Source organism: Pelecanus crispus, chromosome 5 (genome assembly GCF_030463565.1).
Source record: "Pelecanus crispus isolate bPelCri1 chromosome 5, bPelCri1.pri, whole genome shotgun sequence".
Classification (NCBI taxonomy): domain Eukaryota; kingdom Metazoa; phylum Chordata; class Aves; order Pelecaniformes; family Pelecanidae; genus Pelecanus; species Pelecanus crispus.
The window spans coordinates 54,996,109-55,067,384 of record NC_134647.1 but is presented as its reverse complement, the minus strand read 5'-3'; the positions used below and the strand labels follow the sequence as shown (position 1 = coordinate 55,067,384).

The following is a 71,276-nucleotide window of genomic DNA, read 5'->3' as shown; positions in this document are numbered from 1 at the left end:
CTACCAGTCAATAAATCTCTCCAAGTGCACAGGGAGCAGACAGCAAAGTGAGCAATCACTCATTTCTGCTCCTGTAACTACTTCTGAATGCCCCAGCAAACAAGCTTGCTAAGAATATTTTTCCCATTTTTCTGTACCAACTCCTGCATCAGTTTCTGTATGCAGCCAGTGTCTCCTGCCCTTGGATTTCCCTGGATCACCAGCCTGGGAGACTGAGAGCCAGGCACTTCAAAAGCCCTGATGGATGCAGCCCCAAGATATTTGGGTATCTGGGGCAGAAAAGCCCCCCCATCTCATAGCAGGCTGCTCCTGGCCCAAACCCTGCCTGCTGGGCATGTGTAATGCTTTGCCTGGGACACAGTTTGTGCTGGGACTCACTGGGCTACTGCAACATCTTCTGCTCCCTTCCCAGCAGACCCTTTATAATCTCTAGCTCCTCAGCATCTTCCCGACAACAACAACAAAAATAATCCAAAATCCCCATCTAAAACCTCTCATGACATTACAAGACATTGCTCAAAATACCCTTGCTCCAAGCACTTGGATCTCCCATGGAGGCTGCTGCTCCCAGCCCAGCAGGCAGCACCATACAGGTTGACTACATGACACCACTGCCTCCTCCCACAAGGTGACAGGGCTGTCCTCTGCAAGGGTTTTAAGGAACTGAGGGAAGATGTCGCCTCTAGAAATGAGTTCATTTGCATTAAACTATCAATTAACTTACCTGTTGGACTTTTAAGTCTGCCTCTGGACTCAGAAAGAGCCTGGAGCCCTCCACAAGTGGTGCAGAAGTTACCCTTCACAGCTTGCTCTTCCCCCACTGCCTCTGCCTGGGTCAGTCCAGGGATGTGCAACAGGACAGCAGGGCCTGCTGGTTGCTTTCCAGGCTCTTTTCTAGGTCTGAAGACATTCAGGCTCAGCCAGGACAGCCCTGGAACACAAGCCCACCCTAGCAGGAGCCTTCAAGCTGCCATCCAGCCAAATCCCAGCTCACTTCCCCTGGCTTGAGGGGGCATCCTATCTACTAAGAGGAAAAAAAAACCCCAAACTCCTTATGGAGGGTATCAAAACCTGACCTTCCCTACAAAATTCAATACAGACAAAGTCTTGCAAAAATGTTTAGAAAAAAAAATGAGTGGCTGAGCTTAAATAGAGCTCCTGGGCCCATGGCAGTGGGTGTGTGGGTGAGGGCCCCAGGTGAGGCTGCTTGGGGCAATTAAAGCCCACTAGTGCCCTCAGGGCCCTGACATTCAGGCTGATGAGGTCAATTCCTCCCTTAGGCTTAATCATGGTGCAGGTTAAACAGCAGGTGAGAAGCATTTTGGTGAAATTAATCCAGCTCCTGTCCAAAATGGCTCAGATGCAGCAAGAGATGCTTATGGCAGGAAGCCAGAGTGGTTTCAGTGTGGCTGCAGTCAGCTCCCTGCCCCCAGCTCCAGGCTCACAGGGTGCAGTGATCCAGAGCACATCCACGCTACCCGGTGCCCACAGCCACGATGCTGAGTGAGCCCAGAGCTCTGTGGGGTCCAGACTACGGGGAAACCTGGCAGCTCTGCCCCAAATCCCACCCCACGCACAGCCCGGGCACCAAGCAGGGGTGGGTGGAAAGTGCACGGAGCGTACACCCACCTTTCCCCTCCTTCCTTCACCCACAGGCACCGAGCACGGGTGGGTGGAAAGTGCACGGAGCGTACACCCACCTTTCCCCTCCTTCCTTCACCCACAGGCACCGAGCACGGGTGGGTGGAAAGTGCACGGAGCGTACACCCACCTTTCCCCTCCTTCCTTCACCCACAGGCACCGAGCACCCCGCTCCCCGCTGGTGCCACGGTCCCGGTACCAGCCCCTCCAGCAGCACCCGCACCCGCGCCGGTACATCAGCATCCCCCCGCAACCCACGCGGGGAGAATTGGCGGTGCCCAACTGGACCCGGTTTGTTCTTCAGCCTTGCTCCGGGGCTGAGCCCCGCCGGGAGCGGGCGGGGCCCGGGGCCGGAGGCGGTGCGGCAGCCGCGGGCGCTCAGCTCCCTCTGCGGGTCGCGGAGGGGCTGCTCCGGTTGCTCCAGCACCGCCGGGCTGGGGGTTTTAATGAAGCTGCCCACGGTCCAGCACGGAGCTGCCGTTCCCGGGCTTGTGCTGAGGCGGGAGGACCGGGATGAGCTCCCACACCGGCAGCGCACCTGAAGCAATCACTCTGTAAACTGGGGGACAACCTCACGTCCCCCTGGGTGAGAACAGCACTCCAATCCCACCGTCTTCACAGAAACAGAGGCGTGAAAGTGCTAAGACTTAAGCGCAGCAATGCTCTTTATAATTAACTACTGGTGCTGCAGCGACGGGGCTCTGCTTTGCCTTTGCTGTTACAAGCAGCCTGCACAAAACCTCGCAGGCCTGGCTTAGAGCAGCCCTCCAGCTCGTGTGCCACCCTGGGGCTGGGAAGATGCTCCATCAGCCACTTGCTCCCCTCTTACCACCTGCGCCTTCAAACACTTACCCACTTGCACTGGCAATGCTCTGGCTTGTGCACTGGGGACACAGGATGGCGGATGCTCCACTGCACATCACCTGCTCCTCACCCAGAAAACTGTCTCTCCTAAAGGTTGGGTCCTCACCTGCAAAAGATGATGGCTCTGGCCAGCGGCTCATTGCTCCCTCTTTGTAGTATGATCGATGCATGTTTGTAAAAAAACTCTTTTCAACCGCAGGTCCTTGTATGGTAGCTCCACCCGCCCCCCCCCCCCCCCCCCTCCAGGAAAAAACAACTCCTCATCAGCTCAAACTGCCTGTAAAGTCCTGAGTTTTTGCTCCTCAAGAGTGTTTCCCTTTCCCTTGCATCAGGCTATGATTTTGCAGCCCTGATCAGCCACTGACTGCATTGCCAGGCACAGCCTCTCCCAGAGGACACTTGGGTGCATCAGCAAGGACTGCCACGGTGCCTGTCACCTGGGGATGGAGGGACAAAGGGACGCCACTGCCCCGCCAGCCCTCGCCCTTGGGGCTGCTTGGATCTGCACCAGCTCCAAGGCGGGGGAAGAAATCTCAAAGAGATGTTTCTGGGCTGATTAAAGTTAATTAGCTCAAATGATGCCTCTGAAGGGAAATGTTTCTTATTTCAGGTTCCCGCCGACTTGGGCCCAAGCCTGGTTTTCATAAGGCCAGTAACTGCAAACAGATAGGGCCCTTTCATTGGAAACAGGCGGCGCAGGATATAATTAAAGAAGTATGCACTGGCATCTCAAAGAACCGTTTTCAATTACTGCTATTTCAAGAGGATTAAGGGGAAATATTTTAAACAAGACCACTGCAAAAATAGATTTTGTTTGTCATTAGCTTTGAAATAATATTTGACTTAAGGGCTGAAATTTCCATATGCCAGGTCTGCCTCTGGCGGCACTTTCCCGAAAGGCTGGGAAGACGGTGATTCATAGCAGCATGGAATCTGGGAGCAGAGCTCCCTATGCACAGCCCTATTTCCATATGGGAAATACCCTCCTTTTTCCCTGGCCAGTTTTCTCTCTGTGCCAGCCTGCAAGTGATGCACAGGGCAGCCTCAGACATGAAGAAGATGCTGCAAGGGACTTGTTTGGTTACCAGACTGCACTTGGGGTACTCTGGGGACACATTGCCACTGTCTTCAGATGGGAATGCCCTCCTGCAGATGGAGCGATGGCTCCCTTGGCCAGGCCAGCTGTACCTCTGATCCTTGCAATTTGCTGCTGTAGGTCTGCAGAGCATGAGCCTGTGGGTATGAATTTGGGACGGTCTGCTCTTCCAGCAGCCAGACAGGTGGCCTGGAACACACTATTTTGCCACAGTCACTGCAATAGTAAAAAGATGCTGCCTCCAGCCTCCCTGTGTCTCTGCCCCTCCCAGCTCAGGCTGTACTTTCAGAAAGGGGATGAAGCTGGAGCTAATCACAGGAGCGGAGCAGCATCAGCAACCCTCGCCTGGGAAACCAACTCCGGGCTGCAGGTGTAGAACTTCTGCACAAGACTAGAAATGGAGCCAGAAAAGGTAAGACAGGTTTGCCTTCCTTTCCCTCCCCATCTTTCCCAGCATGTGGACAGGACACAACCTGGGGTGTACAAAACCCATGGTCACATGGGGCAGAAGTGAGCACCAGTCATGCTGTAAGCACTGTCATGTTCCCAGGTAGGACGAGATCCATCTCACCCAACCACAGACATCTTGGTACCTTTTGAGATACCTATCATAGGACAGATAAGCAGGAAGAGTTGATTTCTATCCATATAAAAGGATCCTAGACTCATAATTGCAGGTTCAGCACCTAATTATCAGGCAACGCAAGTTCAACGAGGGTCTCCAAGCTTTGTTTGGCGTGTGCAAAGTGGGCACATTCATCCTTCCTTTGCAGGGCTTGACTTCCCAGAGGAAAGGATTGTTTCTCACAGCACCTGGGACAGTCGGGCTCCTGGCTCCCTGGGGGCTCCTAAAGGCCTGTGTGAAGTCAACAGCATGGGAAGGGCCTGGACATGGAGCAGTGAGAAGGGCTCCCCACTGACATTTGCCTAGGGAGCTTATGAGGCTCAAGCAACAGAAACATTGGTCCTAGAAGGATCATGAGAAATCATTTCTCTGCGCTATTTACAGCAACCAAGGACATATTTTTCCTTTCCGAAACACCACAAGGAGGATGTTTCTCATGGCTGTTGGGAAAGAGGGGTCCACCTTGGGGAATAGCATGGGTTGGGGTGTGTAAGCTTGGGGCAGCAAGGCAACACATCAAAGAGAGCCAAGGACACCAAAAACGGAGTTTGGCCACTTCCGTGTCAGAGTGCAGGGCTGTTGGCACCAGATCAGACTCTTGTACACAAGAGTAGCATCAACAGGCCGCAGAGATGTGTAACGAGCAGAGGCACCAAAAGATGGCTCCTCTCCATGTGCACGGGCCAGACACATTTCCAAATCCATGGCTGCTGGGTCCAGGGCACACACCACGGCTTCCCTGTCCCACAAAGTGACTGATGGGCAACAAAAAGGCTGTAAGGGCAGGGCTTCCTGCCATGCCAATGGAGCTAAATAACCCAAAGGGTTACCCAAAGTGCTTCATATCTGCAGAACTGCAGGCTTCAGGCAGCACGAGAGGCTCAGAGGGCTCCATCTTGGCCACAAAACCTCCAAACACACCACAAAGAACTGGTGGAAGAGAGAAAATAGCACACCAACCAGATCAGGTCAAATAAGTTTAGTCATGGAGATTTCACACTGTTAGCAGCCCTTGGGTGCCTGTTGGGCTAAAAGCACCTGGGAGAAAGCCACCAGACCTGGGAAGCAGGGACCAGGAGATGAACCTTCTGCTGTGAGCTTAGAGCCTAAGCATAGCTACAAAGATCTGCAAAAATAACATCACCCAGAAGCCAGACAACAGGGAGAGGAGGTCATGTGTAGGAAGGTGTATGTCTGCAAAGATGGGAAAAGAAAATGCATAGTTCAATGGAGAGGAGCATGGGCAGAAGGCTAAAGAAATGCCTCCTTTCCACATGCAGTATTGCAGTCCTTGTAAAATCCAAGTGGATTTCATCATTAGTGCAATCAATTCTCATGTAGGTAATCCAGCATCTTCTCATGGAGCCCCCGATGCCACTTCCAGTGATTTCAGGTCAGCCACATACCCATGCCCACAGGCAGCACAGGCCAGAGAAGGGCACGCAGTGGGATGGCAGCCGGCACCCTCCAACACACACCTTCCCCCTGCACCCCCTATGCCACTGGGTGCCACACCACACTGTCGGTCCCTCCCTGGTTTCCAGCACAGCAACAAGTATCTCCAGCCACTCCTATGGCTGCTGTCCAGCCTTTTGCTATCCCTCTTGGGGCGAGGCAGAGCCAGGGTTGCAGGAGCACCCAGCCTCAAGCACCCCAGGTCCACGCATGGGCACTGGCCCATGATCCTGCATCTAATCCCAGAGGTCACCCACTGGCAGAGGAGAGGAGGACACGGCTGGGCAGGAGATGTGCTACCCTCCCTCACCCCTGCCCACCTTCCTCCCCTCTTGCACCACAGCCCCTCCACATCACTGCCAGGGATCAGTTGGCTGATGGATGTACTCTGTACTATCCCTGGCATGGGCTGTCAGTCCTGGTGCTTGCCAACCATTTATAAGACCACAAAGTATCACCAAGATCCCTGTCGGCACTGATTCCTCCCACCACGGGGCTGGGCGGCCTCTCTCAAGACTCCTATGAGCCCTCCAGGAAATATCCCGCGGAGAGCAAAATTAGATGTCAAAGAGCAGAAGGATTTCAGCTCTGGCTGAGCTCTGGCAGGTCCCCAAAGCTGAGAAGGAGAAAAGTGTTATGAAAACACTCATCATAAGGCGGTGAGAAATTTGTTGTAGGTCACTTGAACTCCAGCTCTGAGGAAAGGGGTCAAGCCCACAGAGTAAAGCCCAGCTGGATGGGAAGAAGCCAGCAGAGTTTTTTGGAGGAGCAAATGCTTGGTTTGTTAATTTGCTGACATCTCCTAGGCTGGGTTTTTCCTCCGTGTGGGGATACAAGTCTGGACCTACATGCTTGGTGGGGTTGGTGGTGCCTCTCCTGTGTGCAGCTCGTGCCTGTGTGTGACACTTAGATTTTGGGCATGGGCCACCCAGCTGGCAGCACTGTCAGGTGATTTTACTAGATGAAGCACAAGAGCTGCTTGCCCATAGGATGCAAACAGGTTGGGTTTTAATGGCATGGTCCACCACAGGAGACTGGGGCCATAGGTCAGGTCTAAGCAAGAGGCAGTAAGATGTGACCCTCCTTTTAACACATTTTGAGGACTGTGGAGTAGGTTTCTGACTGCTATTTGACAGCCTTTTGCAGACGCCAAACTTCCACTTTCAAAAGCAATTGATTTTTGAGCACATTGTGTCAAAAGGACTTTGTCTTCTAAGAGCATCTTCCTTTTGAAAACCACCTCCTAAAGCACTTGGGGCACTTGGTTTCTGCCTTTATATTACAATTTTTAAAGTGCCTTTAAAGGAGGATGTGAGGCAATGGATAGGACTTTGTGAACAAATTAAGTTATCGGCAGTCTATGTGTTTATTTTCTCTGGAAAAAAGTCCTTTTTCATTTTCAAGCATTTAGAGTGGCTGCATGCACCAACAGAGCTCACAAAATGTTTCTTTACCTTCTCCTGCATATTTTGGACACGCTACTGAGTGGATTAACTGATGGGTCAATCTCCTCAGCTCTTCCAATAATGTTGCAAATGATTTTTGAGAGAAGCACAGCATCGCTGGAGATGAAACAAAGGTATTTGTTGGTTTTGATGGTTTGCACGTGTGAGTGTTCACTTTGAAATCGTGGCCTTTTGGGGATGGGGTAGGTTGACTCTTAATAGGATGCTGCTTTCTACCCTGAGACATCCTGAGCAGGTGTTTGGACCAGTCCTGAATCCAGCCCTGGATACTCTCCAAAGGCACCATCTCCTCACGTGTCCCCCCAGGAAGTCACTCCATCCAGATCCGTGCAGAACCGATCAGCAGGCAAGTTTATTCTCCCTCTACTTCCAGCTCCAGCTTACCCTGGAAAGATCAGCATCCTTGTGAGAGCTACTTCTTGGGAGATTTATAGCTTGGCTCGGCGACCATACACAGTTCAGAGTTTACATAAACATTGGGCACAGTCCCAGTGTTGGGTGCTGACTCAGGCGCCCGCCCATCCGATGCGCTCACGTCACCGGTTCAAACAGGCCTTGCAGAGCATCTGTGCCGACATTTCATGCTGTCACGGACTGTAACAGTCACTGGAGCGGCCAGATTGTGGGGCTTCAAGAGGTTTTTAAATCTTCCCCTCTGCAGCCCCTGACCTCAGGCAAACACAACGTAATTGGGCTGTCCCAGTTGGCAACGGCTTTGATTCGTTTTCCTGCGGGGAGATCTCTCCGGGCAGTTGCACAAAGAAGCTCCGCAGTCCCGGCTCAGTTTCCAGCGCCTGCAGAAGGATGGTTCCCGGGAGCCCCTGCCACAGCCCCTGAGCATCCGTCAGGCACTGCTGGCCCCCAGGACACCGTCAGAGGCAATGGCGGGTTGAAGGGCCGATGCAGAATAACGGTCTGTGCTTCAGGGGGAAAAAAAATACTCTCCACTGCAAGAAAAAGCAAAGTGTGAGAAGCGAGGGAGACTCCCAAGACAAGGGAGAAGGGCACCCTTGCTGCAGCTGCTGAAGGAGAGGGGTAAAGGGAACGAGATGCTGTAAATCCTCCCCATTACAGAGATGCCTGCTGCAGCTCCTGGGGTGAATTCTTGACTTCCAGCCTGGGCGCTGCTGTTATGGACTGTGCTCCAGTTTGAGACAGGGATTCGCTGCAGCCTGGGATGCTAAATTATGGCACAGAAAGGCTTATTTTTCTTTTTTTTCTTAGCCAAGCTGTCAAAAAACTCCATTATTTGTTTCTTCACCATAACAGTACATTGTATTTCATTTTGTACCTCACTGTTTTTTCAGAGATGCCCGCTTTTCACAAGCCCCCACCCCGTGCATGTGTATCTCTATTCCCCTCCTGGGAAGCCTCCCTCTCTTTCCCGACACTTGGAAGCTGCAAATGCCATAGCACCATCTGGCTGCAGCAGAAAGCTGGTCCTTTCTGCAGCAATTAGGCTGATGTCCCAACTCCTCAGCCTGCATCTGAACAGACCCTCCTGTATCTGCTCTTCCCGACCATATCTCTGTTCCTGGAAATTCAAGGCACAGCCAAAAAGCCGAAGACCCGTTTATGACTTGTTGTACAAATGTGATAAACGGCTGCTCAGAAAACATATCCTCTGGGCTGCTCCTCATATGCTCCTTGCCTGCATTTTAATAAGCTAATGTTTGGGAATAGTTAAGTAGCTGTCTTGACTTGTTTAACACGATAGCCACAGATATTTTACTGAGCTGACGCAGGATTTATGTCTCAATAATGCAATAACGTTTGGTAAGCATCGTGGTTTCAGGAAGATTTATGTCCCATCAGCAATCTGAGAGGGATTTTTAGGGCCTGTCAGAGGTAGGGTTACAGGAGATGTCATCTGAGAGACACCGAGAGCCCTGTGTCTTAGTGCTTGAGGGCAATTCCCTGGAGAGACCAAGTCCTGGAGCATTGTAGCCTGCTGACATATTGCCCTGCTAATGTTTTTCATTAATAAAACTAAACACGAGGGCTAAGGGAGCTGCCTGGTGATGGAAAGCATTTTGTAATGCGCTTCCCTTCTTCTAGCTCTGTGACAGGCAAGGAAGGGTGGTGGGGAACCCACTGCAACCCAGCCCCCAGGAGGGAGGCCATGCCCATCACCTAGCTCGTGTCTTCTCTGGGAAGACTGTGCTCCTCAAAGGGTCACAACCAGCCATCGGTGAGAGCCTGGAGACAGCGGCAGGATGCCTGGAGCAGGGATGAAGCCCCAGAGGCAGCAGTGGGGCTACAGGACATCCACTTCCAAGAGACGGAAAAGGACCATGTCTCCCAGCCATGTTCCAAACCAAACATTTCACAACACTGGCATTTAAGGGCAAACCTTATGAGTTAGGGACAAGCTGCATTAGAAAAAAATCATAAATTCAGTGTTGCAGGTGGCTTTCCAGAGCAGTCCTGGTAATGACAGATCCCCTGTGTCTGGGATTTCCCAAGGGAGTGCTGGCTAGGAAACAAATCCTCATCTCCAGCAAATTCAGGAGACCTTTCTCTCTGCTGGGACAGTCTACTTACTGTTTTTTGACTGCAAGAGGTTTGACCGGTGTCTTTGTAATTTCCCTGTCAGAGGTTTCCTGCCAGAAATCAAGCCAAAGAAATCCTTGAAAGTATAAGGGGGGGAAGGGGGGAAATTTTTCCTTTGTTTAGGAGAGCTGGCAAAGTCTGTGTAAACTTCTCAAGGCGTGATAGACCTGCAAGAGGCTCAGCTACACCCCAGATTATGAGCTCGGAGCACTGCTTTTCCTTGAGTACCAAAAGCCAATGTACTTCCCAAGACAAATTTCTTTGGGTTGAAATTGTTCCCTCCTGGGTCTCAGCCTAGACATACATCATCAGCAAGATTCATATGATTGAAATAACTGTAACGAAGTGATTGATTTTGCAAGAAGCAGGTGCTGGATGCAGAAACAAGGCTCTGGAGCAGACCATTGGAGCTGCTGAGCTGAAGGACCACAATGCTGAGAGCTGCATCATCTTTGCTTTCCAGCTCTCATAGTGACAGAATAAAACAGGTTAGGTTTGATGAGAATTAAACTAGCTTTAGATGTTGTTTCACTCCTGCCAGTTATTAGGACAAGTTTGGTCTTTACTTCTGCAAACAATGGCACTGAATTTCCTGTAACGAAGGTCTGTCTAACAGCACATTGACTTGTTCAGCCTCATCAAGCGACCAGGACATGCTTTGGCTGCTCGATGCAGCAGCCCTTTGGCTTGAGGGTAGCATTTACTAGTTGCACAATTGTCCAAATATCCAGACATCCTTCAACCAGACCCTCCACTGAGCTGCCAGAGCTCAGCTGGGAGGAAAGAAACCTGTTGTATGGTTGGGTATATTCATACAACATCAGGATACATCAGGATGGATACATCCAATCCTGAGATGCTGAGAGATGGAGTAAAGCAGCTTATAGCTCCTAGGAATGACCAAAAAAAAAATTAGAGGGTATCAAAAAATTAAAAATCTCCTTCCTTGCTGGCCAGTTTTTGATCAATTGCTCTGAGCGGGCTCTGGCATCAGAAGGAGCCAGTGCTCCTCAGGTTAGCAAGCCTTTAGCAAGCTTTAAAACCTGTCTCCTTCCAGCTCATTGCTTTTGTTGTTAACATGGGAATTGCTATTAATCACCAAGCATACGTTTCCCTGTTACTCATTCATAACGAGACATGGATGATCGTGCTGCCATCCTGGCCAGCACACTGGCATCTTCAAGCTTTGTTTTTTTAATGACCCATACCTTGAAGATATCCCAGGAAAAACAAGCATATGCAGAGTCACCCAGTGTCAAATAAACCATGAATGTTAGATTTCATTAAAACAGTGATGTTTGAGTACATAAGAGTTTTGGAGGGGGTTTTCATATTTTCAGTCTTCTCTTGAAAGATTTTGGATTTGTTTGTTCAGTGTATATTTGGCCAGGAAATTTATTTTTCTTTTTTAAACAATTCCCTCCAACATGTTTTGTTTTGTTTTGTTTTTTAAACTAGGAAAGGTAAACAAAAAATGTGGAGAGAAAGTGGTTTTTCAGCCGCACTAATACAAGCTCACCCTTCCTCCCTTCCAGAAAGTGACCACTTAGGGCAAAAGCCCCCATTGCACTGGCCAGGTGCAGGGACAGCAGGGCTCATCCCAGCTCTCTCCAATGGGGTCCCCAAGCCCTTGCGTGGTCCCAGCCTCAATACACAGCAGACCCTCCCTCCAGGCTCTGCTCACACTCACCCCATCCCTTGGCAGGACCTACCTCCCCCTCCATCCCCTTCTCTTTCTTTTCCCTTCTTCCTTTTGCTGCCCCAATGGGACTGTACTACCTGTTGGTGTTTGACAAAGAAAAGGGTGCATGGGGTGGGCAGATGGGAGAGCAGAGCCTGGACCCTCAGAGGGCAACCACACGTGTATCGGTGCTGTGAGGTCTGGGTTGGATGTGATGCCGCAGCTCTGTTGCAGGTCCATGCGCAAACCGCCCCCATGCAGCCACATGACGAGCATAGCGTGCCTGCGCTCTGCTGTAAACGCACTGCTGAGGGATGCCCGCACCGGCTGGTGCCCTTGGTCAAGGTCCCGCTAGGGCTCCTCCAGGCAGGATTAGAGCCTGCAGGAGAGGACATATGCAAATCAAACCAATCAAATCTCACAACTGCTGTCCTGACTCTTACACCTACAGTTGTAACTCTGCATGCATTAATGCAGCGCAAGCAAATGTTAGTTGCACATGTGCACCACATGCAACGTGCATTCTCCAAACACATATTTTTGGGCACAGGCACCTTCCCACTGCCGCTCAGCATATGCTTCTCCCTGGTGGTTTCAATGAAGCCAATGCATGCAACAATTAGCTTGAGGTTACACACATGCAGCAATGCCATCTCCTCAAAGGAAAGATGTTGAATGGAACCCGCCTTTGCATGCACAGCTTCCTCGGGTTGAGTGCAGGGGGCATACACACACGTGCGTGTGGCTGCATGGGCACGTACGTTCACGCTTATACCCTCCCCGTGCCACCTCAGCCCGCCGCATTGGGACAGCAGGGGCTGAAGATTGACCACAGCAATGAGGGTGCTGCCAGGGCTCCCATCCAGTGGAAGGAGAGCAAACGTCCTGGCACCATTAGTGGTCTATGATGTGTTTTTTTAATTAGGAAAATAATAACTTTGCTGACTTTTCTATTCTAACCCTGTTCCATTCTCAGTAATGGTCTTATTGTAATAAACAGCATCGTAGCCCAGACTTGAAGGCTAATGACTGTTGATGGGAAATATTTTGTTTCATAACAGCGGCTGCAGCCAGCAGAGCACATGAGAACATTTTTTCAGGAACATGGAAGATGTTATTTTTAACTGTTCTCCCCCATATTTACAGTGCTTGGAGGAAAGATGAGCCAGTTTAAACATGTTGCAGCAATTTAACTCTATCCGTGTCACGGAGAGGAGGTGTGCAGAAGTCCCAGTCTCATGGCTGGGCAGTGGGATGACCATGCTCATTGCAGGCTGGTTTCCTCGCTGTCCATCCATCTACAGCTTTACAGCACCCAACACCAAGACTATCACGATCAGGACATGACACAGTGCTCTGTGCATAGACACCCAGCCCAAAACACAACTTTTGGTGCTGGCTCTGGGCCAGCAGCGGGGCAAGAGCAGGGTCTGGTTGTGCTGAGTGCTGCAGACGTCCCGAGAGGGACATGAGAGGCTGGGCAGAGTGAGATGTGGCTGGGGAGGATGGTCACCAGGTGGGTGCAAGCTGCCCAGGTGTCACCCAATGCATTCCCCCCTTTGTCGGCATCCTTCTGCCCCTGTCAGAAGGGTCCTTCCCCTTGAGCAGGGAGCAGACCTTGTGCCAACCATCTTTCCCACTTTTCCTCCTTTGGGATTATAAAGCCTCATGGCTTCCCTTCCTTAGCACGGCACAGATCCACCAAAAATCCAGACCTGCTGAGGCTGGAGAGGCTCAGATGCAAGGCTCCAGGTACATCTAAGAGTTCCCAGTCGGGGCACCAGAGGCGTTGCAAATCCAACAGCATTAACAGAGACAGAAATGGTGTTTAAGGACATAGTCTGTTGAAATTGCATTCTTCCATGTCCAAGAAAAATACGTTCTTAATAGTCGTGGAGCTAAGTGGAGTCACCCAGAGTTATGATTTCCTTTCAGCAGATATTTCATCTTCGGGCTGTCACTTTCACTCAGGCCATGATTAAAACAATAAACCCTGGAGAAGCCACCCTGTTCCCCGTCAACAGCTGCTTCTGCTCCACACACTGCAATGGGAGCCATTCATCACCAAAAAGAGGGAGGGGAAATTAAAGACAGATTATTATTATTTATTATTCAAAGCTGCCATGTTTGGCCAGCAAGCTCTCCTTGGTAAAGCAAGGGTGGCTACAGCTGCCCCCTCACACATCGGCCAAGGAAGGAGAAGTCACCCTGTGGTGTAAGAGATGTGTTATTTTTGCACATGCTCAATGCTTCTAGGACCGTCATCTCTCTTCTCACACAACAGGCGAATCACTGTATTGGAAGGATTCCCCCTATTTACCTCTGAAAGCCTTGGATATTTGCATTCCATCAGTGAAACCCCACCTTGACAAACAGCTTGCGAAGGGAAAAAGTTCAAGTATCAGGCATTGCCAAAGTAACCAGTAAGTGCATCACTGTAACTCCTGGCCGTGGTCCCCATGATCTTGCGCAGCCTGTTCTGCTGGGTTTCTGCTCTTCCCTGCTCTGCCCTGAGTGTCAACCTGGATGGCACCATGGGGTCCTCATGGCCTTAAAAGAGCTGGCTGATGGGGAAGGAGGAGGCACCCAGGTTGTCCTCTGAACCTACAACATGGTTTTGTCTGTGCATGCAATTATTGCAGAGATGATGGGCAAGAACTGGCCACCCAGGCTGAGCGCAGGGCTCATTGCAGAGTTGGAGAAGACACCTAGAACCAGCCCATGGCAGAGATGCTAGAGACAACAGCCTATGTTCTGCCAAGCTCAGGACATGAAGCATCCTGCTCGGACATTTCACTTGGGTCACAAAGACAGGCATCGCAGAAATGCAAGAGTTTTCTCGCAGTTTGTTTTCCAAAGGCTCAACATGTTCCACTTCAGCAAGGCTGGAAAATCTATCGTGTCAGTGCTCCCGCCATGCCTGTGCATATTTGCATTTTCCTTACAGTATTTTTAGAGATTTCCACTCCTCAGCCTGATTTGGGATGAAGTCAAATATGTGAAATCTTGGAAGCTGACACAGGAAAAGAAACTCAATTTTTTAACCAGCTTTAGATACAGCCTTCGGCCATGGTGATAAATCTTCTGCCAGCCTGGAAAGCTGCACTCACCTCCCAGATAAGGGCCCAACTTTGTCCAGAAGGTCTTTGTCCTGCAGCCAGCCTGTCCCACCCCTCTGAGGTTGGGTGAAGCTTCTCACAAGAGGCTTCTCTGATGGGAGGCAACAGCAGGAGAGGGCATGTGGCAGAACTCCCTGGCTCCTTGTCCCATCCAGCCCTCCGAAGCCAGTGGAGAGGAGAGCTTGGCTATCTCCCCGTGCTTCGTCAGCTCTCCTCCAAGACAGCCCCATTCCCCTAGGGTCCCATATCTGCACAACTTGCATCTTGTTGCTGAGGCAGAGGAGGAAATGATGGGGCTGACTTGGAAGGAGTTCAGTTCCCAGCTCTACAAAAGGACCATCCTCGGCTCAGCCACGTCAACCCACATGTCTGCTCAAGACTCCCCAGCACAGCTCCTCCAGAAACCATTTCTACCTGCACCACTGCAACAGCCAGTGTGGTTTTCTGGGGTGCAGCCCCACAGGCAAAGCACTTGCCGTGGAATTCCCTTCCCTGGCACCTCCTTCTGCTGTGACATGGACCTGGTTTGTCCTCCTGGTCAAACACACACCTTTCTGGTCCACACTGAGCAACTCTTCTGAGGCAGGATGGCTCTTCACCTGAGCTCACTCTCCTGCTGAGAAGGACACCCTTAGCTGTCCTCGTAGCAGGGGATGAAGCACACTCTGCGTTTGTTTTTCCGCTAACCACAGAGGGCCTTTCATAGAGCTGCATCCCATTAGATCAATCCCACTTTCATCTCTAGTTTGACCATAGTCCATGTGTGTTACCAGGCCAGTCCCAAATCTGCACACTTGCTGGGGGGAGACCCACCACGTTAGCTCACGTTAGCATTATGAGGACCCACCTCAGAAGCATGGTGTGACCTTTCCTGTCCAGGGATGGGCTTTGCCAAGAGTACCCACCATGCCAGCCATATGGTGGGAGGAGGGAGTTGTGGGAAACCCACACATCCCACGCTCACCTCGGGGAAAGCTCACCACCTCCTCTGCTCATTGAGGTTGGCCATGGAGGAACGCTCATCTCCTTCACACATGGCTGCTTTTTGGGCAGATGGGACCGGTCTTGCTGCCCAACCCTGGGGCAGCCCAGCCACCGAAACAGGGTGCTTTGTGGTGTCCCGAGATGTGTTTATAGCGTGGCTAATTTTAGCACCTCCCATTCACAAAGAGGGTTCCACCCAGCCCCACACTGAAACCACCTCTGGGCTGGAAAACAGCAGCTGTGAGACAACATCTGGCATTGCTCGGATAGGCAGAGGCAGGAAGCGAAGGAAAACAGTGTCTGTCCGAGCCTGCTGAGGGACTCCAGCTAGACAGAGAGCAGAATTTGGCCAAGACACTGGAAAGAGTAACTCTAATCTTAAAAAAGTTATTAAAAAAAAAAAAAAGGATGAGACATTGTAAGATGCCAGTTGCCATTTGTCATCTGTCAGCCTGCTGTTAACTCCCACCATGCCTCTCCCTGCCATGACATAGAGATGTCAATCCCATCCTGCCCCAAAGTCATTTGAGGTTCATCCTTCACAGCCGGAGACCTCAGGGCCCTATCCCAGTATCACCCCAGGGACCCTGGCACGTGGGCTGGGAGGCTGCAGGGGAACACAGGGCAAGGTCCAGCCATCTCCTGGCCCCACCTTGATAGGGGACAATCCTTTACTTTTCAACTTCATTTGAAATCAACACCTGGCTCTTAGATAATGCAACAACCTTGCTTGGGTTTCCCCCACTCAGGGCACTCTGGTCCCAGCGGTGCCACAGATGCCCTCCTGCCCCACAGCAGGCACTACAGGGTGTGGATGAGGGTTTGGGCACAGCATATAGTCCTCACCAGCCCCCAAAAAGTGATTGCTGGCCTTCCTTCCCTCCCAGAGACTTTTTTTTTGCAAGACCTAATTTCTGAACTGCCTCGGGTGCACACCACATCCTTTAACTGCCTGCTGGTAGGAAATGCAGGTGCTCCAGGCTTGTGAAAGGAGCTGGAGCTTCCCTACTCCTCTATTCTGAATTTTGCCATTTCATGTGATTTGATCACATTTGCTGAGCAGGCAGAATCACACAGAATAACCCAGCTGAGCCCCACTTGGCTGAAAGGGAAGCTTTTGATGCTAAGCCCCAAATAGAGACCTATAGAGACCCAACCAAACCACTGGGAAGCTGCTCCTGCTCACCTGGGATCTTGCTGCAGAAGCAGGGAAGGGTGGGCAGGAAAGCCCCCACAAGCAAACCCCCAGGCATAGAGACACCCGGGAGCTTTCCACAGAGTGATGTGGGCGAGGGGCAGCAGTGGCCCACCGCACTGCAGTGGTTTAGGAGCCAGAGCTGTGTTTTAAGAGCAATAGGGATATTTCTGTGGATGACTTTTGGATTACAGGCATCCAAGTCACTCAAGACCCTTTGAAAAGCTTTGCCCCAAAGCCTCAGGTGTATGGAGTTTACAAATTGAAGTGCAGATGGGGATTATTTAGGGATAACATACCCATTTTGTTAAGTAATTGCCAGCAAGAGAAAGCAGAGACCCCAGGGAGCACTGTTGCGCACTGCCCTGGTGCCAGGGTGCCCAGCCCTGGGCACAGGCTCTGAATTTTTCCTCTTCCTCCCCACAGCCATGCTTGCACAACTGTGGATGAGGGGCTGAGCAGCCTCCTGGGCAGACAGCGTCATCCAAAAACCTATTTGGCACATTTATTGTTTTCCTACAATCACTGAGTTCTATAGCTACACAACTTTTCCTCATCTTGCTGATGTTTCAAGCATCTTCCCCTTTCCCACCAGCATGGAGCAGAGAGAGAGGGCAGGGTTGTGGGCCAGCCTCTGCCTTGGATAAAGCAACAACCTCTCCAAAACCTCAGGGCCAGCTGCCACCCTCTGTTAGGCTGGAAAAGTTACACTCCCACTTCTCACAGCTCTCCAACCCTCTGCACTTCCAGTCTCCCAGTTCCACCACCCCATTCCATCCAAACCTGCTGCACGGTGAGGTTTAAGCAATGCAGGTTTTCCAGTGCATCAGGAAGCCCTCATCTGAGTTTAGGGTCGCCTTTGGGCAGGGATTTTTTGTAAGTACCCAGAGCAGCTGAGCACAGCTTCATCTGCCTTCCAAGTCCCAGTCATCTCTGAGCCATGACCAGCCTCTCCTTCCCTACTGGGATCAAGAAGAAAACCCTTCATGGGAATAACCAGGATGTCTCTCCGGGACAGATGGGGAGTCTGGCAGACAGCTGCAGGGATTAGCTGCAGCACTTTGAAATATTCCTGGAAGCAGCAAGCTGCAGAAAAAGCCAAGAGGGTGAAAGGCCCCCCATAGCTTCACCTGGCAGCCCCAGACCCTTCCAGCACACTGCAAAGGGCAAGCTTGAAGCCATGCCAAAGTTTGGGGAAAGATGCAATCCAGGCACACACAGTGCTCGAGATGGGCTCCTGGGAGAGGCTCTGTGCTAGGCATGGCCAGAGGAGCAGTGCTGGCAGGACTTCAGCTCCGGGTTTTCTAGGACAGCTCATCCAGGTGGGTGCAAGCAGCAGCCACCAGAGAGCTGGACCTAGAAGGGACCAGCCCAGCCATGCTGCTGAGAAGGAAGGTTTCCAGGGGCATGGTGTGATTTGGGACTGGCACCTCTCCTTCTCCCCAACTGCTGGGATTCAGGCTCCCCAGGTGGAGAGAAAACCATCCCCAGGAGAGGATCAAGGACTAGCCCTAATGCAAGTCTCTCTTCCAGCATTTCCATGGCTATTGGGTTCTCACCAGAAGGAAACCTCAACCAAGAAGCCTCATGTTCAGCCCCTACAGCCACATGCTTGTCATTAAGACCTTCCAGCTGAAAATTAATCCAACACCTGTTACAATCAGAGCAAGAGGAACTGGATCTACTCCTCCTGATCCCAAAGAGAGGTTGTGATGAAGATAAGCAGTGTCACTCCTTGTCAGCAAGTGGTAAGCAGGAGATATGACTTTGCTAGAGAGATGAAGCCCAAGTGAATTGGGTATCTACTCCCATGGTGGGGAAAAAATACTGTATGGGTGTAATGTATGATCAGATGTTCAGCAGATACCTGCAGAAGCAGTATGCGGCAGCCTCCCCACCATAGCTTTTACTGGTCCTGCTGGGAAATCCAGGCCAAACCAGGAGCTGGAGCTCCATGGGGTGGTAACTCCTGGTGCATTGGTGACTGGCAGCCATCAGGTGATGGCAGTGCCAGGTGGAGATAGACACCTGCCCAAAGAGAGCTCAGATGAGCCAGCTGCAGGTCTGGATGGACATCTGAGGCTTGTTTCAACTCAGTCTAAACCACTCCGGTCTCAAAAACAACTTGGAAGCTATGCTAGTTGCAAGTCTGCTTCTTTTGGCAACCAGAAAATAGTAAGAAAGAGGCTGATATTATTACTATTTCAGCTTCAGAGGGGCGAATAATCAGCTTTGCAAAGAATGCAAACTCGGCTGACTGACGAGGGCTTTGCGGAGGTGCTCATCTGCTCTTAACAGGCTCTTTCCGTGGGCTGGGCTGCTGAAATTTAACTGCCCCTTGCATTCAGCCTGCTTAACCCTAACACACACTGCCCACGGAGGACCAAAAGCCAGATCAGCAGGGAAACAGGAGGCCAACCCAGACACACTCCAGATTCCCACTGTTTGACTCAAATCTAAATGAATCACTTAGACACCAAGAAGGGAAGTCACAGAAACCCACCAGCCCCAGACCCCCAGCATCTACCCCCCACAACAGCCTCCTGCAGAGACCTGCTCTCTGAAGCACAACTTACCAGCTCCAGCCAAGCTTGCTCTCTTCCCCTAGCAAAAGCTCTTTCCCAGCACCTGCCATGCTCCTACTTTAATAGCCTACTGCACTAATTAGCCCTTGTTAGCCCCTGAACCTCTTCCGACCATCTCCCTTGCTTTGCAGTGGAGTGTTTTCCCTACTCAGCCCACCTCTTTTTGCTTCTTGCCCAGGTGGTGGGATTCAACCCTTTTCCTCTCCTAATTTGTGGCTTTCCCTCCTCCTGTCCCTCCGTGCTGGTCACCCACGTCCCAACACCCACGTAAGGACGCCCAGCCCTCTCTCCTCTCTGAAGGGAGAATCCCCTGCACTCCTCCTGCCCTGCCTCACTTTCAGCCCCGTGGCCAGCCCAGTGGGGTGCAGGGAGCCAGGGGCAAAGCCATGGGTGTGTCTCGCCTCTTCCTGAAAAATCATCTCGTTTAGGAGAAGTCTTGATGGATGCTTCCCACCTTACGCTCCTGCTGAACTCACTTGTAGCTGCCTACTTTGACAGGAGGATCCTGTGTTTCAGGCAGGGGTCTGGACACAGCGCCCGTCTCTGCCTGGCCTCACCCTCAGGCTTGCACAGCACATGCTGCAGAGGGGGTCCCCATCTCCGCTGCCGTCTCTCCGCAGTCTCCCAGTTGGCTGCATGGCATTCCCAGGCTAAGCCTGCTGGGCAGGACAGCCCTGAGCCCTGCTCTGCTGGCCCTGATCCCACTTTCCCCCACCAAGGCTCCAGCGTGTTCCCAGCCCCAGCCAACGCTGTAGGACACCTCAGGGCAGCAACACATGACACATGTGGCAGCTTATAGAAAGGATTGGGGAGTCTTTTCCCCCTTTTATTGAAAATGATCATTTCTATTCTAGTGCAAACACTGTACATTTTACATCACAAAGCAAGAGATAATTTACAGGATACACTTCCATCTGGGAATCCCTCCCACGGCTTCACACGTCAAGCTCCACCAGCCTCATTAATCATCCATCCCTGTCATGCTCAAAAATCCCACTTAGAGGGAATCAGCCACCTATTTCTACGTCAAGGCATCGGGAGCGGAGGGGGTGGGGGCTGAGAAATCAGCATTCGTACAGAGCAGGCGAGAGGAATGTGCCTCAAGACCATTTTCTCCCCTGAATGGTCCCCAAACTTAGTGATAACTGGGGTAACCATGGCAACTTCCTATAAGCTGCGAGCAAAAGTCTGTCTACTAAAACCCTGGAGAACTCCATGCTTTCAGGATAAGGCCCTCCATTTGCACATATATTTACATGGTTCAATAAAATACAGATTAAACATACATGATCATAATATTTTGCTTTGGCTTGATAGACAACTAGACACTGCCTGTTGGCTGAGGTCATCAGCAGTTAGGAAACAAACAACAAAACCCATCCATTCATCCAGCCAGACTCCATTTAGCATATCTATGTAAACGAAGCAACGTTGTCTCAGATACTCTGGTTTACACCTTGATGTTGCCCAGCTCAGAGGTGATGCAAAAGTCTCATCTGGATTGACAACAGCCCAGTCAGCTGTGATGGCATCCCCAACCAAGCAGCTCAACCCAAGGCAAGACCCAACTAGAACTCAAAGTGCAAAAGCCTACACAACCTTCCTGCAGGAGCAGCCCCATGCAAGTCAATTCAATTCTTCACACAAATAAAGTGAGGCGGGTGAACAACAGTCTGCACAGGCATTTATGCGAGCCCCTTCACATAAACATCACAGCATGGGGGTAGGGATGGGTATCTTGGTCCACAGATAGCTAACAGGGTACCAGGAGCTTTGTACTCTCTGAGCTGCGTCCTTGCTAACTTCAGAAATGGGTGCCTGTACACGGACAGCAAAGCAAGCTGCTCAAGGTGATTTTTCTACTGCAGAAAAGGTGAGCAAAGATTAGGGGAAAGCCAAAGGCCACGAAAATGCTGAAGGAAACAGTGAAACCTCCAGAGTGGACACTCAGGCAGTCTCAGGCCACCACAGGGGAGTTCGTTCTGGCTGCCGTCACTGCTGGGATGTTGGTGGATCACAGAGGAGGGCAGCAAGGCAAGGAGAGGGGAGAGCACCAGGCTGAGGCACTCAATGACCGGTTCAACCTCTGCGTAACATTACATCACACTGGCCCTTTTTTCTTTCCGATCGTGCAGGACATGTTCTTCAATAGTTTCTCTGTTTGTGTAGGCACAGGAACCAAGAGTGAGTTTCTAAGTGAAGGCTTAGATTTCCAATGTGATTACTTGGCTCTAGGAGCTAGAACCACACTACTCATGATAGAAGTATTTTGGTTTAGAGATGTTAACTTCTCCTGACTACAGAAGGAAAGGCCAAAAAAAGGGATCAAACAGAACATCGTGGATTTCTTAAAACAGTGCTTGTCCGGCCTCACTTCCCCTGATGATGTTCTGTCTGCAAATTTAATCTGCGACTTTTAGCTTTTTATCCTGATCACAATTACGTTTTTTTTCCTCAAAAATATCCATACAGGGAGAAAAAAGAATTCCCGCAGCAACACACACAATCACTGGCACAACTTACACCAGTTTGGATTTGGGGCTTTTTTCCTCGTGTTAGCTCAAATACTTTGGCTGGATTTCCATTCATCCTCTGCCAGTTTAATTTTCACCTTCCCTTTAAAGAGATTTATTTCTCATTTCCTGCAACATGCTATTTCAGACTATCAAAGCCCACTGTCAGAGATCTACATATGCCCAGCGTGTCTGCAGCAAACACCAAGATGGAGACCTAAGCCACTCCACCGGAAGTATCCCTCGTGACTGAGTTTCATTCTCCTTCCGTTATGGTCCAACCTGAACCATGGAGTAGCTCTGCTACCATCAGTGGGACTACTCCATGGCAAAGTCCCACTCAGTTTGGGCAGGTCTCCTGCACAAGCACTATTTGCCATAAGTAAGTCCCCTCCTCCTCCCAGATTTGAAAGAGGCAGACATCACCAGCCAACATGAAAGATCCCAATTTCCTCAGGATGCCTGCATGGAAGAAACCCCTTTTGGGTTGCATCTCCTCTACTCTTCATGGAGAGAAGGAAATTAGGTCCTAATTAGCTCTCCAGACCCCAGAGGAGGGAGGACAGCAGGTAGGGAGAACAAAGGAGAATGGTTAAGGCTACAGGACAAGCCTCACTGGGCAGCGTTATGGGAACGGGGGGGAGGTATAATCTTCGTGTGGGACGCTCCCTGCTGAGACATTACCCATCCTCAGAGGGGCTGGGAAAGACTTCCCATAGGGATGTCCTTGCGGGTTCCCAAGAGCCACAGAACCTACCTGACAGGAGAGGAGATCCTCATCTTACTCTATCAAACTACAAATGCCCATGGGGAAAAATCTGCAAAGGAGCATGACTCCCTCCAGTGCTACTTCTTTGGGGTTTCTCGTGGGAAGATGTGAGCTGGCCATTTCAAGCACCGCCCAAGGCTACCGGGAAGAGCTCTGACAAGGGTGAGAGAGGCTGCGGCTGGAATTTCAATGCGTGGCTCCAGGAACCTGGATGCAGCACAAACATCCCAAACATTTTCAATGGATTTTATTTTGTTTAATAAAAAACACCAACCAAGCTTGCATGTATATCTTATATATATAAATATATACAGTATATATAAAACAAATGCATCTGGACAACGCCTTTCCCTGTGGCGCAAACTGTAAGGCATAGAACGGAGTGTCCTAACAGTCCTATTCTTGGCACTACAGAGCGATCTCCCCCACTACACGCCCCCCCCCCCGCTCACACACCCACGTTGGCTTTTCTCTCTTCTTTGGCTTTTCAAGGCAGCAGTGCCGGGAATACTCAAGAAAGCAATGAAGCGCTGCGAAGCCCAGGGAGGTCTTCCTCACGTCTCAGACTGGTCCAGGCAACCTGGTCAGGACGACCCCATGTTGTTGCACTAATGGGCTTCTCGCAGACTAACGGTAATGGCGCTCCCTCTGCGGCACAAGGGACTGGAGGGATGAAGGGTCAGGCAAATACAATGGAAAGCGGTGACCAAACAACTTCTTCTAGGGTGAGCTGGGGCAGGGGGGAGAGGAGCAAGCTTTGCATCTCAGCATGATGGCAGGTGGGACATGTCCACGGGCTGAGATGGGCAGGTTTCTTTTTGCAGTCCCATACGAAAATGGAAACCAACAAGGGTGAGACTGTCCTTTACTGAAGAAGCTCATAGTATATTGAGCAGAAGCAATAAACCTGACAATAACAAGAAAAAAAAAATGGTGGCATTATCCCAAAAGGAAGGAGGAACCTTGTTCACTCATGAGCGGTTCAGTTTGCTCCCAGTATGGTCCCCATGTTCAGTTCTGGGTTAGGGTTGGCTTTTTTTCTTCTTTCTTTTTTTTTTTTTTTTGGTTTTTTTTTTTGGTTTTTTGGGTTTTTTTTTCCTTTCAGCACAAACAAGTTGCAAAGCAGGACGGGCACTGTTGTACTTTCTCCTTCTGCAAGGCAGCTGCCTCCCGTCATTAATTGACTGTGGGCACTTGATTCCTCTGTAAACTATATTCCTTTGCCTTCAGTCTCAGGTTGGCAATACTGTTGGCCATATTCATGCCCTGTGCTGGGCTGGCGTTGGTACACGTGGCGGAGTAGGTGGCCATGGCGCTGTGGGATGGAAAGAGAGAAACATCACGTCAGACGTGGTCTTCACACCACGTAGAGAGCAGACACACACTGTAGTGAGGTTAAACCCGGGGGTTTCCATACCTGTGGGATCTATTTCTTATGGGAGCAGGGAATTATCGCTACTTTTTATTTAACACCCCTGTAAATCTCTCCGCTGCAGTTCACTTACCCAGGGATAGCCAACGCCAAAGTTGGTTGAAGTCAATAGGAAAATTTCCATTTCCTATTTCCTAACCCAAAAGGTTTACAATGAGGTCAGGGTGCCCAGTCTGCCAGTTAGACCACTGTCCTTAAAAGTATTCCCACTGGAAGCAATGTCTTTTTGATGAGCGCATGATGCTGGTTTTATTGCTTGTGAAATCACGTCACTTCTGAAACACATGTTACATTAAAGAAACACTCTGGGAAAAACCCATTTCAACAACTGTGACGTTTTTTGGTTTCAGCCTTTTGGAATGAAAATTTCCCTGTTTTCTCTTCAAAACTTCAGCTGATCATATAGAGCATGCCTTAAAGGCTGAAGGGACAAAACCCAAAACATTCTTTCTCCCTTCAAATCATGTCTTTATTCATGAAAAACATTACTTTTGGCAGCAGAGGATGAACAAAGATCTCGGAGTCCTTTCTTATCCTACAAAAAATTTGCAAATCTGCTTTCCAGACCACCAGAAAATTTGTTTAACCCACGTGTTCCAGGTTTCTGTGACAAGCAACCCCCCTGCTCCAAAACCCAGCAAACTATCTGACGTGTTGCATTTCCTATATGTGGGTCCACAGATAAAAAACAGTTGAAAAACAGGGCATGAACTAGACACACCCATTTAATGCAGCCAGCGTGTTCAGGAGGAAACCGCAAATGCTCTCCTGGAGGCAAGCTCAGGTCTGGGACTGACCCTTTCCAACTGCCTGCCCCAATGGCACATGTCCAAGGCTCTGGGAAACGCTCTCCTCCACCCACAGCCCAAGAAATAAGATAGCTTGCTTTTTTTCCTTTTTTCTTTTCTTTTTTTTCTTTTCTTTTTTCCTTCCAGCGCTGATCTCCACAACTGGAAGAGCCTTTGCAACAGCAAATCTCCCTTGAGGGAGGTGGGCGTTTGCTGCACGCACAGATCCAGGCCATGTGCGTGCATGCTTGTCCCAAAATGCTGGTGGTATCTATCTATTGACTTTGCAAGGCAGAGCTGACCTGCCAGGAGTTTAAATGCAATTCAGCGCTGTCTGAATCCTCAGCCTCCAGGAGATCCAGACCAGGCAATACTAGTAGGTCACGTCCCAGGCCAAATGACTTCTATTTCTCACTTTAAAATCACAGAAAAAAGAACTTCTTCAGGGAGGAACTGTCATCTCTGCATCAGCACTGGTGGAAACACAACAGCTTACACCCACAGAAATGGCAGGTAAGACTGATGGATATACAGCTGCTTACACCCATCCAGGGAAAAGCACTGAAAACTTTCCCCGTGGGAGCACATATTCAGGACACTTTGAGAGTCTCTAGCAGCCGCTGAAAGGATATGGAGGATGGACATCAGAATACATATATCAAAATTCAGGCATATCCTTAAAAATATAGACTTACTCTTTTTCAATTTATGCCTTCCGAAGAACCCGATACCTTTCAGATAAGAAAGCCACAGCAGCCCCGAGCAGAGGAGCTGGTGAGGAAGAGCTGCGGAGCTCCCCATGCACCCTTGCTGCTCAGGGGTGTTCGACACTGCCCAACACGGGGTGCATCAGCTGCATTTCACCGGGGTCCAGGATGCAATGGACTGGCGTGCCTGGAGCCTCCCCCAGCTGGCTGCGTACCCCCTAGCTCTCTCTCTGTGGCTCACTTTGGGTTGGTGGCTTTACCCTCTCCCCTGTAAGTCAGCAGCAATGCGAGAAGCCGAGTGTTGCCTGCAGAGGCCTTGCAAAGTTTTGCAGGGTCTATAGCTGATGGCCACTAAAGCACCCATTCCCACCCATTTCCACAGGGTGCATCTCCCCCATGGTTTTGTGTTGGAAGAAATGAGAAGAGCCTCAAGGATGCTCTAGCTTAGACAAATATAGGAATTTTCAGTCTTGGGTGTAAACTGTCCCCATTCAAAACCCATATATAACTGCTGCCTGAGTCTGGCCTAAAACTCTGAGGTGCCTCCTGCTCTCAGCTCCCCAGAGGTGTGGGGAAAATTACTGTTGCCCAGTGAAATCTCTGCTAAACCAACAAATCTACGGACATGCTCTCTTTTCGCAAGCTATTCCTCAAGGACCAGTGCCCAAGAAGGCTGTTTCCAAAGATCAGTATGGCCTGAAGGGTTGGTCCAGAGACTCTCTGGGGTCTAATAAGGGTTGAAGTCACCCTGCTGCCCCCTCCCTCTGCCCCATTCAGACACAAAGGGTCTCCTTCCTCTACTCAGCTGCCTGCTTTCATGAAACACAGAGGAACATCGTGTTTCTGAGACCTAAAATCCTTCTTTCAAATATGGTTTTCAATGGCCCGCGGAGTCAAAGGTTATTGGAGTGGGAAGTGCAGGCTGACAGCGCGACTGCTAGTCTTGTTTTCTTAGGAACCTATGCTAAAAAATGTCTAAGCAAAACACTTCAACTTCAAAAAAATAATAGTATCTACTTGGCTATCTATGTGACACAGACCTGCAAATAGCTTTGGTTGACCTGTGGCTGAATGTATTTGGAGAATAAACACACTGATTAAAAACTTTCCCCAGATCTAAGAGTAAAAACAGCACCAGCCAATGCAGCTCTCAGCCCTGCTCTCAGCCCTCTCCCGGACCAGCCGTTAATCAGGGGCTGGTACAGCAGCACTGGGGAGATGGGGAGGGGGCAGAGGGCCATGCAAACACTCTGCATGGCTGTTTTTCACCAAGTGTCCAACACTATTAAAGTTTAAACCCTATTCAGTTCAAAGCCTTAATGAGGCTGTGACAACCTGGCCCGGGTGCCCATTAAGATGAATGAGCAGAGCAGGATTAGAAAGCCTGGGGAGCATAAAGTGTCTGAGGGTCCTGACCACCCCACATTGCAGAAACCAGCTGCTCTGCTCCTCTGCCAATGCCTCCTACTCCTCTGCAGGGCAGTGGGAGGGTGACAGTCCATCCTGGTTTCGCCATCACAGCCAGTAGGGATGGCTGTAAGCTGCAAATATCTTTGCCGAAGTGTCTTGGCTTAAGTCAAGGAGAACACATCAAGACAGTGAGCATGCATCTTTGCACCATGGAGAGGCACAGCCAGGTCTGGATGTCAGGGGGATAAAAGCATCCCTAAGGCTTTCCCTTCTCCCTTGCTCTCCTCATTTGCACATCCGAGAAGCCTTGGGCTTCTCATTGTCCAGACCAGCCCCAGACAGCCCTTCTCAGTGTGCCCCTGGAAGTTATCTTTGCAGGGTCTTCTCCTAGAAGCTGTTACGAAGTCCTTCGTGTAAACAACGTCTTGTGAGGGACAATCTATTTTTAAAAGTGTGGGAAGTACAAAATAAGCCATGAGCATTCAAGCAGGCATCTGGTACTGTGACCAGAGCAGTCTCAGCAGGGTGGGGAAGGACCTGTGCTTCTCTCCCCTGAACTCATCCACCCGAACTCCTCCCTAGGATGCAACACCAAAGAGTGCTTCACAGAGAGAAAGCCTAAAAACCCCAAACGGGTATTTTGCCAGACACCAGTCCTCAGATAAAATCCAAAGGATAAGGGCCATCTCTAAGACCAAACTGGTGGTCATCAAAAGCATCCTACTCAGCACCTGGAGCAGGTGAACCTATGACTTGTTCTTCTGCAGCTACAGGGTGGATGAGGAGGACCCCATGGCACTGAAGCAGCAAACTATCAGGGAAGCCATGTGTTTGCAGACGTAACCGTGCAAACAATGTTTGGGGTGTAAGAAGGGGATCAAGCTGGCCAAGGATGAGAGGTCCTGGGTGTGGTGTGACTCCCGGAAGCCAGTGGGAAGCTGGCTGTGATCAAGCCAGATGAATAGGAAGAAATCCAGCCAAAGGCTCCAAGGTCCTGACCAACAATGAAGCGACTGTGCTAAAAAATACCCACCAACCTCATTTTTAACTGCCTACAAGCCAGCTGGCTCCCCACAAACCAACACATCCTGTGGATCTTGCATCCACACCCAGTTCCAGCTGGGCTGTGGATGGCACAGAGTAGGACAGGGAGGCCTGTGACATGCATGGACATCTCAGATCCTTTGAGCAGGCTGGGGCTGCCACATCTGCACTTCTTTCCTGCCACCCTTTAAGCAGCACTGGCCACAGGAGATGGCCATTAAACACCAGTCTGCCACCCAGAGACACCTGGTCCTTACTGCAGGCAAACCACAGCACTGCACAAGGGTGCAGCTTGTACACACACATGCTTGTGCGCTAGCAACTAGAAAGAAATTGCTCACCAGCTCAGTGCTGACCATTGAGGGGAGGGTTGGGAGCAACATGCATGGAGTGAGTTCCCAGCCCTTCCTTGCATCCCAACCAGTGAGTGCCACGGGACAGCCACAGAACTCCCTCTTCTGGTCACTGTGTGGTGGCTGAGCCTCCCCCAAGTGCTCTGCCATCATCTCCCCTGGTTCTGTGTCTCACAGAAAGGTTTCCTCCTTGCTTTAAACTGGATGCACTAGGGAAGCAAGTGCAAACCCTTCTGTTTCCATGTTCTTCTACCTGATCCTTTTTCAAAACTTCCTGAATTGCAGACAGACACCACCAAAGAAGCTGCAACCTCCCATGGACCCAACTGCCACAGAGCCACGATGATGCTGAACCAAGCCCACTTTGCAAGCCTGGCAGTGAGATGGGGTGTGATGGGAACAGGTAAGGAAAACCAGTGGGGTGGTCAAACTGCTGTATCCTCCAGTTGTCCCATGCAAATATAAACAGCCCACTAGAGCTGTCTGAGGGCCACCCTCAGGCTGCTCTATACTCTGCCAGAAACTCATCTGCCCCAGAGGGGTTATTCACTCACCTGTAAGGTGAGGCGGTACCCCAGGAGAGATAGTCGGTGGGTCTTGGAGCTGGGCGAGGTACTATGGGCTGCTCCACAGCGGTCACATCCCCTGAGTAGGATTTGAGCAGAGAGGCATTCTTGCTGGCCAGCATGGCCCTCTCGTTCCGGCGAAACTTGGCTCTCCGGTTCTGGAACCACACCTGGGATAGGAAGCACACAGACCCACCAACAATCACAAAGAGCTCTACTGCGACACTCACCCTTTCACCACACCACCTCTGCCCTGCTGAGCAAGACAGGACTACAGAGTTGTCGTGGTTTAGCCCCAGCCAGCAACTAAGCACCACGCAGCCACTCGCTCACTCCCCCTGCCCCGATGGGATGGGGGAGAGAATCGGAGGAGTAAGAGTGAGAAACACTCCTGGGTTGAGATAAGAACAGTTTAATAATTGAAATAAAGTAAAATAGTAATGATAATAATAGCAATATAATAATGATAATAATAATAATATACAAAGCAAGTGATGCACAACACAATTGCTCACCACCCGCCGACCGATACCCAGACAGTTCCCAAGCAGCAATCGCTGCTCCCCGGCCAACCCCCCCCAGTTTATATACTGAGCATGACGTCATACGGTATGGAATAGCCCTTTGGTCAGTTTGGATCAACTATTCTGGCTGTGCCCCCTCCCAGTTTCTTGTGCACCTGGCAGAGCATGGGAAACTGGAAAGTCCTTGACTAGCATAAGCAGTCCTTAGCAACAACTAAAAACATCAGTGTGTTATCAACATTCTTCTCCTACTAAATCCAAAACACAGCACTATGCCTGCTACTAGGAAGAAAATTAACTCTATCCCAGCCGAAACCAGGACAAGAGTCCTGCAGGCTGCTTTGGCATGCCTGTCACTGGAAACTCTATTGACAAGATAACCCTTATGTCTGCCCTGATAAAGCCCTTGTGAGAGGAACCGGCTCAGTGAGGTCCCTTGGGGAACCAGGTCTACCCTGTGCTGTAGGCAGCAAGGTCTGGGAGTGCTGTACAAGACATCATGTTCCATGGTCTGCTTTGACCTTCAGAAGGTGTAGGCTTGCAAGCTAAGAGCTGAGCAGCTCAAGATAATGTGAGCAGCCTGAACACAGCACATCCAAAATCTTGGCCTTGAACGAACCATACGAACACATCTGGCTGGTAAGTATGGTGACCAAGCCTGGCAGTCCTCCTCAAGGCATGGCACAGCTGGGACTGTAATACAGCATGACCCAGAAGCTTGGTGACCCTAGTGGGCCACGCAGACCTCGAGGATTTCTACTGCCATCCTGGAATGGCCTGATGACCCCCCCACCCCACCCCGGTGAGGTGTGCCTGGATACAAGCTGTGGTGATTACCTGAACTCTGGCTTCAGTGAGGTTGACTCTGCGTGCAAGGTCTTCCCGTACAAAGGCATCGGGGTAGTGTGTCCTCTCAAAGACCCTCTCTAATGCCTGGAGCTGGCTGCTGTTGAAGGTAGTCCTGTTCCTTCTCTGCTTTCTTTTCTTCTTCTCTTCTGAGTTCAGCTGATCATCTAGGAGAGACAATTGGAGATGTGAAAGGCTAGAACGCTAAGAGCCCACAGCAATGGGTTGAATAACCTCAATGGTTTCAAGATGAAAAGGGCTTAGGAAGACGCTTGCACAATTTCAACACCACACCTTAACCACGCTGTGTTAGTCCCCATATAAAAAGGAGGTGGAAAGCGCATTGCCCCCAAGCATTAATTTCCCAGCTCAACTGCATGAGACTTGACCAGCTCTCTCAAGCTACCCCATGCCTCAGCTTCCTCATCTCTAAAAAGAAACAAAAAAGTCCAAAATGCATCTCCCTGTTCTTGAAAATCCTAGAAACCTTTTCTGACCATAAGGAATCACGCACCCCTGTTCTCTCAGCCTCAAATTTCCAAGGATTGCCCTTACTGGGACATAATACAGCCCTCTGGGGTGAGCATGGGTCCTGCACCAGCTCATACTGACTGTGAGAAGGTGTGCCTGTCTCTGAGTAAGGAAAGTGCAAGGAAACGGCTACTACTCTGGGCTTGACTACAGCCAAGGTAATGCTGCTTTCTGTAAGTTGCTTCATTTGGCTTAAATGAGGACTGCATTCTCTTATCTTCCCTGCATCCAGACCAAGAGGTGTCAATTTGGGCAGAGATGGGGAGCTGTGAACGAAGAGGTGTCAGACAGTGGAAATGAAGTGTGACTGATACAGGCCTGAACAAGAGACAAGCACAAAAGACAGTTTCACTTGTATGCTTGCAAGCCAAGGAGATGGAAATGCAGTCAGACAGACATGGATAGCATTGCATTTGGGAAGCAAAAACCCAGTAAGAGAGAGACTGAGCATAAGCATGTTGGATACTGTTGCCTGAAGAACAGTTGTGCACTCTCCAGCACCCCCTTTGCCTTGCCCAGGCCAGCAAGGTGGTGAGCAAAAACTATGTGTCCCATAAGAGCACCTATTGTCTTGTACTCCAGCAATAAATCAGTACATCCATACATCTGGAGTCACAGTTACCGCTAATGCCTGTGCCTACGGTCACAGTGCTGAGGTATTACTTTTCTTAGGAAATATCTGCTTTTCACCACCTCTCCTTTTTCCAATGCTGTTGCACACGCCAACGTAGCAGAAGCGATGGAGCTATCAACGCATGGGCGCTCACAGGTACTGGCAAGCAGTGAGCAACAGCTCCAGGGGTTTGAATGCTCTTTGTTAGGACAAGCTGGAGGCTATGACACTAGTTTTGCTTCTGCCCTACCTGTACTGAAGTATGTTCACTCATCACACCAGTCACAGCACAGCAACGCTTTGGTTACTGTGGGAAGCCACACCGAAGGAAGTGGAGAGCAAGGCACCAGCCTGCAGGAGCGGGAGGCCACTGCTGCCTCCATGAAACTGCCCCGTTCACGCTGCAGGACTGGTATGCCGTCGCCTTGCATTTGTCCCTCTTCAAGTGCTCCAGTATGCGTGGGGTCCCACCAAACCATCAAGGCTTCTCATGCTCCCACAGCCCCAGCCTCCCAAGCACATGGGCAGAGCCCCAGGTGGGCAATGTCAGCGTGGTCCCGCTGTCTTACGTGGAAGAACAGTAGTTACACCTGGGAGGATCTGAGCCAATATACATGTCAGCATGCATTAAAATGTATTGATCATTGTATCTATAAAAATGCATGTGCTAGTGAATTATATTTTAAGTTAATCACTGCGCACCTTGGCCCAGATGACAGTCTCACCACTGAGAGTCCAAGGGCTTGACCTGCTATATAGTTACAGAATATCCCCTCGACAGTCATTCCTTTTGCCGTATACAAATATGACAGCTCCTCTCATCCTCCTGTTCTCAAGGGGGGTATGTAAGGCACATGGAGAAGCTGACAAGGAAATTAAAGTCTACAGTTGTTGTCCTGACCACCTGTTTGTGTTGCTTTTCACAGCCCATCTGGTAACACTTACTGCACCTGAACACCTTTGGAGCGAGGCCCATCCATTTGGGAACAAAAGGACATTCCTCTTAAATTAAAATAGGTTTTCCAAATTCCTGCAGGTTTACAGCTCCTCTGTCCCCAGATCCTTCTCCAACAGCCCGACAATCCCCAGCAGACTCCTTTCCAGCCTGGGGATTCCTGGGTGCAAAAACACCCTCGGTTTTCTTGTATTTGAGAGGAAGGGTTTGGAGACCATGTTTTAACAGGCATGTTGAATCGTAAAGCTGAGCTGGGAAGGGACTGGCAGAGGCAGGAACGTGCAAGAAAAACAAACGTGCGTAGGAATCCCAGGGCATTAAAACAAGGCTACAGGTGAATCTATCCTGCTCAGGTGGTGGGAACCGAAGAGGTAAAGCAGAGGGATGGGATTTAACTGCTGCTTGTGCAGAACACCACGCATGCACTTCTACCTGCTGGGGGGTTTAGCGCTGTCACAGGGTCCGTCCCTTATAAAGAAGCAGAAAAGTCCTGCACATTCCTCTCTTGACACATCATCAAAGCCTTTACAAAAATGGTCAGCAATTTCCCCCCGGCTCTACTGGCGAGCTTCGACGTAGTTGTGCTGCCGTGCACCACACAACACAGCAAACAGCAGAGAACAAGCCTCGGGCCACGGTTGTCCCTCTGAATGGCAGAAACATTTGCAAGACCAGCTGCCGTAGAGGCCAATGTCAACATGGGCGTCTGGCCTCCTTCCGAGTTACCCGTTTGAAGCCATTTTCTAATCTAAACCCTGCCTACATGGACCAGATGAACAAATCAATACAAGCCTTTGGGACCCCTTGGGAATTCCCTCCAGGCCTTTGAAGCATCAGTTCCTGCCCAGAAGACGATACCCGACCGGAGGGAGCACGAGCCCAAGGCCGTCTGGCCATTGCTCAGATCCTGCGTGACAGCTAGACATGAGGAAGGGTGAGCACATCGCTCCGGGGAGCAAGAAGAAGGGCCAAAGCCTGTAAAACACTGGAGAACAAGAATCCCTCCTGCCAAGCACGTTAACGCAATTTGCCTGGTTTCCTCCCAGCGTAAAGCGAGACACCGGTGATTCACAGCTCACCTCATAATTACCGGACCCAAAAATAGCAGGTCCAAGAAATGGAAAGTTGCAGGCAATGGCAGCGGTGCAGTGACTCACGGTCGGGTCACCGCTGGCTAACGTTCCTCCGGCATCGGCTGGCACGGAGCAGGGACGTGAGTCACCCCCTCTCCACGATGCAGCCGGATGGAGGTGGCTCGACAGCTGAGCACAACCTGTGACAGCAGGGATGGGCTTTTGAGATCTCCTTTCACTGCACCTCTGGAACAGCACCAACACAGCCAGATCCAAATGTCTACAGGAGTTACTTGGGTAGCAGAAAAAAAAAAAAAACCCACATTAATAGCCATATTAGCCCAGAGCACTGCTGGCTTGATCACTCCTTGCATTTTGCCATGCAGACATGCCATATGTTGATTAAAAACTGCTAACGAGAGAATGCAGACACCTAAACCCCAGGTGTCTGCAAATGTCACCTCGCTCACAGCAGTCACTGGCTGCCTTCAACATGTCAGCAGGGTATTTGTTTTTTTCTGCCATTATTTCTTTATCAGGAAACAAAGCTGAACACTGAAAAATGGTATTCCTAAATAGTGTTGACAGCACCAGTGACTGGAGTCAGCAGAAATGGAGAGAAGAGGAAAACAGCTCTAAAGCTTTTTAGATGGGTCAGAAGTCTTTCATCAACATTCTTTTAATACGAAATATTTTATTACAAGCAGCGTTCTCAAAAGCCGAGCTGCTTGCAAATGCATCCCCCGGAGAGATCGAAATGCACGTTCTCCTCTCAGGAACCCAATGCTGGAAAATCTGGGAATTTCATTTCAAAATCCCAACCTTTCATGTTGGGCTGGGGGATTTTGTTTCCTGTTTCCACATTTGTGTTTTTCTGTGTTATTTCTTCACTCACCCATGACACGCAAATCCTGGTGTCACACACAAACGCACTTCAAGGACACACCAAAGCATTTTTAATTGCTCCTAAATGATACAGTATGAAACGTCCTACTCTTTTTTTCCCTTGCTCATCATGTCTCCTCTTGCAACGAGGCAGATCCACATTTGAAGACACTCTGATCTATGCTCCTTATCGCACAGCGGCTGTCCTAGTGTCTGTGACTATCACTGGGGTACCGTCAGACAGCTCCTGTTGGGATGCCACATTGAAAATCCAATGCATTATAAAGCAAAAGAGTTGAGAACTAAATGCCTACATATAAGTTATAAGATAGTATTTTTTCCACCAATACTTGCAACCGCAACATATTTTGGATTTCCAGTCTGCAGGAATGCTTGTGCATACTTGCTTTCATTCCAGGTCGGAACAAAAACTAATTTCCAGATGGGATTTACATTGTGTGGGCAGTTTTGAAAAGTTTTGACCAGTTCTATTAAGTCCAGAACCAGCTATTATAGTACATTAATTGGATCCGAATTGAAAGTAAACAATTGGATTTAATTAAGTGTGGGACAGAAACATTTAACCGCAATATCATATACGGTAAGGCAGGAAAGATTTGTCACATCAGTTATATAAACTGTAAACTGAGAAAGGATTCCAGGAAGAAAATAAGGAATCACACTATAATCACAGCCTTCAAAATAAGAAATTACTGCTAAAGCGTGAACACAGGTTAAAGAAAACCAAGACAAATTATTTCACAGGGGGAAAAAAAAAATCAAGAAACTAAAAACCTAACAACTAAAAACTCTTTTAAAATAATAAAAAATAATCCTGCAAGCCAAAACAAGAGAAAGTTTTATTCAGAGTGGTAGAGAAAGAAAGGAAAAAGGAAAACAGAAAGGAGAGGAACAGGGTTTTTTATTGGGTTTAAAGTTAAATTTTAAGAAGCTTGAGTAGAAATATTTCTATGGGTCCCCCCGCTGGCTCCAGGCAGACTCCTCTCCCCAACATCAGCCATCCAGACAGTTACAGTCCTTTGCAGGCTCATGTTCCAGTTTTACTCGTGCTCTGCTTTGCTTTCAATTCATTATATCCCTCCAAAATATTGCAACTCTTTGGGCGCAGGGCAGCTTTGTGAACTCGTATCATAAAAAACAAAAACCAAAATCCAAACCCAGAATGTTTAATCAAAGCTAAAACAAGGCACCAGGAAGGAGAGTGGGAAGCAGGGATGGGAACATACAAAATCCACCTGATGACAAAAGCCCTGCCCCAACCAATTTGCGATGGGTCTCAAGTGATTTTCCACTCGCGCGAGATGCTGGAGACAAGGCAGCGTGCTGCAGAGCGGGGCTGCCCGTGGGCAGGGGGGTCCCACCACCACTGCTCGCACAAAGACGAGATGGCAGCCCATCTAAAACAGCCGACAGGCACCAACAGTGCCCAGCGCCAAGCACGGCCAGAGCACGGTTCACCCTAAACGAGACGATCTCAACCTGAAAAGCCACTTTCCAGCCTGAAAACATCACTTTGGCAGAAAACGGGGGAAAGCCTCGCACCTCTATTTTCCCTCAGCTTGTTTTCCGTGTCTTTGACCAGGCTGAACGGCCAGGTCCGTCGCTCGTTTTGCAGCTTCCCTTCCCGAGCATCGCCTGGAAGGACCCTGCTCCTCTGGGCAGCAGGAGCCCATCGCCCAGCAGCATCCGTCTTCTTCGCCAGATGGGAGCAGGGACAGAATAGGGGCAAGGGGACCCACACGGATAAGATTTCATGCTCAGAGCTGCCTGAAGTATCTCTCTAAAAGCTCCCAGGAGAGAACGAACTCCAGTTTATATGTATTTCCATGCATGAAAAGTATTTTCAAATGGAAATAAGGTTTAACTTCAGGGCATGCAAATGCTACACTGACAAGTTATAATTACCCTACACCAGACATCACAAATGTAGGCAATATGGAATGAAGATGACACTTAAAATAAAACTAAATATGTTAAGGTAGGAGATACCTATTAAGTCATGTACTGAAGCTAGCCCTGACGAGCAGCGATACCAACCCAGCTGTACAGCTGTGGTAAGAGCAGGTTTGTATTTGTGACTACGGAGATTTTTGAACTATCATTTTTCTCCCATTACACAACAGCGGCTGAGCTTTTTTCTAATCTTTGCTGTTTATTTGTTTTTTTTCTGCACCATCTGTGCACAAGACCTCAAATTATTTCAATTATACAGAAAATTCAAGTATCTGAAGTTCCAGTCTTGTTAAGATCACCAGAAACACAGGAAAAAAAAAAAAGAAGAAAACAAAGAAACAGATGCTATATTTCTTTTAAAAGCCTTTGCTTTTGATTATCTCATAAACTAATCAGGTTAAATTTTTGCACATAAAAACTAAGTTATTTTGTGCATGAGCATGGAACTTCAGAAAGGCGATACCGAATTTTTCATACAAAAAACGAGTTTTAGTATTAAATGGAAAAGTACATGTATTTTCAGCGTTACCCGCGGGACTACAGCAGTTCCTCTCCGAAGTGTCTGCAATGTGGAACCTATCAGGATAATTTTTAGCTGACCGCATACAAACAATTACATATCATTACAGAGCTGTGAATAGCTTTTGCATGGATAGCGTGCCTACGGTCTCCTGTTACACTCAGCTCTGCCTGCCAGACTAGGGGAACTCAGTGAGGTCCTGTAGAACCACGGCTTCACCAGCGCTGATGGTGAAAACCTTGTCGTCCTCCACCAGGACAGGCGCTCGAACAGAGGGACGTCCCCCTGCACGATGGCCAAAAGGGACATTTCCAGGTGGGTTTCAAGGCACAGCACCAGCTGGTGACTCTTGCCCACCAGGAACGAGGTCTTGAGGTTGTCACCTTCCTGGTAGAGAGCGTGTAGACACCTCTGAGCTCCTGAAAACAAGTTTCTAGCATGCAAGCAATCTTCACCCAGACTTACCGAGCGCTGCAGGGACCTGAGTGCAGAGGCATCCCTTGTTCTCTGCTCTGCACTTTTGGGGGTCTACAGAGCTGGGGATCAGGTCCCTCTGCAACCCCAACCTGTTCTGCTCCTGACCCACAGCATGAGCTCCTCCCTAGCAGCTGAGAGCCCTATCCTACAGCAAATGTAAGACAAAACTCCTTTTCAGGCTGGTTTCAGCACTGGTGCTCTGCCTCTCAGCTGGTGGAAACCTGCAGAGCACATGGGCAGTTATAGCGGCCAAGATGTGTGTCCTCCCTAACCATGTGAATGTTCCCGCTTGCTGGAGTCGACAGAAGAAATGATGTTCGGGGGGAAAAAAAAGGAATCACGATCCAATGGAAATCCAGAGAGTCTCCCTGGAAAGACATGATGTTAAGTGTTAATTACTGGGAGAACAATATTTGCGGGGGCAAAAGTATACATCCTTCTCCAGAAATTGGTACAAAGCCATTGAAAGTCCCCCTAGATCCCACAGACCAGTCTTGACTTCTGCTGTAACAGTTCTGCTTCTATATTCGCTAGGGTTTTCCTTCTGGGCATCCTACAGCTCATAAGGCACATGGCTTAGTCCCGTTCTTCTAACAAGCCTTTCCACCGGGTCTTGGGGTCAGAGTGTTCCCATAATACAATAAGCGCTGTATGGATCTCATAAGCTCCAAGGCACAGTATGTTATGTGTTTGGAATTCCTTGTATGCTTTTATACTTTGTTTTACATATTGTAATTTTTATATGCATTACCACATTGATCCTTGGAAAATTAATTTTAAAAAAATATAATCAAAAGCAAACACATACTTTAAAAGCCTGCCAGCGGCAAATCATGTTCTGTGAGACTGCACTTTGTAACTGACAAAGAGACCAAACCACCAGACCGTGGAGGCGATCCAGTGGGGTGGATTTACCAGGCTCGGGAGGGGACAGGATCCAAGGGGGCTGTAGTCCACCCCTCCCCGAGTCCCTCATTAGGGTAGCCTGATGCCGCAAAAGCATTGGACCCGTGACAGAGAGGCAGAAATGCAATCGCACGGCTCCGCCAGCCAAACCCCACCACCATACCCAAAGGTATCATATCTAGAAAGGGTCTGTGCTTCTCAGCGCAGCGCTCCTCCGCGATGACGTCCAGCCACTGGTGCCAGTATGACCACCAGACCTTCCCTGGAGAGCTGGAGCACCTCGGCCTTCCCAGCCCCTTCCTTATTCTTGGGTAAGACCTGGGATCAGTGCGTTTGGCAGTGCTGAACACGCGTAAAGTCACGGCTTTGCAAGGTCAGAGGTATGACTTCCAACGCCCACATCCTCTCTTCCCATCAGCTCCCCTTCCCATGCCATGTGTCCTGATGTTACACCTTAGGAACAGCATTCATGCAGCCAAGATCAAACTTCCTAACCTCCGCCCTGCTCCATTGGTATTTTCTCATTTCCAAAGGCGCCCGCCCTTCTACGCTCTTGGTCCCCTCCCTGCCCTAGTTCATTCCAGATAATGTCTTTCTCCTCTCCAGCACCCTTTCTTGTCCTTTCTACAATGCCTTGAAAAGCTGAGTTGTGTAACGCTGCCCCTTTTAACTCTAACATGCATGTGGTGTATATCCAAACTGGAACAATGGCTGAGACTATTCTTCTTAAGTCAGCAGTGCTCTTAGCTTGACCATGTAACGAGGACTTCCCACGCAGGAGCAGACTGGTGCACCAGGAAGGCCAGTATCCACGTCCACCTGGGTACCACCAGCTGCCTCAAAGACAGTGGTAATGACTGTCATGACAATTAGGCAAGGACAGATTATCAATCTATTTTCCACACTCATATCCCCCTGCAGCAAGCTTCATAGGGGTTGCATGTTATACAAAAGGCACACAGTATTACTTCCGCCTGCTTTCCTGTTGGATTTACCTTTCTCTTTATGTACAGAGGTGACCCATGGACCTATACCTGGACATGAATCACAACTAGGTGTCACCTATGCCCCAGGTTTCAGGGACCAATACGCCCTCTGACGCCAAGCTGCTAGGACAAGACTTCAACAACAAAATACAGAACATGTTAGGGAGACTCCCTCATTGCAGGGACCAAGCGTGGGGTGGATTTTGATTCCTTCCACAGGATGGAGTCCCTAGGAGAAAGCAAAAATGATGTGGTGCTGGTGCTTGGGCCAGGGTTACTGGAGTGTACTGGAGCCAGGAGCGCAACACAGACAATACTATGCTTGCTCCAGCCCTTTGGGATGGTACACTTCAGTCTTTTCAAGGTCTCTCCAGCCCTCAGAGTAGTCCCTGAGACCAAAATAGATAGAAACCACTTCCACCCTCTTCTGATGGCCACAGATTCAGAAGGTTGAGCCTCCCTGTTAGTACTCACGTAGAAGGATGCATCGGCCAGAAGCCATGAAGTGGGGACCCTGCAGTCCACCTCCCACTACACACCCACCTGAACTCTGGGCAACGCTACTTTTATTAAATTTTCTCTTGTATTTAGAAAAAACTGGCAAAAAATCCTCATGAACTTCAGCTGGAAAAACTTTCTAATGGGGAAAATTAGAAATATTTTTGTAAGAAGCAGATAAGTGGGGAAAAAAAAAGGAAAGGGTGGGAAAAGAGAGGGAAAAGAGAGGGAAAAGAGAGGGAAAAGAGAGGGAAAAGAGAGGGAAAAGAGAGGGAAAAGAGAGGGAAAAGAGAGGGAAAAGAGAGGGAAAAGAGAGGGAAAAGAGAGGGAAAAGAGAAAAGAAAAAAGAAATAGAAGGAGGAAGAAGGAAGGAGAAAGAAGGAAGGAGAAAGAAGGAAGAAGGAAGGAGAAAGAATAATAAAAGAAGGAAAAAAGAAGAAAGAAGAAAGAAAAAAGAAAGGAGACAGAAAAAGAAAAAAAAGAAGGGGAAATAAAAGAAGGGGAAAAAAAAGAAGGGGGGAAAAAAGGAGGGAAAAAAAGAAGGGAAAAAAAGAAGAAGGGGGAAAAAAAAGAAAAAAAGAAATAAAAAAAAGGAGGAGGGAAAAAAAAGGGGGTTTGCCAAGACAGAAAAAGGCTGCTTTGGGGGGGGATTTTTTTTTTTTCAGTCCACATATACGTTGCACATGAACAACTTGGCATTTCGGGCCTTTCAGCTGGCTCATTTCCAAACACTGTGGCAGCCGCAAGAGCCTGCAAACGTTACCCAGCAATCTCCTGCCCGCACCGGGAAAGACTGACTCAAGCTGACCAGCTTCATGAATGTCTCCGCTTGTTCAGGTCCCTGCGGAGGCCCACCGTGCTGCTGAGAAGTGCCATTATTAAACAGCCCCATCCCGACTGGATCTGGAAATTCACTTGGACGTGTTTTTTTGGTATGTGGAACCCGCGCAAGCAGACAGACAATGACCGGTGGGATGCGTGCGCCAGCTGGCCCCACCGGCAGGCAGAAACACTCTTCTCAATGGATATTTCATCTGTTTATTGTTGAAATATCCAGGACTGCAAACTGCATGGCACAGAACGACCGTGCCAGGACCGCGGGGCGCCACGGGCCAGGAGAAGGGGAAGTGCAAACGACGGCGAGAACATCGAAACCAGGTCTCCGAAGACTGCGCTCTCCTTTCATTAGCATCCAAGAACAAATGTGTTTCAACCAAATCAGACCACCACTGCCATCGCCCCTACCAAGCAAACTGGACTGGAGCCGCCGCAGAGCTTCGCTTAGAAATCCAGATTTTGACCGCTAATGCATTTTATGGGTCCCTCTTGATCACAACTGGAAAAACGATGGCATCCGAGATCCAGAAATAACAGAACTTGAGCCCGGCTGTCAGCATCCAACCCACCTGCCTCTTCCAAGGGCTGAGCATCCTGACCAGAAGCATGCTCCTCGGGTGGGGGATAAAGGACCTTTACACCCTGCATCGCTACAGGAGGCAAATTGATTAGAGCGTGTAGGGCCATTTCAGAACAACTCTTTCCCCTTGCCAGGTCCATAGTGAAAACCTGCTCTTCTAAGGCTAGGGGAGAGGGAGGAGGGGCAAGGCTGCTGCTTCGGAGCTCTGAGGGCTTTTTGCTGGACACAGGGACATTCAGCAAAACAGGAGGGCGGATGGGATGGACCACAGGCTCCAGCGTGCTCTGCGTCCCAGCTCTGTGGGATGCGAAGGGAAATCAGGCTCAGATCCACCTAGCCTCTTCTGGACGACGAATGCATTTCACATTAGCTAATAAATTGCTACATCTTATGTTTCTTAGCCTGCTGGAATGATGAATATTTTGGAATGTATTTTGAATGGTTCCCTGCCAGAGTCGAACAATCATCTAGAGATTTTAAATCAAAAGACTGAAAAATGGAAACCTCTGTATTTCCACAAAGTTCACTGTAGTTTGAAAAGCACAACTCCCAGCAGAGAAGGCAGAATAATGATTGTCAGAGCTCCTGCGAATTGGGGCAAATGAGGGATATGTTGGAAATGACAATCCCTAATACAGAGTAATAATCTTTGCCTCCAGGTGATGAATGTATTATAGGATATCTGCTTATTGCTGCCCTTAATCTGGCTGAAATGTCAGATACTCTAACCTGGAGGATCAGACAATTTAGAGGACCTGTATGGAGATGCAGGGTATCTCGCCACAAAGCACTGCATTCAGTCTGGTGCAAGGCTAGCAGACGAGTGCTGCCATTCTAGCACAATTTAACAGAATTTAAGGCTTTTTAAAGGCTCCAGCTAATGAATCACATCCATTGCCAGACTAGGCACATCCTCACCTAACAGAGGAGTATCTCAAAAACCAGCAAAAGATTTGATGGCTCACCTAAGATAGCACAGCTGGAGAAACACAACTATGCACCCGTGCTGCACCCCGTCCCCCTGCTCCAACTGCTGCACCCCGCCAGCTGCGGGAGCCCACATCAGTTCATGCAGACGACCGGTCAGCACGCAACGAGGGCTGAGCAAGCTCAGCACAACCCCAAAGCTTGAATGCAAAGTCTCCAGCAAGTGGTCTTATCTCATTGGAGCAACCACAGATGGAGTGGGTCCAAGAAATAAGCTTCTCTCTCCCCCGTGGAGATGGGCTGTCTAGACACATTGGCAAAGCTGTGCTGCTGAGTTTGCAGTGCTGCATCCTTCTTGTATACAGCAAATTCCTGTCCCCCCCAGCCTGTTAGCATGGGCTTTTTTTTCAAACTTCCTAGTGTCAATCATGTCCAGTAATGGCAGTTACATATAATGAGAAATTTTTAATCAGATTTTTTTTTTCTTTAGGTAAACATCTTACAATTTTTTGATCAACCCTCCGGCAAAATCATTTGCTGGTTATTTCGTTACGTTCATTTTTACTAACAATTAAAGTAAAAATAAAATAAGTCAAGTACAAAGTATTTTTAAGCCACGAAACACTAATATTTGAATATGAATTGCAATGGAAAACCTGGAAAAAACAATTCTCCAAATAATAAAAAACTATTGAACAAAACCTATGGGAGCCACATGATGTTTTTCACTAGGAAAACAATGATGTTTGAGGATATTTAGAGAAAGCATGCCTAGCCTCAGGGCCACATTCAACACAGCATGTAAGTGTAGGTTTAAAACCATCCCTCTCCGGTCATTCTCCACTCCCGATGACCCGCTCCAGACCAAAGCCCTCCTGAAATCAGTAAATGACCTTCCACCAGATTCAAGTTCATGGTGGTCATTAGCATATATTATACAGACTTCTCCATCATCAGAGGTCCTTAAAACGAGCTAGAGGAACGTGCGTCAGGACTGGCGTAGGTGAAACAGCATGTGTATGTTTGATCTTGCCCTGGGGGAAAGGTGGACTGACGACACGACTTCATTGGGTCTCCGCCAGACTCGCGTCCCTGGAACCCACACCACGTGCCCAGCTCTCAGTGAAGCTGTATTTGGGGAAGAGGATTGGGAGATGGCAACAAAACCAGCACAAAAGCAAAGCCGGGGACAGCAGATAGAGGAGCAGAGTGGGATTTGGCAGCCAGGGAAACTGCCTGGCTCCAGCTTTCCAAATGACTGTGAAAAAGCCAGTCTACTCCTCTGCGCCTCCGTTTCCTTCCTTGCTTTGCCTCGCCCTTCTGTTTAGACATCCCACTCTTGGAGGACATGTTGTGCCACTCTCTTTGTTCATAACACATCTAGTAGTCCCGTACTTACAGGGGGTGCAGACAAAAAGCAGATCACTTCAAAATAATCCAGAAGCGGGATGCATTCACATTACAATTGCGCCATTCATGCTGTTGAGTTTCACAGCACGGAGAATAAATTCACAGCAAGTAATTAAAACACGTTCAGTATATGGTATAAAGGTACACAGCAGCTATTTCGTTTCGGATGCATATGCAAACACTAGCTGGTGTATTTACAAGTGTTGCAGACTGCATTTCCTAGACATCATCTAGGGTCCACATCTAACAGCGAGGGTCCACATTGATGCTGGCTCTGCTCTTAACCCTTTACAGAAGAACTGTTGGTTTTGATTCACAAATGAAGGCAGATTGACTTATTTCAGGTTAATGGGGCTCCACAGCTAGGTTTAATGGCACCCCAACAGCTGATGGGCATCACCATGTCCCTGCGCTGTGGTTTCCCCAGGCGGAGGCAGCGCACAGCTCCTGAAGTTCAGGCTCAGCCCCCTCCGGGACAGCCACAGCTGTGGCCGTGTGACGGCGGGTGAGCACTGAGCATGGCCTGCACAGGGCCCCGGATCACCCTGCTGCTGCGGTGCCGCAGCTCCCTCAGCCTCGTTGACCTACCGAACCATCACCCCAGGGCCTGGATGTCTGGGTCGATTTAGACAGAAGCAGCCATGGGCTTTCCACTCTGCTCCACTGACAGCATACCTTGAGGGGACTTCTGAAATCACCTTGTCCCTAGGGAAGAAAGCTCAGCTGCTCCTGACTGCTCACAGAAACCTCGAGAGCCTTCCACTTCACTTAGGAAATCGCCACCAACCTCTCTGGTCACAGCACCAAGCGTACAGGTGACTCCCTGTCAGAGGTGGCTTCCTCCCTCCTCCTCCTCGTGCAGCTCTCCATGCATCTCCCAGAAAGGGGTACCAGGGATGGACACCATGGATCAGGCTGAACACCCTCTCCTGCCAGCCCCAGGTCCCAGCCACATGCTGGAAGCGCTGGCAGCAATGCCGAGCTGGGACTGCTGAGCAGCCGTGAGCAGCCAGACACGAAGCTCCTGGCCATGGGCCACCACTAGCCCGCATCCCTGCGGGCATCTCCCTCTGACCGGCCCGAGGCCACTCACACCAGCTCTCCAGGCTCACCATTGGTCACAGGAATTTAATTCAAATGGAAAGACTGAGATCCCAGCATGGGAATCCAGTGTCCTAATATGCCAACAACTGTACCTGCAGCCTGGTCGGAGACTGGATTTTCTGAGACGGGTCAGTTGGGAATACCCTTCAACTTTGGCCACATGGGACAACTACAGAGTGGTGCTGGGTGGACTGAAACATTCCCCATGCAGGTCCTGGAACACGCATATCGCTGTGCAAAGACCACTGCCATGCAACGTAGTGTAACAAAGATCAGAGCACCCTAAGAGCCACAAATCAGCTTGCAGAGAACTAAAGCAGAACGGTCTGGTCCCGAAATAGGTCCTCTTTTTCTTTTAAGCGCAGCTCATTAAATGTTTGCTGGAAAAACAGAAAAGCATTTTCCACAGAGAAGAGGACATCCAAGAAAAGCCCTTTCGGACATAAATTGGCAAGAGTCTCCCAAGCATTTATCTTCGGCATAGAATGTGCTCTGTCAGGAGGGCTGTAACTAACAATACGCTGAAAAACATGCCACAGACTTCCACTGTATTTTATTTGGCGCTAAGGGGTTATTCCTCAGCACAAAGTATTTGTAACTGGCATCGGTTAAACGAGAAATTACAACCTTCAAAAGACCTATTTAGCGTCAGTTGCAGAAAGTACGGAATTTGCCATCGGCTTCGATGACAACAGATCATGCCCCATAAAACGCTGCAAACACGCTCGGCTACAATGCTCAGTGTGAGCTGCCAGTTCAGCAGGGGGACTGGGGACTCGGCGTTTCCTGCCCCTTCTCGGGAGGCTGCTGTCTGGTTTAGGACTGGTGACATCCCTCTCCCCAACCCTCTGGCTCACGTGCCTGCCAAGTTCAGCCACAGGGCTCGAGACACGGCAAGCTGATTTCTGCAAGGACCTTGCGGAGCCGACAGGCAGCCGGCAGAGCCGGGCTTGGGCTGGCTCTAGCCAGGATGCAAAGAACCTCCGAGCTGCACAGCAGCATCTTGCTCCATTTGGAGCAAAATACCCCAAGCTTGTTAGCCCCACAGCTCATTAGTGTTAAGGAGGAATAAGAAGGAAGTGTCTCACTCCTCTGTACTGCACGTTCAGCTGGGACAAACTGAAGTCAACAGCATGGACGGGTCAGGAGGGCATGGAACCCAACAAGTGATTTACCTGGCTCTACGCGTAAGGTGGTGATTTGGAAGCTCCATCACCTCCTGATCCCGCACAGCTCAACATCATCCCAGGACGAGAAACAGCTGTGCTGCCCCTGTCCTGTGGGATTATTCCCACCTCTCCAAGAGGAGGAAAGAGCTCTGCCAGCAAACTCCCCAGGCCCTCAAACCTCTTTTCACTCCGGCTTGCCGAGCGCTCCAGAAAAGGAAACCTCAGAGTCGGGAAACCTTCCTGGTGTTTGCTCAGGACAAGCGCCGTGTCCGCGCAGGAGCGCACATGGAAGCACTCTGCGGAGAGTGTGCACGCCTGGGGAAGGGAAAGACTGCCACCCAGCCCCCTGCACCGGGCCAGCGCTATCTTGAGTTAAGCTGGAAAAAGCAATGGAGATTCTCGGTCCAGAAACAATCACTGCCTCAGCTCTTGGAGTGGGCTCTGGAGAGGTCAGCCTGAGCTAGGTTTTCCTGCCACAAACCCAGAGCCTGCTCAGCGAGCTGTAAAACATTCCCATCCCCGTGCTCTGCAAGAACTTTACTGTTTCGTTCCCCAGCCCGAGTCAGAGGCACACAGCTACAGCAGACCAACAAAGACAGGGGCTTGTTGGGCAAAGACCCTTCATTTACCTTGCCCTGGCAGGGTATTTAACCATTCACGGGATTTGTGCAGCAACAACGAACATGAAAGGGGGAGAAGGAGACTTTTTGCACATAGCTGCAGCCTGCGGCAGGCAGCCTGCCCCACGTTAGCACACTCTGCTCCAGCGCTTGTAAAGCCCAGACGCCCGCATGCTGTCTGCAGCCTTTGAGTTAACCCCTGCTCCTGCAAGCCCAGGAATTGTCACTTGGCTTGAAATTAAGTGCGTCTGTGAGTCTTTACTGGGCTGGGGGAGAGGGGATGGCTTTGCTTTGGCTGTGCCACCCAGCACTGTTTGTGCACAGCAGGAGCAACCAAAACAAGACCAACCTAAACATTTATGGACCTTAAGTTGGACCCTCCTATAATCATGCGATTGACTCTGTAGGAGACTGGCATCAAGACAGGCTCCGGACAGACTGTGCCTTCTTTTGGTGCACCCTCTGCTTTTTTTTTTTTTTAACCTCAAAGCTGGATGAGTCTCATCCTTCTGACTTACACACACTACCAGAGATGTACTTCTTTTACCCCAGGTTTTCACATGACCCCAGAATCTGGACCTTAAAAAAAAAAAAAAATAAAAAAAGAATTAAGAGCCACAGTCTTTCAAGGAGTCAGAGCAATGCTGAGACCGGACTTCAGTCCCGCTGTACTAGCACAACACATTCACGCGGTAAGCGACAGTCCTCCCATAAAGGCTTCAGGCACTCTGTTAGCGAGCCAGGCAAAAGCCGGCGCCCTGGTAGTAAAGGTCTATCGTTAGCCAGTTGGCCCAATTTTAAAAGCTGAAGTGTGACAGCTAAACCCATCTGCAGAGCCCTTTAATGCTCAAGCCATTTACAGTCAGGCGCCTAACTACAGGCTGAAATGCCCAACTTGAGGCAACCGCACGGGAAAATCTCGGCCATTTCCCGCTCCAGAAGTCAGACGGCATTTTTGACAGGGCAGACCCTTGAGTCCTCTCCTAGCTTTCTGCTGGGGAAAAAAAGGCCTTTTAAATTTACTCTCCTTACACAGAGACTCACAGGGAGACCACGCTAACATCGTCAAATTCCGATGTATCGGAATCATGTTTTATTTCCCAACATCTGACGGGAAGAAGCGTATCAAACCGCATGTCATCTGCTGCCGCGGGCTCATTCCTGAGCGAGCAAATTCACAGCGGATGCAGGGACCACTCCCAGCTTAGACACGGCTTTTACTTCGTGGATAGTTTAAGTGCCCCTGATGAATAGAGACGCTTCCCTGAATCAAAAGCAAGAGGAAGAAAAACCCAAGTCTTCACATAAATTAAACCCAAGTAATATTTCGACCAAATCTTTCCCCAGCATTAGAAGGATTGCAGGAGCTGAAGATGAAAAGCTCCATTTAAGCTGGAGAATTCATCCCCTCATCCCCGATGAAGGATGGATGGGTTACTAAAACAAATACTACATTTCATTCTGGCTAACAGCACTCTGATCTTGCCTTACATAAACAGGGGAGGCAAAAGCGCTCCCGATGATTATCATTTATGCACAGATGGCTTTGAGTCCTCTTGTTTGCTGAGCCTGGGCTGTGATACAGCATGCAGGTTTCTCCCACAAACCTCTTCTGTTGCTCAGGCATTTGCTTTGCAGTTGCTCTGGCAGTTTTATTGCATCTATCATCCTGCACAGGGGTAATAAAATACTAAAACTGCTCACCCCTGGGCACAGGCTGCACCTTTCCCTGGTTACCTGCCAGCCTAAGGCCAAAGTCAGAGTCCCGTCCTCACTGCCTGCCTTGGGAGACCTGCTGCTGCACTCGCCCAGAGCCATGTCCAGGGAGATGGGTGCCCCCAGCCACCCCAACCACACGTCTGCGCCGTAGCTCCACCACCAGCTGCACCAGCACTGGCTGGAACAGGCCATGCTGCCCCAAAACAGCGCTAAATCCCTGCAGCTGTCCGGGTGGCTCTGGGGTATCCTCTCCCACCCAGCAGTCCCTGGTACACGAGCATCAGCCTTTCCAGCTTTCAGGTACAGCCTGACACCAAAAACTCCCTGTGTCTCCAGTTTTCACACAGAAAGGGCTTTGACTTCTCTCTCAACTCATTAGAGAAAATACGCCTGGGAAATTTCAAGCCTTGAAACCCAAGCACTTTAAAAAGTTACTACCGATAGTAACCAAAGGGGTAATTCCTCCTGTGTTTGCTAGAGCAGAGAGTACATTTGCAGGGCACAGATACTGCCCTCTAGCTATTAGGTCTCCCGCTGTGGGTCTTGCCTTTACACTGAAAAATAAAAGAAGTGGGAAAGATTGTCAGAAAAACACTATCGAAGATCTCTTCCCCTCTCCCGGCTCTCCCTCCTCCTCACTCCTGGTGCCGGCTGAGTTCAAGGCAGGCTGTGTCTCGCCCGGAGCGCTGCTTGCCACGTCGGAGCGAACCAAGTCAAAGCCCTTTGAAGCAGCCACAACAGAGCGGACATCCTCTCCCAAGGGACGCGCCGCGCAGGGCTGGCCCAGCCACGGGGACAGCGAAGCCAACATGCAACATGTGGCAGGAGGGAGGCAGCGACGGAGGAGAAGCTGCGGGCCAGAGCTTGCACCAGCCTCCCGCAGGAGCTGGGCACCCAGAGAGGAGACTGTCCTTGGATGGGCTGCTCTGCATACCGAAGCCCTGGCAGGTGCCTTCCAAAAGGGCAGCCCAGCTTCCCCAGCTGGTTTCGGCTGGGTTTCTGGAGAAATCGCTTACAATGCAACATGCTCTTTGCCTCTGATCCCCCTGGCAGTTTTTGAGTTGTTGGCCAATTTTGACCACAACGTGACAATTTGAACAGAAAACGGAGAAGATAGCTCAGCTCCTACAGTTTTCTTGAAAACCCGGCGGCTCAGTAAAAGGAAAAGAGGCATTATTAATACTGGTGAGAGACCAGGCAGCCAGGCAAGCCCAAGCCCTTACAAGACGCTCAAGAATCTAGACCAGAGCACATCACTGCTCTGCCGAAGTGAAGGGAAACCCCAGCAGAGCTCAGCCCCGATTGCCCTGTGGACGTCCCAACCTGGAGGTGCACAGGGGCAGGAACACCACTGCCAACAGCTGCCTCCACATCACACCCCCTCGCCCTCCTCGGTGAGGCCAGAGCTGGAAGCGGCTGGAGCTCAGGAGGGGCAGCCCAAGCCCCAGGTTTCAGTACGGCTGTGGCAGTCTTTTTAACTACTAAACCAGGAGAAAGCGGAGACCAAGGCAGTGGGGAGCGACGCACTGACCGCATCCGTGTGCCCTACGTAGGAAGGGCGAGCAGCCCGCACTCCTGCAGGACCCCGGCCACACCACACCATCCACCCGTGTTTCCCTCCCCTTTCCCACTGCCACAGCCCTTTCTGTGGGCTCGGACCAGTAGATGGCACCAGAATAAAAGAAAAGCCCCTCCGATTCTGCCCTCCGCATCTCCCCAAATCCTCCCGCAGCATCACCCCCCGAACGCGACTGGGCACAGGACACTAGCAGCAACCAATGGCTTTCAGCTCTCTACTTTAAAAGCCTGCTTGGAGCTGACCTGTAACAGGACTTCTAAAAGTTTTAGCAAACTAATTCAGGAGAAGGAAAAAAAAAAAAAAGTCAAACTGGTTTCTTTCTGTTTTGAGGCTTATAAAATGTTTTTTCCCCTCAACTTAGACGCTGCTTTTACATGAAAAATAGAATCAAGCTATTTACCCAAAGCATCTGCCTTCTCCATAATTACTTTAATTTGGAGGAGGTTTCCTCCCTCCAGCTGGAACCGACAGAAATTCCCTGCCTGCTGCAGTTGAACAGAATCTGCATTTCTCAGTGTAGAAGCAATTCACCTCACAAGTGCCTGGCTACGTTTTTAGGTAGAAAGGTACCCTTCTCTTTGGCTATTGTGACTGACGACATTATTAAAGGAACGTCTAGTACTTCTTCCCAAGCAGCTTCTGCTATTAGCTAACGACAATGTCCTTGACCCCAGTGGGTTGAGCATCCTCTCAACTCTCTCAAAATAAGCAATAGGACCAGCTTGGGTTGGGGTGGGCATTTCCCCCTGGGAGCTACCTGCGTCTCTCTTGCATGCCACGTGTGCAAGAACTTTTCTCTTCACAGAGAGGCTACCCTAAAGCAGGAGTAAGAGCCAGGAACAGCCTGCAACAAAATCCAGCCACATCACGGCCAGTTTAGGATGACCCTGCTCACGTCCATGCCTTGCGGTACCTCCTGATCACAGCAGCAGATAGCTGTGTTTTCAGAAGAAGGGCGTGGGTGAAGATGATGGTGGTCTCCAGGGACACTCGCTGCAGCGCAGACAGGACTCCCCCAGTCCCCAGCTTGGCTGCAAAGCATGACGAGGTGTACCCAAGCACTGCACAGCGATGCCAAACGCCCTGGAGCTGTGGCCATGGCTCTGCCTTGGAGAGGTTTAACATGCTCACGGAGGCACCAGGATTTTTTCAGAAGCTTGAATTCTGCCTGGAGTCAATCTGGGACAAATTCAGAGACCTTCTGACTTTTCACACCTGGGACTGAATTTTGAACATGGCTCAGCCCAACAAAGTTTTAAGAGGAGTTTGACTATTTTGATCTTTCCCCCCCCCATCCCCATTATTAATCATACTGAAGCAAAGTGTAATTCCTCCAAACCAAACCATTTGCCAAACCATTTCTCGGCACATTTTTTACTATCAGCCCTTCTAGGAACAGAGCGCATTTGGAAACCTCTGCACCTCCATCCTCCTTGGCCAACAGCGTGTGCACGAGCACGTGGCCGTGAGCACCGAGCATCGGTGCTGGGAAATGCTCAGCCTGGTGGGGTGGAGGAAGGCTCCTGTCCCCGCGGGCTCCGCGGCAGAGCAGAGGGCCAGCCACGAGGGCTTCATGCCATGAACGCTCCCGGCGGAGCTGCCCTTCTGTGGCCCTTTGGCCATTTCTGGTTTCAGGTGGCTCCTCCCCAGCTGGCAACAAGCGAATGCAAAATGGAGCGCAGATGCATGAGGCAAAAGATGACTCTGACCATTGTGGCCCACCCTATCAATTTGGAGCCCCTCTGTCCTGTGAGGATGCTGAGTACATTCATCCCCCTCCCCACTATTAATTAGATTTGCAGTTCTCCCTGTTTTCCTCATTTTACCCAAAGCCAACAGCATTGCGATTAAAAGAGACACCGTTCACACAGACTCTCAACCTGGCCAGAAATACCAGAAATCTCATGCAACAGCCTGTTTTCTTCAGAGCCGCAGTAAACTCAGAAGAGGTCCCGAAATACGAGAGCAAATTGGGCTATTTCCGTGTCTGATGTTCGCCCTTCGTAGCTCTGCAGCAGTTTTCCTCTCTCTGCTGTTCCTAACAGAGGGATTTTGCAGAAAGGATTGTCCTATAAATGAGTGTGGCAGCTGGTTCACATAAGGGCCTGAGTTATGATCAGAGATGGGGACATTGCTTTTCTTTTGTGTTTCTTTCTATGTTTTGGTTCAAACCTGTAAACAGACTCGCGCTGAGTGGATCTGCATTCTCCATCTGGTCCTGTGATCCAATTTCCTGGCAGGAATACCCCTGACATCGAACTGCGCAGGAATGCTGCAGCGCGTCCATCCATCCCACGGCCAGAGCCGAGCTCTTCAGTTTGCCGGTTTCTGTGCAAGACCCAGCCATGGCATTTCACCCAGTTACCCTGCTAGTGAGACCAATAACTCACAGCTGACAAAAGCAGCTCTTCCAAAAGGGCTTCCAGACGTTCACGGATAGAGAAGCCAACGCTCTCCTTCGTAGTTATTTCTAGTGATTACATCGCATCTCACAGTTAAAAAATGCATGTTTTCTACCTCCTTTGAATGCACATCTGGCTTTTGCTCCCAGCCACTGGCTCTTGTTCTACCTTTCTCTGACGGATTAAAGAGGGGGGGAAAAAAAAAAAGAAAAAAGACCTCTTCCTAGAGAGTCACGGAAAGGGTGATTCAAATCTGTCATCACAAGTGTCTGGAACGACCCTCGGCATTGCACGGCCTGAGAGGGACAGTGATACGTCACACAAGCAGAACTGCTCCCACTTGGAGTGGAGAGCAGGGAAGCGGAGCAGAGAGCAAAGGCCTTCCGAGGAAGCCTGCAGAGCAGCGCCATAGGTGACGCAAGAGGGGCTGGGGGAACGGGGATCCCAGCACCACTGCTGGTGAGAAAATCAGAATTCAGCACCCGGCTCTGCACAGAGCGCTCCGACCCTCTGAGAACAAGGCGTCCTCTTCACTTTCTCGCTGTAACCTCTTCCAGGCACAGACTATCTCTGGCTGCAGGAGCTCACAGCATTCACAAAGGCAGACATGAACTTGCCCAGATTGATGAAGGGCAGCTTTTTGGGGCGGTTTTCTTGCTAATCACAGACTAGTTTTGTCTTTTCAATCACACCAGCTACTTTCAGCCCACAATGCCCAAGCCAAAAGGCACATCTAGGAAATCTGTTGCCTGGTTTCCCAGCAGCGGGTCTCCCCCAGTGAGCACGTCCCTTCCCCATCCGCATGCCTTCCCTCAGCTGGATGGGTCCCTCTTGCCCCGCAGGCACCCCAGTTGAACACAGCATAGCAACCTGCTTGGAAAACCAGGGAAAATTTGAGGCAGCACCATTGTGCTGGCCAGGACAGATGAAATGCAGAGTTAAGCACACAAGCACGTTCCCACTAAAGTCATGCAGCCACTGAAACCTGGGGGAAGGACTCCCTTTCCAAGGCAGGACGAGCCTTGGAAGAGAGTTTATTCCTCTACATGTTTGTCTCCATCAGATCTGTGCTTGGGGTCTCCACAGCACCCTCACACCACCTCTTCCAGGGTTTCCTTATCCTCACTAGCCCCGGGAGGATTTCCCGACCGCCTCACTTACATCTCCCTTGCTGCAACAGAAGTAGGTGGGCTTGGAGATCCATTTCTATCCTCCATTTCTTGAGCTTAAGCACCTCTTCTTTCCTCCTACACTGGATGCTGGAGCTCTCCTTACTGCTTTTCTTCTCTGGACTTTTTTTGACTCAGTTTGCGCCTTCCTCAACACGCAGCTTGCCCAAACGGAGCCCACCTGGAGCCCTCTCCGCGGCTGAGCACAATAAGAGGATGCTCCACAAACGAGGCAGAACTACAGGAGACGCCGGGGGTGAAAAACATCTGCCTCTCCTCATAAAGATGCAGTGTTCTGCCTTGAGAAGGAGAGTTGGTTCAAGGCCAGGTGAGCAGATTTGCAAAGGGTATGGAGCCACAGCGCTCCAGCACAGGCTCCTTATGCTGAATTCATCCCCCTTTATGCAGGCAGCAGGTTGACACCCGCAGCTCCCGCGCTGCCCTCCTTACAGGGCACCACACAGAAACACACCGGGCTGCGGCGTGGGGGAGATCTGCTCTGTAAACTCATCAGAGGAGTGAGAGCAGCCACTTCCCCCAGCAAGCCCAATTTCCCCACTGGGAATCACTGGCAGAGACGAGAGGGATCTGTCCCATCGGGCACCCGTGACTGGACCTCTCGGAGTATGTCCCACAGAGGACTGGCTCTCCTGCAGCTGGAGGCCTTGGCCGGTGGCAGGGCATTCAGAGGAAGGTTTAGCACCAAAATAGGCCATTAGCAAGCAACGTGGGGTTCTTCATTCTTCTCCAGGCTTCTCGTTTTCCTAAGGGGAATGCCTCAGAAAGCCCTGTGGGGGGGAGGAGGAATTTATAGTTCCCTTCCAAAAACCAGTCTTTGTTTGTTTGATCGTTTTTTTAAATGATCGAGTAACTTGTGAATACATTTTCTGATGATTCCCACATCCTCCCAGCTGGAGAACGGTTCATGAACAGACTCCAAACTCTGTAAATGAGCTTGTTAGTCATAAGTCTTCAAACAGGCTTGATAAACAACTTTCAGCCTGCAGGATATTCATCAACCATTCTGTCTGCCTGGTCTCCTGACACTAATTTATTATTTACAATGAGAGATTCCTCTCCTAAATCACAGGTGATTGTTTCTTTTTACTGATTAACTGGTATTTTTTTAAAGGAGAAACAATGAAAAACAAATCACAAACAAGCAATGCATTGCAAGCACTTATTCCTGAGCAATTCCCCTAGTTTCCATGAGACATATCAGCAGTTGTCCAAATGAAACAAACTGTAAGTAAAGATCTTTTTGGCCAAACCTTCAAGACCAGGCAACAGCCAAGAAAAAGAGCATGACCATCCCAAACAGCTGCTGGGAATTTCAGTGCCTGCTGCCATAGGCTCCAGGGACCTTCCAGCTGACCAGCACGTGCCGCTTTTTGCATCCTTTGGGTGTGTGGAGAGCCCAAGCACCTCGAGATGTTCCGGAGATCCAAGTCTGCATGCAAAAACCTGCCACCAAAAACTGTTTCACCCTGTGGACAGGTTCATGCAGCAAACACAACTCACCCCAAGGGCATGGGGTGCACTCAGGTGAGCAGAAGGTGGGTTCCCTGCGGGAACAAACTTGCTGGAACTTGCTCCAGTTCATGGAAAGGGATCTCCTCAATGCTAATCAGTTAATTAACAAGGAAGGCGGTCGATTCCAGGGACAGATGAAACAGCAATTTGCTGTGGGCAATGCAGAGGGAGGACAATCTTCCTGAATTGCTGTTAAAGCCAACATCTTATGTAACACACATCCAGCAGATTTCAAAGCTCCTGATGAGGAGCCAGGATCATACCCAGTTGTATGGGTTGGAAAACTGAGGCACAGCAAGGTGAACTTGGCCAGGTTATGCCAGCAAGTATACAGGAAAAAGACCTCAAGACCCTGTGGCCAAGGCACTAAGGAATTTTTGAGCAATAAAAGACAGGCTGGGTCATACTACTGGGCCATCTCTACTGATGTTAAAAAAAACCAACACTGTTTCAAAAAAAAAAAAAAAAAAAAAAAAGCCCCACTGTTTCAATTTAGATTTTGGGTGTAAGCCTTTTCTGGGTAGGCTGCTCCCAGCACCAGCAAACACCATACCCTACAAACCCTGCCCTGCCGTACCCCCAAGCAGAGTGGCCCTACACTGCCTGAGGAACACATGGAGCAGACAAATGCCCTCCCCAGCATGCTCCCTTGTGTGTGTGCATAAAATCCAGACCTGTGTTTCCACCACCGCCTTGGCTCCCCATCTCTGATGCACGGAGAGGTACAGACTCCCGTCAACATTCAGAGTGAAGGCAGCAGGATGCAGAGCTTTGCTCTGGACTGGTCTTGAAAGCCTTTTTTCCCTCTCTCACTGCAAAATCACCACTACATTTGCTCTGACAACCTCAAGCACTCAAGATCGGACAGGATGCGCTACCAGCTCATGTCTAGAGACAGCCTTCCCAGTGCCAAATGGGAGCAAACACACTCAGGAAAGAGACACGGACTTGTCACCAGCTTTCTCCAGCACTGTCAGCATGGGAGTCATCCATCCCAAGCAGGAACTCGGTGCTGGATTCACAAACCTCCGCTCCATCCAGGGGAAAAATGCGATGCTGCGCAGGACGCAGAAGGGTAACGGGTACGAAGCGTTACCGGCATTTCAAGCCGTGGGGTCGGGAGAGCGCTGTAAAGCTTTATAGGAAACCAGCCCAGACTTCATGGGGACAGGAGCTGCCCGCAGAGCCACCGGTAAGGGCAGCCCTTTCTGCAGCACCAGGCCCAGAGCATTAACACTCTGTTTTCACTGTTACGGCTCAGGCACTTTTCCCTATTAAAGTCCAATCCATCCCCACAGAGCCCTGACTCTGCTGAGCTGACGCAGAGAAGTGATGGCTCTTTAAAAGCTGCAAGCATGATTTTTTTTTTTTTTTTTTTCAAATGTGGGTTTTGTTAGTGATGCTTGCAAAAAAGAGGATGATTTCCAGAAGCACTAAGCAGGTCTTCACAGCTTTACCGGCACACCGACTGCAGCTCAGCCCAACTCACCCACCGCTCATTCAGCAGCCACAAATGCAACAAAACGAAGAGCAAACAGCAGACTACTAAAGGTCCCCATGGGTTCAAAACCTACCCAACCTTGACTGGTCCAGCACCTACACTGACTGGCTACAAGAGAGGGCCGGAAGCTACTTGGATGCTGCCTTCTGCAGCCACCCACCCTGCTCCATCAGCCCCAGGCACCCCACTTTGTTCCCAGTGCCCCTGGGACTGCTGCTCCCCTTCAGAGCTGGATGCCATTTTCCTTCTCCAAGCCTGCCCACTCAGCAGCTGCTGCTGGCAATTTTATCTTGCCCCAGATGCACAGGGCCACGGATAACTTTGGGTTTACTTAGGTCAAAGAGGCCACAGGAGAAGTCCATCCGCTGGTGGGCAGGAAGCAATGTCTCCAGGCTCCTGATGAATTCCAGCTCTCGGTGCAAACGCAGTTTTGCTGCCGGAGCAGCTCATCAAGAAGTGGAGAGGGTCCTAGCCAGATACTGAGCGACTCTTTGGATGTTTGCCCTGCCCAGCAGTCTCGCTGACTGGCTGGAGTTTCTCCTGTAGGAAAATTTCTCTAGCCAGAAATGGGGGAAAATTTGGGTGGAATTTGAACTGGATGCTGCAATAGGATGTAGTGACTTGTTAACAGCACAGCTGGCTCCCCTCACCTCTCTTCTAACCTTCCCTTCCAGGAACACAAGGCACCAGGATGTCCTGGGCTGCCACCCCAAGGCAAATGCTCACTTCATATGGGCATGACAAATCCAGACTGTCTGGGACAGTGCTTTAAACACTGCTGTAACCTTTTTTCGGCCTCTGAAGGTAAGAGGAGCCCAGAAGGCTCTGCAAGCCGAAATAGATGCTCACTGGCTTGCTCATCAGGCCTCTCTTCCCAGCTTTGGCCTTCGCAGACTCATCCTTGCAGATGCCAGGCTTTCCACTGCAGGAGGTGGCCCTCAGCTTCGCCTCTCTTCCCTTCCCAACCAGCCTCCTCCAGATGTTCTCGTTTGAAAGAAACTCCTCTCAAAATTATGCCACCATAGTCACAGCAGACACACAGCACACCTCGGCTGAGCTCCCATCCCTACTTCACAGCGTCTTCCAGGGCTACGTGGTAGAGGCCAGCCAGGACCAGCAGGAAGAGTGCAGGAAGGGAAACGGGAGGTTAGGTACATAGCTCGCGTTTACAGATCAACGCACGAACGACAAACGTGAGCAGGGCCAGCAAATCTAGGTGTAAGAACTGCAGGACCCCCCTAGAGGACCCTCAGACCCCCGGCTGTAAGAGTGCTGCAGTCACAGCACGGGGTGATCAAGGACAAATCCCTACGGACCTGTGCTGTGGGGCTGGTGGCACCCGCATCTATGCATGTGCGAGCTTCCACTGACACAGTCTATAATGCAGAGACTCTCCAGTGGCTCTCCACAGCTCTCCAGAGCTTCCACTGACACAGTCTGTAATGCAGAGACTCTCCAGTGGCTAGCATGAGGTTGAATTTATGCTGCATCTCCCCCTCACAGGCAGACACTGCTAGCATCCTTCTCCACACCCCATCGGACTGCCACAAAACCCGCTGGGATTTCACACCCCTTTGAGCTGTCTGCTCTCTCACCAGAGCAGCCAGTGGGTTCAGAAGATACTTCCACGTGCAGCCACCGTACAACAGTTTTTTTCTTGGGGGAACCAGACTAAAAACCTACGCCCTGTGCTCCACCACCCAAGCACAGGTTGAAACCTTTCTGTGCCCTGCACATAAAGCCCTGAGGACAGTTCAAAGTCAGATCAGAGCCTTGGACAACAGCTCCTCCAGCCAGGCTGGGATGATTCTCCCTTCGCATCTCCATAATCCACCCCGAAATCCAAGCCTCCTTTAGGAAAGGCGAGTAGGGTGGGGAACCAGCAACGCAGTGATTCATCCTCCCCAGAAACAGAGGCCCAAGTCTGGAATATTGTGACACTTGGTAAATACTCATGATGTACTTCATTATGCAACAGAGGGCCAGCAGGAGCACAGCTCCCTCAGGGCTACTTAATATGGGTTTCAAAAACGATTAAATATATCATAAACAACTTGCAACCAGGAATAAACACCTATAATCCCATGAAGCCATTCTGGTGATGTCAAAAACCATGGCAGCAAGCTCAGTTATGGGGGGGGGGGGGGGGGGGGGAGAAGAATATGTCCTCGAAGGAATTACGATCCTGTAATTCTGCGTCTGCCTTGTCAAACACTCAACTCTCTCAGCCCCTGCTGCTTATACTCTGTCCATGCTCTTGCTCTTTCTTTCCAGGCTTCGTAACATCCCATATTTTGATGCATGTTGCACCTCTGCCGAAAGGATCGTGCCCCTGAACGCAGACAGCAAAACTGTTTCATGCCTGCGTAGAAATATTCCACTGGCCCCAAAAAAAAAGTTTTTTGCATGACTCAAGGCTGCTGGTCAAGTCTTTAAACACTAATACTCATCAATTGGCATACATATAAGCGGTCCATTGAATTGCATGCAATGACTCGTGTGAGTAAGGATTGCACAAATTAACCCTGAGATAATATTTTCCCATGCGATCACTGCTTTATACATCATCAAAAAGATGGAAAATAGACTGGCTAGTAGTGGAAACTCGGCGCAGATGACAGAAAGCTGATGTTCATTAAAATCGTGCTAGCAGTTTAGACCAAACCTTTAAGTTTTATGAGAGATTTCAAAATCTAATTTTCATGGAACTGTTTTCATTACATTAAGGGGGGGGAAGTAAAAACCTTCAGCAAAATCTTTTTCAAATTAAAAAGTTGGAAGCTTTGTGCAGATGGATTGAAAACACAAATACCATCAGCAAATTAGGAGACCATGAGAACCAGGAAGCAAAACTGATTATGATCAAAAAAAGTGAAATTCACAAACAAATAAAAGTCTAGTTTCACCCATCAAAAGGCGGGCAGCATGGCCAGCACTTGCAAACTGAGTCAGCTCCCTCCTTCAAATTGACATGGCTCTTTTTTCTTTGTTAGTAACAGTACGGTGTCCATTTTTGTTTGCTTTTTGGTGCCTTTATTTTTTTTTTTTAAGACTCCAGGTTTGTGACAGAGTCACATTTCTATCTTTTGTCTGCATCCAGAAGCTCTAGAAATTTATGTGAAAAATACAAAATTTTTTTCCACTTCAAACTGTAGGATTCAGGGATGTGAGAAAAATATCCAACATCCTGAGATACTTGCCAGAATAACCGTGCACCAGCCAGCCTGAGAGTGACATTAAATAGATATGCCCAAGGAACATAAATGGAAAAAAGTTAATCAAACTTCTAACAACTGTTCTGTGTTAGTTATCTGTCTGTTATTCAATCTTTACTCTAGCGAACACCGTTCGCTCCTCCTGCAAGAAGCCTCTAGGATACGTGCAGTGCAACTGGCACGCGTAAAGATTACTCCTGCAAGCTGTTGTATTTTTCACTCAGATAACATAAACAACAAGCGCCATAAAACTAATATTGATCTGATCCTCAGTTTTTCCACATCAGCTGCCGGAAGGGGAGAATTGGTTCTGGAAAGTCTTTCTTGGCAGCACCTTGCAAGGATGCTCACCACTGCCCGCGAGGTTAAAGGCACCGGCCGGGTTCCCTGGCTCACCCTGCGTAACCTGCGGACACCAGGAGCCAGCTGCTTCCTGCAGGCTCTCCCTTTGCCCATCAGCTATGCAGGACAGGAGAATTAAAAAATAGCTGCTAGATTTAATCGACTTACCCTGCTCCCCCCCACCCCTTCCTAGTCTTTGTACATCCCAGGTCTACAGTCTCAGCATCTTCTGGGAATAAGGGCTGTGTTTTACTAACAAAAGAGCCACTTAGTACTTCAAGGTAAAGCAGAGGTTTGCAAAGAAAACCCTGCAGTTGTCCCTGGTGCTTCCTCTCACGTTTGCTCTCCATGCGACTCAGCAGCCCAGAATCGCTTTTTGCATTTCAAAGCGGTGGCAGAGATTTTCCACCTCTTTTTAAGGCGGCATATGTTTTTTTGTGAACGGTGGGGACCGCAGACAACCTCAGGATCAGCAAAAAAAAAAAAAAAAAGAAACAATTCAATATTTACACACGCAGTTTTACTCCTGCAGCAACCTCACTTGTTCTGATTAAAAAGAGGCAATTAAAGCATAAAGAACAGCCATGTGGGAGCAGACCAAAGGTCCTTCAGCTCAGGGTCCTTTTTCAGACTGCCAGTAATGACAATCAGAGGGTATAAACCCAGGCAGCAACGGAGCGATCTCTGCCCCAGCTCACCCTTCCAAGTCTGAGACTCGTGGCTCCCAGAGCCGGACACTGCCTCAGGCCCCTCTCCTCCCTGAATTCATCTTGTTCTTTTCTGAAGCCATTTCTATTTCTGGTCTCTGTAAAATCCTGTGGCAACGAGATCCATCGCCAAACAACGCGCCGGCTGAGAAAGCCCGTCCTCGTGTTCTCAACGCGCTGCCCGAGATGGGGGGGGCTGAAGCCAGCACAGATGCTCTGCTTGACCCAGCCCGAGCAAAGAAACTGGCCTCCTCCCGGCCGCCCCGGCACGGCTTCTGCTTCCCTTGGAGGGAGCAGCAGTGCCGAGGGGTCACGACGCCCGCTGAGACCGACAAAGTCCTGGGGAGCCGCAGGCAGCCTGTGCCCCAGCTTTAGCCGCGAACCAGCCCAACGTGATCTGTCAGCCTGGGAGAGAAGCGCAGCCCCCAAACTGCCATCGCTTTTATACTGAAGGGAAATTGAAGGACACTAATAACTCCAATACGCAGAACCCGTGCATGTACTGGACCAAAGTGGGGTTTATTCATTCCTTACAAAAGAAATCTGAACATAACAATTTTTCTTTTGCTGCTCATGCCTTCTCTGCATCATTTTACAAGCCATCAACAGCAAGACTCAAACAAACAAACAAAAAAAAAGCAGAGGTCAAAAATGCCGCCTTAAAAAAAAAAAAAAAAAAAAAAAAAAAAGCTGATAGCTTACCAGCTCTGGATTTGGAGAATTAACCCTGCTCAGAACCATGAGCTCTGGGAACCCATACACCACCGACAGGTTTCTGCCACCCCTAAAGGGCACGGGAGCAATAGGAGCTCATTGCTGGGAAGCTCAGGGGGTCCCCTCTGTTGAGCTGGGACCCGCATTTTCATCCCAGTTTTAGCCAAAGTCAGCAAAAGCCCTGCTACCAAAGCAAGAGCTGGTTGTATCTTAACAGGTGGTTTTGCAATGAAGAGGAACTTGGATTGCAAAGTCTTCCTGGCTAAGCGGCAGAGGCAGGGAGGTTTGCTGTTGATTGTATCAGCTTTTAGGCTATGGTTTTCAGAGCTGCAAGTTGAACTAAAGTCAATGACAGTGACAGCTTCGGATCACCACTGAGAAATCAGCTCCTTAATATGCCGACAGTTCTCCCTGTGAATATTACAATCACAGCTACTCCCAGGGATGTTGGTCTTTTCTTTTTAATAAGAAACATTTTCTCCTGAGCCTCTTTCAAATAAACTAGTGGTGAAACAGTTCCTTCAATCTCAACTGTCCAAATAAAACCTTTTGTCATTTCTGTGTCCAACTTTTTCCCTTAATTTTGGATTACAAAAATAGCACCAATAATTTGGCTTTTCACTTCAGTTTGGGACAGAAATCAGTGACAGACTAACTGACTTTCCTCCAGGTTGGAAGAACACTTTCAGTATTCTTGAGACATTCCACAATTTCTCCAAACGGCTTTTACCTTCTCTCCCTTAGTAACATGGAGAATAACCGAGCCCTGTGTTAGCTTTTCCACTGAACCAGCTCTCATTTTTCACCGAGAAAAGCTCATACCTCTGTTGCACTGCCTAGCTCTAGCACAGTCCTTTTCCTGCATGGATGGCAAAACACTTCACAAAACACATGCAATAGGTGGGGAAACTGAGGCACAGAGACTCATGAGATCTGCTAAACACATCAATGAAAGAGCCAGAAAGCCCAGGTGACAGCTCTGCCCAATAAACCAGGGAGAATTAATCCCCCCCTTTTTTCTTTTTTCTTACTTTAGAATACTTCTAAAACTTTCTAATTCACTGCAACGGCATTAAAACTTTTACAGCATTCAGAGAACTTCTAATTTATTTGAAGCTGTAGTTTGGTCCCCGCTTGGCAATGCTGGCTGGGAAACACACCCTCGGACTGGGATTTTTGGTCCTTTTCATGCTCTAAGAGCAGGGTGGGTATCAGGGAAACACAGCCCCTCTTTTCCAGGCTGACCGAGCTAGCTCTGGAGAGGTCAGCAGTTGGCAAGGGGCAGCATCAGGAATAAATTGGGTCCAAATAAAATATGATAAACGAAACCGAGTAGGGGAAATAGAAGGGGAAAAAAAAAAGAGCTGTCTATGTAACTCGGTTAGTATCTCGGGGACTCTCCGGCCGCAGTACTGCGGTGCAGGGAGCTGAATCGGGGGGAAGCAACGATCACTGCCTTCTCCGCTAAAATACACACCTTTAGGGTCAGAAGTTGCATTTTTCCGGATCCTGGGAGAGGAAATTTTTTTAATTTCCCTCCCCGGGAGGGACGGCAGCCGCTCCGGCTGCCCCGCACCGCTCGCTCCCCGCAATAAACCCGCCTCGGCGTGATGCTTCTCCGCCCGGAGAGAATGTCTTGCCGGCTTTAAGCTCGGGGATCCCACGGGTGGTAGAGTAAGGAGCGGCTGCTTTTTGGAAGGCCCCCCCCCCCCCCGCCCCCTTCCCCAGCCCGGTTTCCTTCGGGATACCGAGAAAGCCACGTCGGATCCGCGGGGAAAAGTGGGTCGGAGGCGGCTGCCGGCGAAAGGCGCAAAAAAAAAAAAAAAAAAAAAAAAAGGAAAAGGAAAAGCGAACGAAAATTGCAATTTTCGTTCGCTTTTCCTTTTCCTTTTTTTTTTTTTTTTTTTTTTTGCGCCTTTCGCCGGCAGCCGTAGGGCAGCCCCCCGCCCCAGGATGGGGGGCTGGCTCCCTGGGAAGCGAGCCCGTGTCCGCAGCCGCGGCCCCTGCCCACCCCACGGGAGACACGGCGGGGCAGCCGCAGCCAGCCCTTACCCACAACGAAAATCGCGGCCAGTCCCTGCCGCCGGGAAATTTTTTTTTTTTTTTTTTTTTGTTAAACACAAAGCAAAGAGAGGGTAAGGGGGGGTTGGGGGGGGGGGTTGCTGGCCCCGCACACCCACCTCACCCCGCTGTGCCGCGGCTCGCTCTGACAGCGCTGCCCTTGGAAAATAATAACAAGCAGCGCTTGGAAAATGCCGCGCAAGCCGGCGCCCATCCCCGCTGCCCTCCAGCCGCTGGGCTGGTGTTTTACGGCTCCTTGCGTTCCCAAGCGAGGACCCGTCGGGGCGGGCAGTTCGGAGGCAGGTCTGCGCCCTGCCCTGCCCTGCCCGCCGGGCCTGGATCAGGCCCGCAGCGGGAGAACCGGGGCTCGGGGGGGCGGAGGGGATCGGCGGCTCCGCTTTGCAGCCGCGCAGGCACCCTCGGGCTGTTTGCGAGCCGCGCTGCTCCGGGCTGGCCGTCGGACAATCGCCCGGTCCCCATCGAGACCCCCGAGCAGCTTCCCGGCGTCCCGCAAACCACGGCGCCGGTGCCAGCTCCGACGGACCGGAGGGACGGACGGTGCCAGCTCCGACGGACCGGAGGGACGGACGGTGCCAGCTCCGACGGACCGGAGGGACGGGCTGATGGACGGACGGACGGACGGCTCAGCCGCCTGCCGCGCCTCGCCCCATCCAACCAAACCCCGTGCTCAGCCCCCCGGCAGGCGATGGAGAAGGGGGCTCAGCCCTCCGGCCCGATCCTGCCCGCCCCGGCTCCCAGCGCTGTTCTCCCCCGGTTGCCCCGAAGGGAGGGGGGGCGGCGCGGCGCGGGACCCGACGAGCGCGGCAGGGCGGCCAGGGGCAGCTCGCCGCTCCCCGCTCCCCCTTCCCGGGAGGCGGCTGGGGGGAAAACAAGCGTTTTCGCACGCCGCCGGCCCCGCCGAGGGCAGGGGGGACGCGGGCACGGCGGGGGAGACCGGCTCGGGGGGCTTCGGCGGCTCCTCCGGCCGCTTCCCCGCGGGACCCCCACCCCCCCCCGGGGCCGGCACCGGCCGCCGCGGCTCCCCCGGCCGCTCCGCTCCGGGAGCGCGGCGCACCTGGAGCGGCCGCCGCGGCCCCTCGCCCCGGGGAGGGACGGAAGGATCGGGGCGGGCGGGGGGGGGGGGGGGGAGGGGGGGTACCCCCGCACTTACTGTCCTGCTGCGGGGTGTCGCTGCCGCTGGTCAGCCCGGGGGACTCCAACAAGCTCCGGCCGGGCTCTCCGCCGCCCTCGTCCGCCTGGGCGGCCACCATGTCGCCCGCCTCCTCCAGGTCCAGCAGGTGACTCACGGAGAAGTTCTTCTTGGCTTGTAAATTGTCCAGGCCGGCGGGGCCGTCGAGGCGGGCGGGCAGCAGGGCCTGCCTCTCCATGGCGTGGGCATAGCTGGACGCCATGGTGCCGAGCGGGGCTTTTCTGCCCTCGCCCCCCCCGGGCGCCCACCGCCCCCGCTCCCCCCCAGCCGCCGGCCCTTCGAGGGGGGGATGCGCAAGGACCGAAGCGGGGGCGGGGGGGGGGGGGGCAGCGGGACGGGACCCGACGGCGGCGGGAGGGGAAGCCCGAAGGGGAGCGGGCAGGGCCGGGCTTAAAACATGCCGGAGGGGAGAGGCGGCGCGGCCGGCTCGGGGCGCCGGGAGCTGCCGCCGGCCGGGAGGCGCAGGGTGGCTGTGGGGCCGCTGGGGCGGGTGCGCCCCGTCCCTCCGCCTCCGCTGCCGCCGGCTCCCCTCCCTCCGCCCCTGCGCTGCCCTCCCCTCCCCTCCCCTCCGCACTTCAAACGGCGGGGGCGGCTCCGCGGCGCTCCGGCCGCGCCGGGCACCCGGGGGAGGGCGGCCCGCGGGGCCCCGCCGGGACGTGGCAGCGGCGCGGCCCCCCCCGGGACGGGGGTGGGCAGCGCCGGCCCCGCCGCGCTCATTAGCTCCTCGTGGGGGGTGGCTGGGGGAGCCCCCGGTTTGGGGGCGAGAGGGGCGCAAAGGGGGCGTAGGGGTGCCGCCCCCCTTGTCACCCGGAGCTGCAGCTGGAGGGGAGGGTGGGCACAGCCCTGGGGAAGGCTCCCGGGGCAGAGGAGAGGAGCGGGAGAGAAATAGTGAAAATGAGAAACGCTGGTGAAAAGGCGGCAAAGAGAAATGGAAGAGAGAGCGTGAAGAGGGGAGAGGAAAGGAAGAGGAAAAATAGTCAAGAGGAAGAAAAAGTGCAACAGAGAACTAAGAAAGAGAAGACAGACCAAAAGGAGAGCACAAGCAAAAAAGCAGAAGAGAAAGGGCAGGGGGGAAAGGCCAAAAAGAGAAACAGCAAAGAGAAAAAGACAGGAGGAGGAGGACGCGCTCAGAGCTCCTCAGGCCAGCAAGCAAAGGGGTCCCAGCAGTTTGGCCTGGCCCGGCTGGCCCCCTGGCCAAGGACAGGTGGAGGTGCAGGGAGGTACCCCCAGACCCTCGCTCCCTGCAGAAGGGCCCCGAGGGCAGCAGGGCTGGCAGCGAGGGGCAGCGTCCTGCGGGCCAGGAAAAGGCCGCTGCGTCCCTGTGGCTGGAGCCTGGGCTCCAAGCTGCCACAGCCAGCCCAGAATTTCCATCCCCCCTGATCTGGGGAAAGAACATTTGATGCCATCAAAGGGCTCCAGATTGAAAACAGATGTGCTTCCCCAAGCCTCTCCATGCATTTAATTAAGGCACAGGCATGGAGGAGACATTTTCATCATTAGTTTGCTTTCAGCCCCCCCCCTTCCCCCCCCGGTCCCGGTTTACCCTTTGCAGTCTCAAAGACCCAAATGAGCATGGCAGGGCTGCGGGGCTTCGCTGTCCCCAGCTTGGGAGTGAGCAAAGCTGGTGGGCACGGGCTGCAAAGACCAGGAAAAGCACTGGGGCAAGGTTGCACGTGTGCACAGATACATGTGGCTGTATACACACCCAAAACCGCTGTGTGTGCCTCACTGCATACTGGTGTGGCCCTTTTTCTGCGTGTGAGGGAGCATTTGAGTGTGATGTCCTGCAGTACATGCCCGCGTGTTGGATGGGGAAGGAGCTGTGTCTTCACACGGCTGTGCGGGGCTGCATCAGGCTGGCTTTTGTAAACTGGCACCTTGTACCCTGGCTCTCAGGGTCTCCAGGTTTAGGCACAGCAGCGTGGGTGGATGCACACACTTCCATGCTCTGAAAAAGAGTTATCTGTATCAGTATCTTGGCTGCCCAGCTCATGAAAACCCCTTTTCTCTGCCTTTCCCAGAGATGTGAGTGCCTTCTTTCTTGCTGAGCTGGGTTTTACCCTCTTCCTCCCCGTTCTCCTTCAAATGAATGTTGCAGCTGACCTGTCTGTTCTGAGTGGGTGCTGGGGAGTCCCAGCCATAAACATCCCTTTCCACTGGGGAAGGCAGGGAGGGCTGCTTTTAGCCCCAGGCAACCTCTGCTTTGGGGGTGACAGCAGAAGCCACAGAAACCAGAACAAGAGCTCTCTGTGCCACCTTCACCACTATTCTCACTGACATCCCTGGTAAGAACTAGTTCTTCTTAGATCTCCCCAGGTCTAAGGACATCCTTCAGACAACCCTCCCTCCCAGCCTCAGAGTTTAGAAATGCAGCCCAGTACCAGCAGATGCCCTGGAAAGATGGTGGGTGAAAGCATGTTGGTGCTGTGGGTGACCACATCAACACGTGTGCATCTGCTACAAAGGGAGAACCTCTCCTGCAAGGCAGTAAAGGGGCCCAGCTCCAAGACCAGCTACTGTGGCTTTTACAAGTCAGCCACAGGTGCTCCCCATACATACAGCACCCACAGGCTGAACAGCAACATGGAATGCCAAATTCCCATTCTGGAAATGGCGTAAACACCTCCTTTCCCAGATGCCTCCTGCAACACGACTGGATTTATGTGACAGAGTGGGAGAACTCTGCTGAGGGACAAGACAAACCCAAGGGAAACTCTTCCAGCTCTGTCTCAAAAGAAAGAGGGTTAGGAACAGTGGGGGACCTCCAAGACCGCACAAAACACCACAGGGCTGTGGCTCTTCTTTCAACTTGCTATGACCGGGCAGGCCCTAGGCCAAGGCACACGTGCAGTGTGGAAATGCGTGTGGTAGGAACCCTTTGGACCCTGAGAGGGATGGTGACTGTGATGGCACCTCAGATAATGAACTGCCTCTCTCCCTAGATAATCTGTAGTGTCTTTAGGACCAAGCTAGTCTTTTAAAACATTACTGCCCTGTTCTGCATATGCCAGAGGGCAGAATTAGTGCAGCATTCGTGGAGAGCTCGATGGAGAGTCCATGCTCCATGGAGAGCATGGTTTGCCTATGGGAAGCTTAAGGAAGGTAGAAGTAGACATAGCACCAGGGGAAAAAGAAAATCCCACCTGGACAAAGTAGTGGAATGTGCTCTTTGTAGCAGGGTGTCCTATTGTACTGGGGATCAGTCCAAACTTGAGGGAATGGGTGAAGGGACCTTGTCACATGCAGGAAATAAGTCACATGAGAAGTTAAGTGATGGACCAAAGTGGCCCACAAAGATCATGAAAAGACAAACAGAAGAGAAAGAATCAGAAAGATGAGAAGAGGGAGGGGATGAAGGACATGCTCTCTGAGCTCCTGGGTGAGCAAGCCAAGGGGTCCCAGGGCCCTTACGTAGCTGCAGATCACAGCCTGCCACTAAAACAGAAGTAGGACCATCTTTACAGGACAAGCATGAAACATCCCTTCATTAGCTGTTTCCTTTAACTTGATTCAAAATTTTAGAAAGCTTCGGGGTAGAGTACAGGCAGATATTATCACCTTAACTGAATGCTTTCTCATGTTCATCTTCTCTGCCTCCAGCCACCACCAGCGAAGGCAGGAGAGGACAGGGCATTTGCCACCCATCTCAGATGCACCAGTTTCTTCCTGTGCCAGCATCCAATAGCCAGCCCACACACTCGCTCCAGGGTCTCCAGGAGTTTCTGCAGGATAAATAGCCATAGGACAGGTATGAGCCACACAATGGCCTGCTGTAATCCAAAGGTCTCAACGCACCTCCCACTGTTTCATATGGGGAAACTGATGCAAAGGCAGCTTGTCCTCAGCATCAAACCCAAAGCAGAGGTGATGGGATACCACGGTTCTCACAACCCTAAGTCTGGAAAGGACTCTTGTATCACAAATGCACATACCATTTCAACATCCCACAGAGCTATCAAGTCGTTAGACATCTATTTCCCACCTCACCGCTAGCCTGGTGTCAAGCTGAACAGATAGGTCCTATTCCCCACCATCCCCCTGTCCCACCTTTCCTCTCCAATGTGCGCCTGCCTGGCAGCTGCTCACAGCCCCAGTCCTGCACCTTGCAAGGCTGTCCAGGGAATAGATTGCCTCCTGCTCACACTCCCAGCAAGGCAGGGACCTCTGAACCTCTGCTAACAGAGGAGGGGAGAGGAGAGGAGAGGAGAAAGCCCAAAGGTCCTGAAATAGCCAGGAATCTGCTAGGTAAAGCACCCACAGCTGAAAGACCAAGCCTCATGCTGCAGACAGCAGCTGACCTCAGTTTGGCCTTTCCTGCTCCCAAAAGTGGTTATCATTTTGAAGGACATCAATGAGCCTCACCAGCTGGAGCCCTGCCTCAAAACCTATCTATCTCCTACGCTGTGACCACATCTGATGCTCAGAGAAGGTGAGGCAGAAACCACAAACTCTCCCATTCTCCCTCCCCCAGTTGCATATCAAGAAGGGGAAAACCAAAGATCTGTGCCTCTGCAGATGACCAGCACATTTGCTTCTGCTTTTCTTTTCTCATAGAAAATCACAAGCTCAATCTGCAACATCAGTGAGAAAATCTCTGACTTGAGTATTTGCCCCAATTCCTGCAATTTCCCATGAAATCCTGCACTTGGAAGTTCCTGTCATTCCCAGCCCTGATATATGGGCTACAAAGTATGCTAGAAACCTTCAGAAATGTTCCTCTCACCTTCTCATCTGTCCGAACAAGGAGCTTCCTAGCACATACAGCTGCAGTCTTGGTGACAGTTTTCAGGTGCAACGAACAGGAGCTGACAACCTTCCCAAGGGTCTTGCAGCCAACAAGAAGTACTCAGAGCAGAAGAGCCGCTGGGCAGCAGTAACATCCGCAGGGCAGCTCAAACTCCTTGTAGTTGGCATTAGTGGGATGCAGGAAGGCAACCAAGCACTGAGTAAGCCAAGCCTTCGCCTGCTCTGCTCCCACATTCAGCTCTTCTGCACTGGCCACCACATCACATGCCTTTCCCAGCATAGACTACACACTTTTTTCACGTGCCCTAAATATCTTCTCCTCTACCTGAGTTTAAAAAAAAACCCAACAGGCAGAAGAACCTGTGGAGGCTGACACACGGGTGTAGGTTTTCAGCTGTCTAATAATATCATGGCACTCAGGTGAAGCATTTTGCTTAGTGAGGGAAAGTAGTTTGGGTCTCTCTTCCCTAACTTATTTTCATGAAACTTGTCAGCATGTAATGTCTTAGAGCCCATTTTCGATCTGCCAAATTTGCTTCATCCTAGCAGTTTAAAAATAATATTTGCAGGAGGGCAGCGGGGAGGGCAGCAGAAGGAGGAGCTAACAACCAGTACCATTACACAAGCTTGTGCCTTTAGGAAACCTGACCAAAATGTGCACACAATTAAGTACTGCTCAGCTATTCTGAGACATGCTGGGTACCCTCCAGCACCACTCTCCTGAGGACCTTAGCTGGATGCCAGCAGTTCAGATGGGTGATTCAGAGGACAGGAGGGTACAAATGGTGTTTAATCCTCTCTTAAGCCCACAGCGACAGCCACTTTGGAGAGGGAGCCCTCCAAGATAGACCTCCACCCCTTTGCACCCCAAAACATCAGCCACAGCTCCTTAGGGGCAAGCTGATGAGAAGCATCTCTCTGCTGCTGGCCACTTCTCAGGCTGCATTCATACTGTCTCGTCCCTTGCCCAGCCCAGCAATATCCCCACTGCTGGACTCTGGTGCTGATGCCCAGGTGCTGGGGAGCCAAACCAGAACTCTGCTGCCCTGGAAAGTTTTCCTCCCATCACCCTGTTGTGCTTGTTCAGTGAAATGTGTGGTCTCAAGCCTCTTTGCACTTGCTCTGCTCAGGGCTGGATAAGAACTATGCTGAACTGGAGACAGAAAGCACCTGCAGGAACATGTGTGCATATAGGTGTATCACCTTACACATGTGTGTGAGCGTTTGGGTATGTATGCACACACTCAAGTCTGGGGCCAGACCTCTCCCCCACAAACTCCTGCTACACACTTGGGCCAAATCTCCCTCTTCCTTTCTTCCCCACACAGAGGTGTGTTATTAGGTCTGTGGGGATCAGGTAGTCTACAGTCATTTCAAATTGTAAACTCAACATCAGGGTTTCTTTTAATCCCAAACATCTTGATATCATCTGGAAATGCCATGAGCAGTTTATAATTAGGGTTTAGCATGCAGATTAATACCAGCAGCTCCAGGGTGAACAGACCATCAGAGTCTAATCAAAGCTTAAATGGGGCAGCAATTTAAAACTGAGATTTATTATTCCTCTGCATAATATTTTGAACCAGGGGCTGAGTTCACATCACACACAATCATTCCTGGAAGTGCTATCACATCTCCAGCCAGAGTGAGGTGGCTTGTTACTGGTTCATGGGGGTGGTAAATACTAGGCTTCGGGAACTTATGTAAGGAATATCGCAGCATTGACACTGTACGAGATTTAGAACCTGAGGCAGGAGAGCACTTGCACACATGCACAACGCATGGGGCTCCAGCCCCATGTGGATGGTGGGGCAAGGCCATGAACTTACTTTTTTTTTTGTTGTTGTTGGGTACCAGTTGTAATAAGGGAGGTGGCCCCAGGATACCAGCTAAGGGGTTCTCTATTTGCCATCTCCTGTGGCCACATGTGGGTGGGGGTGAGGAAGGATGGGAAGGTATGCATTACCCAAGGGGGGGATAAAGCCGCCTCACAGCAACAGAACCATCACAAGAACTGGCACCGTGTAGCAGACTTGGTGGCATGCTCAGCTAAGGGCTGGGGAGGGAGTTCTGGGCCAAATGCAGCCAGGGAAATCT

At 50.6% G+C, this 71,276-nt stretch overlaps 1 protein-coding gene across 1 annotated transcript; it reads right to left on the bottom strand.

The window, feature by feature from the left end:
* Positions 1-23,722: 23,722 nt before the first annotated feature.
* Positions 23,723-64,635, bottom strand: PRRX1 (paired related homeobox 1). The gene is made up of 4 exons (XM_075711383.1): positions 64,395-64,635; positions 30,208-30,383; positions 28,835-29,016; positions 23,723-23,861 (listed from the first exon to the last, which is right to left on the bottom strand). Exons 1-4 carry the CDS (start codon positions 64,633-64,635, stop codon positions 23,723-23,725), a joined length of 738 nt encoding a protein of 245 aa, XP_075567498.1.
* Between the last annotated feature and the right edge of the window lie 6,641 nt (positions 64,636-71,276).

Excerpts from the sequence above, each read along its gene's own strand:
- PRRX1 (XM_075711383.1), bottom strand. The coding sequence starts at position 64,635 with ATGGCGTCCAGCTATGCCCACGCCATGGAGAGGCAGGCCCTGCTGCCC. Across the intron at positions 30,384-64,394 it reads CGACACCCCGCAGCAGGACA|ATGATCAGCTGAACTCAGAA; the intron begins GTAAGTGCGGGG and ends TGTCTCTCCTAG. Across the intron at positions 29,017-30,207 it reads TCACTGAAGCCAGAGTTCAG|GTGTGGTTCCAGAACCGGAG; the intron begins GTAATCACCACA and ends TTCCTATCCCAG.